Source organism: Lactuca virosa, chromosome 4 (genome assembly GCF_052849685.1).
Source record: "Lactuca virosa cultivar CGN04683 chromosome 4, Lactuca_virosa_CGN04683_v6, whole genome shotgun sequence".
Taxonomy (NCBI): Eukaryota; Viridiplantae; Streptophyta; class Magnoliopsida; order Asterales; family Asteraceae; genus Lactuca; species Lactuca virosa.
In genome coordinates, this window is record NC_136429.1 from 370,059,081 (window position 1) to 370,131,169 (window position 72,089).

The following is a 72,089-nucleotide window of genomic DNA, read 5'->3' on the forward strand; positions in this document are numbered from 1 at the left end:
TCATTTGTGGTAGTGTCTAAATTTACCAAATCAGGAAAGTTCCTCATCACCCAAGTTTCAATTGGACCGAAACTTGTAATCATGCAAGTTGAATAGTATGATGAATGAGAACTTTCAAGCATTGGAAAATCAAGACTAATTACTTGTTCACATAGATGTGTGAGTCAAGTGAAGGACTAAAGGGATCGAGTACACATTCTTGTGCACTGGTCATGTCCACCACAAAGCTCGTTAAGACTATTTGATTTACTAAAGTTTAGTAAATATGGTTATACTTACAAGTTTAAGTATAATTCTGAAACATTGGAAAAGTCTCAATGTATGGCAGAACGAATGGGAAGAATCAAATTAGGCAGAAAGATAAAAGTTTCTCAAATCTGAAAAGATGGGAGAGTACTTTAGTATCATGTTTGTGATCATCTTAATGATTTAGAAATCATATCACAATTAGTCCTCTAAAGGTCATCTTAGTGCATTCTTATGACTAAGAAGAGGAGTCATGAATTGTTGAAATGGTTAGATCAGGAAGATGAGTCATACTTCGTTCCAAAACAATTCTTAGAGTCACACTCCAAGATTTTAACTTCAGTGACATATCTTAAAGAAAGGTTTAAAACACTTGTCAAATGTAAGAGTAAAAGTGTCCTACTCTTGTACATTTGAAATTGGTAAGTTGTGATGTTTTGGATAAAACAAAGACCAACTAAGGCCAATTGTGTGAAGTGTTTGTCTTGATAAAGAATCCGCACTATCTCTTGAATATTTGGCAAGATAGTCTTATATGTCAAGAGGATAGTGGGAGTCTTAAAGATCCTAAAAAGAATTTCAAGAACTAATCAAGAATAAAACCTAAGGTTCTTCACTAGCACACGACTTAAGGTTTATAACCTATCGTGTTGACATATTCTGTGCCCATTCCAGTTAAAGTTGGCTTTGCATAGGAGTTCTGAAAGTTCTCAATTGGTTGCATAACAACTTGGAAGCAATGGCAGGCCCTGTACTGTCAGGTGGCAACAAGTTAAGATTGCATAAGTTCCGTCCATATGAGTTTGGATTTGTCATTATCCTTGTCTTGTGACTATGGTTTTGACGATTCACATAGGTAAGAACACATACACCATAAAATCTAAGGGTCATAAGGTTTCTCTCCGATTCATGAAAATGATGGTGAGGAAACACTTCCACCAAGTAGATTTGAAGCAGATGGCAAAAGGTCTAAACAATTGAGACTATGATTACGGCATCCCTTTTCATAGTTCTGAAATTGTTTACACACACGTGCATGCTATCTAAGGAAAGGCGTATGATTTTGATAAAGTTTTATCAAAGCATCTCGTATCAGAAATCTGAACTTTGGTAAGAAAGTCAATAAGTATTGATTTCTAGAAGTCCAGCTGATTTCTGAGTACATGTCAAAGCTAGTGGGAGCATAAGTGTTATGCTAATAATCATCATGTTAGTGGGAGCATGATAATTATTTTTAGTGTTGCAAGTTAGCAATGTTAATTATAGAAAACAAAAGTTTCAATTCGTGAGGCTGCAGGGATTGAAAAAGTTGTTTTGCTATAATTAAGGGAGAGGATATACTTCATTTCAGTTCTAAAGGCTTAGATTGAGACCTTAATCATCTTTAGTCAAGAATATATATATGAATTTCATGTTGGATTGGTTCAACTTAAGGAAATTCTATATATTGCGTTCTCAAAATTCGATTATGATTACGACATCCCTCTTCATAGTCAAATTTTGAAAACATGGCAAATAAAAATATTGTAGCAAAAGACTAGTCTAGAATCATGTCTTTATGTGAGACATCATGAATCGTGTACCATTTGCTTTGGGTACAGGATCGATTGCATGTGCTATAATATTTGTTATTTCTAAATTTTTCCAAATGCCCAGAGGCATTAAGAAGGGAAAAGGTCTAGAATTGGATATGACTAAAATGATTAAGCAATTGTCGAGGACAATCTGAGGTTTACCAAAGATTGGTTGCTCAGGGACAGTTGGAAGTATAGTGCTAATTTTGGAAGGACCGTATTGACATATTCTGAAAAGAGGCATCTCTTATTCAGAAGTGATAGTCAAAATGAGAATATGGAGTTGTCTCCATAGGTGGAAGTTATCTGTGTAAGATTAGAAAACTTAATGCAAGAAGCATGTCCAAAGCAATGTACTTTGAATATGAGACTTAGTTTCCATGGAGTTGATCTCCATTGGAATACCTTATAATGACTGTTGACAAGTCTTTGTGACTTTGTACATATTCATTACAGGAGGGTCAGTGCCTATAAGTTTAAAATCTAAACAGATTTCGATAAATGATAGGAATTTGAAATTCTCACATTTTTCGATAAGGATTTGGGAGTGTGAAATTAGAATCATTGAAATTATGTTTAATTGGTTTATTTCACAAAGTAAGGATCATATACAAACATAGAGTGCATACTTGGTGTATGGCAAAGCTATTGTTTAAGAAAAACATAGTGTACATGCTTGGAGCATGGGACAACTAGTGTTTTTAATTCAAGTATAAAGTTGATAAAACCGAAACAATGAATAATGAGTAATCAGTATGGTGATAAATAAAAGTGTTTATTTATATTCATAGGGTTTGATACCATATTTGATTCATTTATTCTTGTGTTTCACTTTGCATGTTTTGACTTCCAGAATAACTAAGTCACTCTTCCTGAATGATTAAGTTATTGAAACCATCCACAGTCGGTCATATGTTGGAAGTAGATATGAATCAAGACTGTCATGGGTTGGTTTGTAGAGGTCCAAGTTGGTGGACAAAGTGGTGCTACAACACTCATGAGTGCTCATAAGTTCTGAGTATTGGATTCAACCCGCGCTCATTTGAATCACTTCATGGATTTTATCACGAGTGATCATGAGACGATAATATCTTATATTCTTCAAACCTAGAGATATGAGTTGTTACTATGAGTTGGTTATACAATGATTGCACGAAAACGCATTTGGTAACTCGATGTTATAAAACGTGCCTTTGTGTATGATTCAACAAGTAGTAGAACAAGCCATATGAGTCGAAGTTTATCCATTCCTTTTACCTTCGGGATAAAAGCGATATCTGTGGGCCCCTCGATGATTTAGCGAAGACACATGTGAGTGCTTGGCCAAGCCAGGACTGATTTGATTTGTTCAATCAGTCAGTCATCATAAATCGAAAATCGGGAAACAACAAATGGATAGAGAGAATGATTATAATCCATGTCTCAGTCCATATGATATCTAGAATGGAGGAATATATGATCCCTTATCTAATGGACAAGTCATTGACAAGGTCAGAGTTCGACAGCGGCTTTAAGAGCTACGATTGCCAGTTAGGTTTTGAAGTCATACTCAATAATAGTTTTAGACTTATCCAAGTGGGAGACTGTTGGATTAATGTCTAAGTCCATAAATATATTTGGTATGTACTTGACCCGACCCGGCATGGTCCATTTGGGTTGCACTTCACCGGCACAATTTATATGGATAGTCTTTTGAGAATAGTATATTTATGATTTATATTAATATATTATAAGTTCTAATATATTAATATGGAATCATATTATTTAATTAGTATTGATCAAGAATTAATTTAGAATTAATTAAGTGATCAAAAAGAACTAATTAAATATGGACTCTTATATATATGGAATGGGCCAAGTTCATTTAGGTTGGGCTAAGCTTTCATGGATGGTCCATGGAGCTTTTAACCCATGGATCCTATGTAAATGAAAGGTCATGGGTATTAGGGTTTACATGGATGTAACCCTAATCCTCCATAATATATAAAGGGGTCCTTGGCTCACAAAATTGGCACAAGTGTGTGAAAATAAGAGTGGGCCGATTTTAGTGTGCATACATATTCTCTCAAGTTCTTCCAAGGTGTTTTGGTGATTTGTGATTCCATTTGAGGCTTCCACACTATTGGGGCTAAGCTCTTAAAGCTTGAAGACATCAAGCTACATCAAAAGGTATGTCATCTAACTAGAACTTTGTAGTATAGGTGCTTCATAATATGCTAGTTAGGATGAAACCTTGGAATAGTTAATATTTGCATGTATAATAGAGAAAACATAGATCCAAGGTTTATAGGGTTGCATGTACACCATAGGAGTGTTAGAATGCTCAAAACCCAACAGTACATTTACAGTCGAGACTACTGCCATCCATTCGGGTCTTAAGCCGTTCATGAATGTAACCTTTTGTTCGATCAACTTCCTTTCAATACCATACTTCATCATCTTGCTAAGTAGATGGTTGAAACGATCGAATGTCTGAATGAGTTTCTCTTCAGGTTTTTGTGCGAAAGCACCGAACTCAGAGAGCAATATAGTTTGGATTGAGTGCTCTAGATCCTCATCGGTTGAATATAATTCTTTCAACCTATCCCATATTTCTCTAGTTGTAGTGTAAGAACTTACTAAACGGAAAGTATCGGCTTGCAAAGCGAATCTGATCATTCTCATGGCTTTAACGTTGCATAGCACCTTGTCTTTTTCGTCTTGAGGGATCTTCTCTACATCCACCAAGAGTTGGTTATACTCTTTTTGAGTCTTGGTCATTCTGTTCGTTCCAGAGTGAACAAACGGACCCAATGTTATTGCTTCCCAAATTAGATAGCCATTGTCTTCAGATCCAACGATGTAGTCTTCAAAGTGATGCGCCCATACTTCATAATCTTGAGTATAGAGAATGGGAACTCTCGTAGCGGATCCTATACTGTTGGAGATGTTGATTGGATTGACTTGAGAATCGTCGTGAGACATGATGAAAAACTTCTTCTTTTAATCTGCTTGAATCAGACTTGTAAAGTTGAGACTATGGTTTTATCGAACACCAGATACACCGTCGACAAGAAGAAGACGGCTTCTTTATATTCGATAAAAGCGGAAACCCTAATGGATTCTTCAAACAGAAGAGATGCGTATATATTACACAGCTTCCTTTTCTGATACCAATTGATGAGATTATTGCGCTATTAGATCGACAGATTCAAAACAGATAAGCAGGAATGAAGTAATCAAGAACACAAGAATGAATCAAATGATGTCGAATGATTAATATCTCACACCTCAGAAGAGCTCGATGAAGAACTTCGACTGTAGAGGTGTGTTTAGGGTTACAATGCAAAAGCTATTAATGAGAACAATCGCCTTAAAGTTATACATGCATGCATAATATATAGTCTAACCCTAAGCTTAAACCACGGTTGAACAGGCCCAAACCGGGTAATCAAAATATCAACTTTAAGCCCATATGACGCAACACTCTAAACCTAAAAACAGGGATTCTCCGGTCTAATAGCCCGAGCATCAGTTGGATTGTAGTGGTCTGAGGTGAGTTTTCTCAATATACTGTAGGACACTAGGGATTGTATGTGGTTGTAGTCTTTATGACTCCTGTTGTATGTGTTGTATGCATGTGTGCCTGTTTGTAATATGTATGTGGGGTGAAATAGACCCGGGGGTGAAATAGACCCGGTACAACCTTGTGCTGACATATGACTTGAAATAGACCCGGGGGTGAAATAGACTCGTTACAACCTTAGACTAACATATGAGTTGAAATACACTGAGGGGAGAAATATACTCGGGGGTTAAATAGACCCGGTACAGCCTTGAGCTGACGTATATGAATGGTATGTTGTATTTTAGGGAACTCACTAAGCTTTATGCTTACGGTTTATGTTTAAAATGTTTTCAGGTACTTATGGTTCGAAAGGGAAAGGCCCGGCGTGACTACACCGCATTCACCCATGTTTTCGCACTTTGTGATTTTGGGATTGTACCCTGACATTGCAGAAGATTTACCAAGTTTTACTCTTCAAGATGACAGAATTGTTGAAGTAGTTGGGAAACCTGGTGGGATACACAAGGCAGTTGAATTAATCACTTCTCATTTGAGTGAATTCTTGGTTGACCGAAGTGTTATTTCCTTATTTTAAGTGCAAGTAAGTCTTTTATATTTATAACGATTGAAGAAAACCAAAATCCCTAAGGCCCCATTTGTTACATATAACAGAACAGGTTATACTGTGTTTGACAAACAGTGTACCAGGACAGGGATTAACGTCAATGGAACAAAAATTGCAACATTTTGTCCCACCAAAAAATATGTAACAAGGTGGGATATGGACTCACTCTCGATCTCTTGTCTGTGTAAAAGACGTAAATATCCTTCTCGTTCTCATCATGGAAAACATCCTACAAAACTTGTCCTATATAGTGTTAGAAACGCAACCGTAGGCTACGTTTGTTACTCGGGATCGGACAAGCTTTCTATGGCTATTTTCCATGATGAGGATGAGAGGGGCATTTACATCTTTTGCACAGACAAGAGATGGAGAGAGAGTCCTGGTCTCACCTTGTTACACCTTTTTGGGTGGAACAAAAAGTTTCAATTTTTGTCCCGTTAACATCTGTCACAGTCCTGGTACACTGCATGTCAAACACAATATAACCTGTTCTGTCTTACGTAGCTAACAGGCCTAATGCTTATCTGCTCTTTGGTCATTCAAACGATTTCAGTTGATACTATGGATATGAGAGTAAAAAACTCCAATTCCTCTCCGTCGAAGAGTTACTAATTGGTTGAGAGAGTATTGTTTTTGCTACATCCGCCAAAACTGGAATCTCTTCTCTATATGTCGTCCACCAATCAATCTCGTCCATAGTCACAGCATCGACTTGCTTCCCGAGCAAGGAATAAATTCCTTTCTTCATATGAAATATTGCAAATTCTTCTCTCAACTTCTTTTCTTCTTCATCACTCTCCGAAATTCTTTCAAATGCTTTCACAACACCAAGTATTTAGGACTTAAAGCAAATCCTAAACAATGAAGAGAGATAGTCATTTTATCCCACCTTGCGACAACAATATCTCTAACTTCAGGGAAATATAATGAGAATTTATTGTCCCTCATAGTCATAGCCCTCTTTGATTTGACCCATCATATTGTCCATTCGTCCATATATTTCTCCCATTTTAGGACCTTCACCATCACAAAAATTTATCATGTAAAAGATGAGTTTTGTAATCACCAAAACATGATCAATATCATCCCAAAAGTCATCATCTTTAATTGTATCACCAGTTTGATTACTAAGTAACTGAGTATACTCATCCCCTTTGTTGATCCATTCCCGCCACGAGTTTAAGACAATAGTAGTAGCAAGCGCCTCCCTACACCCATTTAATCTTTTCAACAATATGTAATGGGATGTAAAACGTGTTTTTGAAAGCTTCAATAATTACAATTTCGAGTTTTCTCTAAAGTAAGATAAGGCATGTGTGTGGTTTACAAAAAACTTGACAATACCTTTGCCTCTCCTATGTATGTCGGAAATCCAAGTAAATGTCCTCGTCATATCCTTAAAAATCAGATTTAACGTATGTACACAACAAGGGGGCCAAAATATATGTTTATATACCTGTTTTAATTTCCTGTCCAGCCAACTTGCAGTTAGCCGCGTTATCAGTTACGACTTAGAGAACACTACTTGGTCCAATCTCTTCAATGACTCCTTGTAGAAACTTAGAAATCTCTGCCCCCAACTTCACAATCCCGGAAAAGTCCTCCGCTTACATAAGTTGCACCACACGAATTTTGTGCAACAACATTTATAAGTGGCATATTTTTTACATTCGACTTGGAAAACACTATTAAGGCTGGGTTCGGTTATAACTTTGGAAGCCCGTTGTGTGTATGAGTCGACTTTTCAGTCCGTATCGAGATTGTGAGAGTATTGTCCAGGTTAACTGGTGTATCTGGAAGGTAGAAAGGAGTTATTTACAGGACGAAATCTAATTTAAGTGGGGGAGAGTTATAACACCCAGTTTTAGGTCATTTCATAATTTAGGGCTATGACCCGAAGATCAAGTATCATAAGGCTTCGAGCCTTGGGAAGGAGAGGCTTAGACCCATTTGGTGGTGGATAATGTAGGTAGTGGGTACCAAGTGTTCGTTTTGTGTTTTGGAGCCCAAGGGTATAACAGTAAAGTGATGGTGTGGGACTTTCATGAATTTGAATTTAAGTTCGGAAGGTTTTGAAGAATAGGGAAGTTAATAGGATTGTAGAGCTTCTCATTACCTTTCCATGGATATAAGGATCATCGAAAACGAAGTTGGGACACAAAATTTATGGCCATCAGAAGATAGATCGGTAAGTGTTAGGGTGCAAAGTCACGCTTGGATGTGGAGTTTTAGGCTTACTCTTTTGTATGTGTAAATGGGTTCAGTCTTTCCTATAAATAGGAAGTGAGTGACTCCCATATATAAGATCTTGTATTGGAGTGTTAGACTAGAGAGAGAATTTGTACAAGACCCATTTGTATATGTTTTCTAGATCTAATATGAGCTTAAACAGATTTATTTACTCCTTGTGTTCTTGAGTTTTGTATGATGATTAACTAGATCTTTTCTTATTCCGCACATGCCATCATAATCAACACCACTACAATTGGTATCAAAGCGGGTGTTCTTGATTTGATCAAGAATTGATCCATTGTGGATTTCTAGATTTGGTGATTCTTCATTTTGAGTTTTGATCTTCGTGATTTAGAGAGTTTTTGGATTCTAGAAATCGAATTCATCATTGTTCCTATTCATAATTCTATTTTCTTCACTAGAATTCAAGAGATTTTTACTTTCTCTCTCTAGAAAACCCATTCAAAATCACTTTCGCTCTCTAGAAATTTTCAAGTTCTTGTGATCATGGTGGATTTTCCATATGATTCTTGGATTGTGATCGTTGAAGATATCAAATACAAAGTCAATGAAGATCAATTTTATGGGTTGGTGTTAAGCAAATTGATTTCATGGGGTAATATGGTTTCTTATGGAGATTTGAAGGATGATAATGGAAGCTTGCTTTTTCAACCACTTTGTAAGATTGTATGGTTGAATAAAATTGCATTGTCCATATTAGTTCGTAGTAGAAATCAAAAGGAAGGAGAAGAAAGAGATTTGTTTAATAAGAAATACATTTCTCTAATTGAAAACCCAAAGTATCTTCGTGCTCTTAAGTTTGTTGAAGTTCAAGACAATGGAGTTCAATGTGATGTTCTTAATGTTCTTAAAGTTCATGATACAAAGATTCAAGTTGATTCTCATGAAGATGAAAAAGTTTTTTGCTCGATTGGAGTTCAAACCGATGATATTTTGTGTTCTTGTGATTCGTTTGAAGGAATGATTCCTTATCGTAAGACGCTAATCCAAGAAATTCACAAATATCAAACTCCAAAAGATTTAATTCAAATTCACAAAGTTGTAGTTGTAGAAAGTGGGTTTGTTCATGAAATCAAATCTTCAAGATGCAAAAAGTTGAGAAAGAAAAAGAAGAAGAACATTAAACGCAAAAACAAGCGGGTTTATTCACAAAAATCATCAAATGTTGTGAAGTCGAAATCCTTGAAGCAAATTTGGGTTCCAAAGCAACAATCTCCAAATGTTGCATTGAATTTGAAGTCAAAACCCAAAAGTGTTGGTGGTTCTTTTGAAGATGTTTTTGGATCGTTGAAGAACACGAAGAACACGAAGAACGAGTTGTACATCACGCATAGTGGGTGGTACAATGTTCAAATTAGAGATTTTTTCGTTCCAACAAAGGAACCAAGATCTTCTAAATTTGATTCGTTCGCTGAAAATGGAACTCGATTCGTCAAAAAGGTATCACAAATTCTCAAATGGATTCCAAAACGTTCATAATTTCGATTCCTGTTTTGCGTTTTTTATTTTTGATCGATTTGATTCGTTGGATCTATTCCGTTTCAACTTCATTGTTGATCCTGCAATTTTTTTTAAGATTATGCTCAAAACAATCATTTAATTTTGTTTTGATTAATTAATAACAACAAATTTGAAATTTACTTTTCATCATCAAAGCTGATTTTCGAAGCCCAATTCTAACTTCAATTAATCAAATTCGATTTTAAGCCCAAATCATTGATTCATATATTTTTTCGTTTTGTCCAAGATAAATTGATTGTTACTGTTCATGATTCACTTTTGTGAATCCACAGCTTACTTCTCATTGATTCTTTAGATTTTTCTATCCAGAACTTATCATTCATCCAAAAATTTGGTTCGTAGAATCCACAGCTTACTTCTCATTGATTCTTTAGATTTTTCTATCCAGAACTTATCATTCATCCAAAAATTTGGTTCGTGTTCACAAGTAATAAATTCCGATTTTTGCTTATAATGAGTCGCATATTCAGCTTTCACTGAATTTTTATTTCTAAATCTGAGTTTGTATACTTTTAATCTTGTTTTTGTTCGAATCGGTTTTTAGACTTGCTAAATCTTTCTTCAACACATAATAAACTCCATTTCTGGTTCATGGATAATTTTGATTATCTTCCTAAATTGATTAATCTTGAATTGATCATGGAGATTCAGTCAATTTCTCATCGTTTACTGTTTGTTGATAATTGTAAATCGATGAGTCAACTCAAAAAGTCAAAATCAGATAGTCAAAGTTTGAATCAACATGGTCGAAATTGTTTGTAATAAAAGGTTCTAATCGAAATCAAGTTTAGGATTGAAGACTGACTTTGAAATCAAATTTGATTTGGACTTGATTGGTATTGAAAGTTTCTTACTTGACATCGAACTCATCTTCAACTGATGTTACTGCTGGCATATATGGGTGAAGTTGTGAAATTGAAATCGTATTTGGTTTGATTTAGGATCGATGATGTGGAATCTGATATTTGCATTGGAATCGAAAGCATATGGAGTATGAATTCGAATATTGGAGTCAAAATCGGAAATCGAAATCGACTGTTGTTGTTGACTGTATTGATGTGTAGTTGCAATTTCGAAGGGCGTTACCACGGATTGATGTCGATGGTAGTCAGTTTGATTTCGAAGGGTTGATTGTCGATTTTGAAATGAGATTGAACCGGAAGGATTGATGTCGAATAGGGTATGTCGACAATCAAAGGACTCGTTATGGGTATGACAGTGGCTGATTTCGAAGGTTTGGAGTCGAGTATTGAGATCGATGGTTGTAAGCACTTGATTTCGAAGGTCATTATCACGAATCGATGATAGGTGGTTTGTAGTCGAGGACAGACAAGTCGAAATGGGTTGAATGAGTTTCAATGCTCGATGTTCGCTTCTGGTATAACCGAGTTGGGGAAGAACTTCAACAGTTTCGAATTGCACCACTGTATTTTCTAAGACATGGCAAAATAAACCTAGATTCGAAATGGAGTAAAAGTTTGAGAAGAATGAAAACTTTTCGCATTTAGTCCCTGAAGTTTCGAAATGTTGGCATAAACTACCCAACTTCGAAATTGGACTAACAAAGCTGAGAAATTGAAGAATTTACAAGTTCAGTCCCTACAATTTGTGCGAACTTACACTTTATGCCCAGTTTCACAAATGAGGGAGTGTTTCGCATCTTAAGCTGCTTTTGGAGCAACGGATCCCTGCAGAATTCTGTTATTGACAGTTTTTACCCGGATTTTGGAAAATCTTGCAACTTTCACCGAAAAGTCAAAAAAATTCACAAATTGGAAATTTTTTGAGGCTTTTTCATGATTGTTTTTCCGTGCAAGTTTTTCGATGATTCATTTTTGGTACACATCAAGGGGGAGTATTGTGAAGATTAATCCGCGGGCGCTTCTCACCCTTAATGGGTTTTATAATCATTTTTTGATTATAAAAAGGGGGAGAATGAAGAGTGGGTATTCGAAGCGGGTTTGTCGGATATTCATTTGTGGATTTGAAGACCGATGTTACTTCAAGGGGGAGTTTGGTCTTGATCTCGCTAGCTCGTTGGATATTGAAGTCGGGACATCCAATCCTAACTTTGAGGGGGAGAATGTTAGGGTGCAAAGTCACGCTTGGATGTGGAGTTTTAGGCTTACCCTTTTGTATGTGTAAATGGGTTGACTCTTTACTACAAATAGGAAGTGAGCGACTCCCATTATATAAGATCTTGTATTGGAGTGTTAGACTAGAGAGAGAATTTGTACAAGACCCATTTGTATATGCTTTCTAGATCTAATATGAGCTTAAACAGATTTATTTACTCCTTGTGTTCTTGAGTTTTGTATGATGATTCACTAGATCTTTTCTTATTCTGCACATGCCATCATAATCAACACCACTACAATAACGAGCATGTCGTGTACATTGGCCGTACAAGGAATGTACGATGGGCGTACATGGTTGGAGTAATCGTGAAGGCTACTTCGCGTACGTTGGGCGTACGCGACTCGGTTTCAAACCCTGATTTAGGGTCTTGGACCCTATTTAATGGCCTTAACTCATCTTCAAAATGTAACACTCCATTTATTTATTTAATAAATGAATAAATTAATGAACGAATAGTAGCCCTAAAATAAATAATTATATGTCGAAGGTTGGTCTTGAGGAGTTAATTGTCACACTTTAAGAGATTGGGGGTTAAAATAGTAACATATGGACTTTATTTGAAAAGATCTTGAAGAGAGGGGGGGCTGTTTGGTAAGTATTATACTCAATTTGTAAGGAATTTTAAGGCTGTGGGCTGAAAAGGTAAATATGGGATTTACTTTGAAATAATTTCTAGCTAGAGGGGCTAAATCGTAAATTTCGGATGTTATTTGGAAAGAATAATGGAAGGAGGGACCATTTATGCGATTATGGGATAGATCTTAAGGGAACCGGGTATTTAACTGTTTCATTGTCTCATAAGCCTAACCCTAAGGTGCAGCAGCCGCCACCCTCTCCATCTTCACTTCCGGTAGCCGCCATCACCATTGGAACCCCTCATCAGCCACCGGTTGCATCACCGAGTCCGGCAGCCTGGTTCCGCCTGCTGCCTTGTCGACAAGCATTACCGAACCACCATCTTGTGCCGCCAACGTTCCCTTTGCCTGTGATGACGAAGTCCGTCGCTGCTGCCGGAGACGTTGGTGCGCCGTTGGAGCCGCCAAAGACGGAGGAGGGAACTGCGAGCATCGTCGTCGCACAGACCGTAAACGAGTTGCTTTCCGGCGTACTCTCCTTCTCCACCTTCTTCCGCTGTTGTGTCATCATTGCCGCCCCAGCGGCTGTTCTCTTTCGTTGTCCACCTTCGTCAGTTGCACGCCATCAGGTGGAGGTGTGTCCAAGTTAACGTGTGTTGTTGCTACTGATTATGTTTGCTGTGTGAGCATGAAAGCTTAGCCAGAGATCGAGAGATAAAACCCACCATGGCCGCCGACCATGGTGGTTGTTGCCCTGAAACTGTTTTCCGCCACCACAGGCTACCGTGAGGTGGTGGCTGTGTGAGTAAACCCTTGGATCAGTGTGTTTTTGAAGTTGGTTGCATAGTATTTGGCGGGAAATCGCAAGAGCCACCACTGCCACCACCGTGAGGTGGTGGCTGCCACCTTCTACCACCACCGGCCACCATAGGGTGGCTGTGTGTTTATGTTGTTTAGTGTGTGTGTGTTTATTTTGAGTTCCAGCATTGTAAAGTGTAAATTAAAATTTAGATAATGGAAAGAACCCCTAACCACCACCGTGGGGTGGTGGCTGCCGCCTCCTGCCGCCACCGGCCGCCGTGTCGGGTGGCGGTGTGCTAACCTCGTTGAGTTTGATTCGTTTGGGGTGCTTGAAACCCTAATGGGCTTAATGATATTCTAGTGGGTCTAATAGGCCCAATAAAGCCATAATTGACCTAAAAGCCCAACAAATTGATAAATGGGCTAGTATTTGGGTTGGAAAACTCTAATGCCAATAAAACCCTAATTTTGAGAATTATTCGGGACACACACACAGGAATTATTTAATAGTTTGAAATATTAAATAATAATCATTGGCAATGGTTAATCTAAGCAATATTGGACTTAATGGATTAAGTCCTTAGCGGATTAAGTCCTTAATGGGTTAAGTAGGAAGCTTAACCCTAATCATCATTATATGTGAAACCCTAGTTTCACTTGGGTTTATTATTGGGCCTTGCTATTGGGCCTTGATGATTGAGTATTAATAGGCCAACCAAGAACAAGTTAATGGACCAAAGTAATTAGATGGGCTTTAGGATAAAGGCCCATGTGATGACTTGGGCCCAATTTGGAAAATTGGGCCATAGATGGGCCGTAGTTTGGACCTTAATGATTATATGATGTTGGGCCATAGAATAAGACTATGTATAGGCTTGGGCCCAATTTGGAAAATTGGGCCATATGTTGGGCTTTAACTCATAGTTGACTTTTGGGCCTTTGGGTTGGGCCTTGGGCTTGAATAAAGCTAAGTTAGGGGTAATGTATTAATTACCACAAGTATGTACATAATGTTATGTGTTGGAACCCGATTATTAATTGGGTGTTATTTTGATGTTGAAAGTTCGGGAATCTGTCATCCAGCAGCTGGGGTTGAGTTTGCAGGACTTCAGCAGTGTGGGGTTGAGTCTACGGGACTTCAACAGTGTGAGGTGAGTTACCTTCCAGTGGGGGTGGGTCTAAGGCCACAATGCCGGCCCACCAACAAGAGTAATTGGTAGATAATTGTCTTTGTGATAATTATCTTAGGTATGCTTATGTGATATGTTTATGATATGCTTATGTGATATGCTTATGAGATATGCTTATGTGATATGCTCATGAGATATGCTTATGTGATATGCTATGTGAGTTAGTGGTAGTAGCAGGAAATAGCTTTTCCCTGACTCGGTCGTTAGGACCGAAGGGTAGGTCAGTACCCCAGATATGCCTGACCGTATGATTATATTTTGTTATTGTATGATAGAGGTAGGGGTGAAATAGTCCCCGTATCCGGTTGAGATAGACCGGAGGGTATTCGGCACCCCAGAACGGCCTGACATAGGTAGGTCAACACCCCAGAATGGCTTGACATGGGTAGGTCAGCACCCCAGAATGGCTTGACATGGGTAGGTCGGGCACCCCAGAATTGCCTGGCAGTATGTATGATATGTGATTGTATGGTATGTGGTATGATGGGGGAACTCACTAAGCTTCGTGCTTACGGTTTTCAGTTTTGGTTCCAGGTACTCGTTTTAAAAGGAAAGGAGCCGACTTGATCGCAACACATCACACTATGGTTTTCCGCACATGAGATCTTTGGGATTACACTATAATATTGTTTTATGATAACATGTTTTGATTACTTCTACTTTGGTTTTGACATGACATGATATTATGGATGATTTATTATACTGTTGGTTTATAATAACGTAATTAAAAATGAAATTTTTGTCCTGTATTTTTGGGATGTTACACAAAACCTCATATCTTCAGCCTCCATCCCATTAAACCCTAAATACGAAACCCTAGCTTGTTCTTGAGTGTTCTTGAGCTTTGGTGGTTAACTTTTTGTGTTTTTGCTCACTTTGAAGGAGAAGGAGCTTGGTGTTCAAGCATTGGTTGGTGTGGAGCTCATAGATCCAGAGTCTTCATCCTTTTTGCTAGCATTTGAAGGTATAAAGTTTCTATCTTGGTAACTCTATGAGTTAGATCTAGTCTAGGGTTTGTTTTGGGCATATTATGGTCCCTTGAGTTATCTTTGTGAGTATGAGCTGCTCCAGGAGTTTATAATGTTGGATCTTAACATTTCTGGAGTTGTTAATGCATAAAAATGTCATCTTGATGGGTTTAGATGAACCATGTGAGAGTTGGTGTTCATATTATGGACTTAGGGGCTTTTGGTAGCATCTGGATTGTTCATATCTGGATGATGCAGAGGCCTAGATGATGTAGAGGTTCTATATGAATCTGTATCTGAATGATAAATTGATTTTTGGTCAGACATTTGAATGTCTGTCTCTTAATGATGAAAATGACCATTTTAACCCTCTGAAAGAATTAACAGAAAAAATTACCACACAAGTAGACCAACAACATAACAGAAAAAATTAAGCAAGAAAATAGCATATTTCAGCAACATAGAGCAACAAAATCACATCAAGAAGATATCATATTTTAGCAATAACATCTTTCAGCAACAAAACTACCACACAATTATTCCTAATCTGTTTTCATTAAATTTTCGGAGATTCCAGCAACATATTTCCTCAATTAAAAGCACATAGAACAGCAAAATCATCAAGAATAAAGATCAAACACAAACAGCCCCAAAGTTCAAACAAAAAAATGCAATCCAATATCAAAATCACAACAATCCAGCAACAAAATCGCAGCAAGAACATAAATAAAATTAAGGATCGGTGGATGAAAAAGAGCTTGAAAAATCGACAATTAATACAGAAATCGAGTATAAACCTACCAGTGTGAAGGGGGAGGCGACTAAGACGGATGGTACGAAGGTGGAGAGGCGTTGTCGGAGGTCGATGGTAAGGGCAGAATAAAAGCTCGATGGAGAAGAGGGGGAAAAAAGGCGGCGTTTTTAGGGAAAAGGGTAGCAAATTGAATAATTTCATCCAGACCCCTCACCAAATTTGACCGATTAAGGGGCTATTTCTTTAATGTCTTACCGAATAAGAGGTTAAAAAAGGTTAAACCAAACGCTCTGAATCTGAACGATCCAGAGCCAACCTCTCTATGAGATCATTAAGAGGCCAAACAAACAGCCCCTTAGTTGGATGAAAATGGGTTTTGGGTCCCATTAAGACATGCAAAGGAGTAAAGTTGCCAACTTTATGGATTAAGAACTTAATTAGAGGTTAGATATGGGTTTGGACGTTTTGGTCATAAGCATTAAGTGTTTAATGTGAGGTTTGTTCACTTTGTGAGTATGTTGGGCATACATAGGTGTACGATCAGCGTAATGCATGAAGTCCCCGAGTTCAAGCAAAGACGAGTTGTATCTTATGCAACGAGGAGCTGTATGCCGGGCGTAGTGGAGTACAAGTCTGGTATGCAGGGCGTACACTGCATAAAGTTTTTCTTGATTTTGGGCCACCTTTTGGACTTTAGGGTTTTGGGCCCTTGTTGGGTCTCAAGTCTTCTGAGTATGGGCCACCGTTAGGGTTTGGGCTTTCATAGATTTGGGCCATTATTGGGCTTTTGGTGCCATTGAGTTTGGGCCTAGGTTACTGGGCCAATTAAAGGAAGGGTAAAATGGTCTTTTACTCTAGGTGTTGGGGTTAATGAATTAGATTCCCGGTTACGGTTTATGATCCAATTATTAATTGGGGTTTTATCTGATTCGTTAGTGCGGGGATTCTTCGGTCCAGTAGCCCGAGCATCAGCTGGATTGTCAATGGTATGAGGTGAGTTTGCCCACTACACTGTAGAACACTAGGGATTGTATGTGCTTGTTGTCTTTGTGACTCCTAATGTATGTGTTGTATGCATGTGTGCCTGTTTGCTATATCTATGTGGGGTGAAATACACTCGGTACAACCTTGTACTGACATATGAGTTGAAATAGACTTGAGGGTGAAATAGACCCGGTACAACCTTGGACTGACATATAAGTTTAAATAGACTTGGGGTGAAATAGACCCAGGGGTGAAATAGACCTGATACAGCCTTGAGTTGACGTATATGTATGGTATGCAGTATTTTGGGGAGCTCACTAAGCTTTGTGCTTACAGTTTATGTTTAAAATGTTTTCAGGTACTTCTGGTTCAAAAAGGAAGGGTCCGGCGTGACTGCACTGCATCCACCCATGTTTCCGCATTTTGTGATTTTGGGATTGTACTCTGATAACTTTTTTACTATGATATACTTTCAAATGTTTAAAATGGATTAATGATGTTTATCGTTGAATTAAAAATGAAAATTTTACCTTATAATTTTTGGGACATTACAACACTGCTGCTGTGCATAGAGTCACTCCACAATTTTGTATCTACGACACTTGAGCTCGCCGAAATAATCCATTGAAGCTACGGTTTTGTTGCATCAATGATTCCCCCGAACATCCGGTCCTAAATAAAATCATCCTTGTCACTTTATTGAATAGAGAGAAATTAGGTTATTAAATAGGTAAGAAAAACTTTTGATTTCAAAATTTTAATCGATCGAAAGAAAACTTTTGATTTCAAAATTTTGATTCGCTCAAACATTAACATGACATATTGTTTATTATTAGATGTCGTGAACTCATGACTTACATTAGGTCTTTTCTATCATTTGAAAATACATATGTACATTAAATACAACAAACATCGATAATACAAAAAAAGAGTCATTGACTTAGTAGCTAACACGCCCCACCTTTCAAGGAGAAGTCGCAGTTTTTTCTTTTGCCTTCGTATTTCCCTTTTTTTATTTTAAGTTATTATTTTTAAAATACATATTGGTGATTGTTGGCCAATGGCTAAAATGATTTTTTTTTCTAAAAAATAATGGCAAATGGGGAACAAAAAAATGTTGGGTCTAAACACAAACTCATACATAAATGTTAAGGCTAAATACAAACTATGAAAAATACAAAACCAACAGGTCATCATCTGTCGGTGACCGGCTAAGTGCCAAAAAAACAAAATAAATTTCAAAAATATAATAAAAAATGAAAGAACAAAAAATAGAGCTAAAAAAATTGCATTCTAAACATAAGGCTGGAGGGAATGGTGCCACACTTCCTCATGAAACCGCAGTGCCACGTAGGCGACACATCAGCAATTACCACAAGTGTGGTTTCATGTCACACCTAAGGAGTGACGCCACACTTAATTTAAAAGGTTTAAAAAGAAAATATATATATATATATATATATATATATATATATATATATATATATATATATATATATATATATATATATATATATATATATTACGGTCAATTGGAATGACAATAGGAAGAGAGGAGCACTCCCTTGGAGTGCCACAGTGGTCTCTACCGCACCAAAACCAAAGAAAGGAGACGATATTCCAAACTAAGGCTACCAGGAGTGGAGGGCAAAGAGACGCGTGGGAGCTGACGTGTCAGCTCCCTTCACGCGTGAACACCGCCCCACCTTCCGGTGGGTTGCCTGTGACGTGGAGCTGGAGACGGAACAAGACGCAGATTGTGATTGGTTTATTTCTTTTTTGACCGTTTGCTTGCATAAACGATATAAAAAAACATAATAATTAATTAATTATCATACCTACCATTCTATCTTTCTCTCTATATATACATCCATTTTTATATAAAAATTTTCAAAACAAACACAAATACTCTCTCAAATCAAACACACACATTCAACAAAAAATGGATAGCGGTTCTGATGACGTGTTGGTTTTGCACACATTATTGTCTGCGGCATAAGACTTGATTAATGAGAGAGGCGAAAGCTCACACCGTGAGAAGAAGCATAGAAAATGGATCAACCGGGATCGAGAGGCGGCATATGAACTTTTGGTACGTGGTTATTTTTCTCCTGATAGTTTATACGACCTAGCGAAATTCGAAGATCGTTTTCGTATTAGTAGAACTTTATTTTTACGTATAGCTAGAGATTTGGAACGTAATTATGAGTTTTTCCAATTATGATGGGATGCTAGAGATAAATGGGGTTTTACTACAATACAAAAATGTACGGCCGCTCTTAGACAGTTGGGATATGGTATAACCGCAGACGCATCAGATGAGTATCTGAAAATGTCTAAGAGGACGGGTCGAGAGTGTACATATCTTTTCTGTGAGTATGTTATAAAGCTTTACCGTGACATATACTTGGGACATCCGACTAAAAGTGATGTCGAACAGTTGTATGCCGCGCATCAAGCTAAACATGGTTTTCCAGGGATGCTTGGTAGTATTGATTGTACACATTGGGAGTGGGCAAATTGTCCCAATGCGTGGTGTGGCCAATTCACGCAAGGAGATCATGGGGTCCCGACTGTTATATTGGAGGCGGTTGTTTCACATGACCTATGGTTTTGGCATGCATTCTTTGGTATGGCGGGGTCCAACAATGACCTGAATGTGCTTCAAGCGTCTCCGTTATTTAACAATATTTTGCAGGGTAAAGCACCAGACATGTCATACGTTGTGAATGGAAATGAATATAAATATGGGTATTACCTAGGTGATGGGATATATCCAGAGTATGCTACATTTGTCAAGTCATATTCATTTCCAGCCGATAAAAAAAGAAAATTGTTTAAGTTAGCACAGAAATCTGCACGGAAGGACGTGGAATGAGCGTTTGGAGTCCTAAAACAAAGGTGACACATAATCAAGCATCCGACACGAGCATGGGATAAGGCAAAACTAACAACGATGTTGACTGCTTGTGTTATTTTACATAACATGATAACAAAAGAAGAGGGTAGGGCTATATGTTCATATACCGGGAACGATATACTTAATCCACCTGCAGTGATACAAGTTGGCAACCCGGCATACTTCTTTAGAGTTTTGGAAATTCAAAATCGTGAAACACATCACAATCTACGTCACGATTTGACCGAGCACATATGGGGGAGACAACTAGAAGGGGGAAATGACGATGAAGACGAAGAGGATGAGGGTGATGATGACGAGGCGAATGCAGAAGGTGACGACGAGGCGGGTGAGGGCGATGAGGTCGATGACGACGACGAGTAGTATTTATCTATGGTTTTTATGTTTTATGTTTTTTTTTGTTTTTAATTAAGTAGTGTAATGTTTGATTTGTTATGTTTTATGTTTGTTTTAGTAATTTAGGTTTTAAATCTATGTTTTTAATTAATGAAATGTGGTTTTATTTTTTTGTGTTTTCAACAAACTTATTTATCTTAAAAATTATATTTTTTATTTACTACAATGTTACAAAAAATAAAAAATAATAATAACATTTAATTATGTTATAAATTTTATTTTTTTCTAATATAATGTTACAAAAAATAAGAAAAATAAAAAAATAAATATTGTTAGTGGTGACGATTTCGTAGGTGTAATGGGTTGGTAGTAGGTTGGTGGTAAAGCTGATGTAGCACAGAGATTACCCCCATTTTTCCGGTGTGCTGAGGTGACCACTCCGTTTAGCGTGATGTGGCAAGAGAAAATACATCCTCTGCATTGTAGAAAGCCTAATAAACTTTCCATATTTTTTGATCGTATCAACCTCGAGAATCCAAGCAACAACAACACGTGGGTATATGCCACAAGCAAGAACAGAGCATGTTCTGGCCCTAACGCATTGGGTTTTACGCAGCTCTTGTTTCCAATTTCCAATTTCCAACCCCACCAGACTCCGCCCTCCACCGCCGGCCAACCAATTCCAAGGGCACGCCACTGAATCTCAGCCTTTTGAACTCCATCAGCAAATTGATCACCGTCACCCTTTTCCATCGGTACTTCCGTACCCTACGCTTTTTTATTCTCCACGAATTATACATCTCCTACAATGCTTCGCATTCGTACTTCTCTTTTGATGCAACTAGTTGGTGTTATCTTGAATTACTGTTGATGATCCCTTGTTGTTTCAAGGTTCCACTTACTAAATTTGTGTCACGATGTTATACCGCTTCAGTCCCAAAATAGCAAGGTTTTGAGTATCAAATGGAGTTAGATTTAACTTCAAAATTGACGAGATAAATTCTATTTACGTACAAGAATTTCTTAATTACACTCAACAACGTGTTGGAGATAAGACAATTTTCGTCAAATACAATTTACGCAGTACTCTTCTAACCTTTCTACAGCTGGTTATGACAGCAGTTTACTAAAAAGAGCTAAATAGTACATCTCAGAGACCAGTTAGGGTTATTGTAGGATCAATAAGCATAAGTATCTAACTTGCTTTCGATTAGAGGATACAAGATACACTTCAATTTGTGTGATCAAAAGGACTAATTTTCAACATCTAGATTTCTACAAGTTCTTTCATGTTGGGAGAGAATCTGCCCATTACTTTTGAAGTTTGTAATAAATAGTACAAACGTAGTTACATTTGTATTAGATTTATCACCAGTCTTTATCTATTTCAAGTTGATAGACAATGGGTTCAAGGGTTAACCTAAAAACTGGAAATTGTATCATCATCTTCTTTTAAATGGGAGAACAAGATTGTATCTGTGAATGAAGACTCACACTATGAGCTAATATCATCTTTTTTGAACATCTGTTCTTGGTAATTGCAGTAGATTGCTATGGCAGAAGTTGACAAGAGTACTTCTGCTAATGGGATGCCAGAAAATTCACAGCTTGAAGAAACACAAGAACATGTAGAAGCTCAAGTCACTAAAGGTGGTGAAAATAGATGGCCTGGATGGCCTGGAGAGAGTGTTTTTAGGATATTGGTTCCTGCACAAAAAGTGGGAAGTATTATTGGACGAAAAGGCGAATTCATCAAGAAAATGTGTGAGGAGACAGGGGCCCGCATCAAGATTCTTGATGCTCCACCAGGAACAACAACAGAAAGAGCTGTAAGTTTCTTTTTCATAAGACCATAACTATTTCTTGTAGAAATGTTAGGTGTTCATTTTCATGATGTGTATGTAATCGATTGATTGATTGTGTTATATAAAAGGTGATGATATCTGGAAAAGAAGAACCTGATGCTTCTCTTCCCCCTGCTGTAGATGGTCTTCTTAGGGTTCATAAACGAACAGTGGATGGTTTAGATGGTGAATCTTTTCCTGTTCCAGTTCCACTAGGGTTCATAAAGGTCTCCACAAGGCTGCTTGTGCCAGCTGTACAAGCAGGAAGCTTGATTGGAAAACAAGGAGCAACAGTAAAATCTATCCAAGAAGCATCCAGTTGTATTGTTAGAGTTCTTGGTACTATTTCTCAACTTTTTTCAAATTTTTTTTTTTGAAGTTTTGCATTTTTGTTAGATGCGTATTTTGATGTTATGTCAACTTTGGAAACTGTTATTGCAGAAGATTTACCAAGTTTTGCTCTTCAAGATGACAGAATTGTTGAAGTAGTTGGGAAACCTGGTGGGATACACAAGGCAGTTGAATTAATCGCTTCTCATTTGAGAAAGTTCTTGGTTGACCGAAGTGTTATTTCGTTTTTTGAAGCGCAAGTAAGTCTTTTATATTTATCTTGATTGCAGAAAAGCAAGTTCCCTAAGGCCTCATTTGTTACATATAACAGAACAGGTTATACTGTGTTTGGCATGCAGTGTACCAGGACTGTGACAGATGTCAATGGGAAAAAAATTGCAACTTTTTGTCCCATTCAAAAAGGTGCAACAAGGTGGGACAGGGACTTACTCTCGTTCTCTTGTCTGTGTAAAAGACGTAAATACCCTTCTCATTCTCATCATGGAAAATAGCCTACAAAGCTTGTCCCGTATAGTGTCAGAAACGCAGCCGTAGGCTGCGTTTGTTACTCAGGACCAGACTGGACAATCTTTCTAAGGCTATTTTCCATGATGAGAATAAGAAGGGCATTTATGTCTTTTACATAGACAAGAGATCGAGAGTGAGTCCCTGTCCCACCTTGTTGCACCTTTTTGAATGGGACAAAAAGTTGCAATTTTTGTCCCGTTGACATCTATCACAGTCCTTGGTACACTGCATGTCAAACACAGTATAACCTGTTCTGTCTTACGTAGCAAACAGGCCTAAGATTTATTGGATGATTATAGTTACACTAATTCATGAGCATCGCCTCAGATGCAAGCACCAAAGCCTAAAATGGAACAAGAAATACCCCCTCCTCAATCCTGGGGTCCACCACCACAAACTTTTCCTCCAAATTTTATGGCAGCTCCAAGGCAAATTGATAATTACTATCCACCACCAGAGATTCAGCCTCACCAAGGAATATCAGCCTACGGAAGAGAAGCTCATGTAGCCATGCAAGCAACAACAACACCTCCCTCAGTTATCACACAGGTTAGTTTATCTGTTTATGATTGGATAAAATAGCAACATAGTTTTTGAAACTGGTTGACCAAGTCAAATGTGGTGACATGGCAATGACAGGTGACACAGCAAATGCAGATTCCGTTATCGTATGCGGATGCTGTGATTGGTACAGCTGGGTCAAACATAAGTTATATCCGTCGTGCCAGCAGTGCAACTACTAGTGTACAGGAAACAAAGGGAGTTCCTGGAGAGATGACTGTGGAGGTTAATGGAACTGCTTCACAAGTCCAAACAGCTCAGCAATTAATTCAGGTTATAAAATTTTAATTTCTTGATAATTTCGGTGTAATATGAACAAGCACAACTTATTTTAATTCATATATTCCAGAATTTTATGGCTGATGCCGCCGCCACCACCGCCGCACCACCACCACCACCACCACAAAGCCAAACAAGCACATCGGAACAAGGATATAATCCTTATGCCGCCCATGCTACAATGTATGCATCACCACCAACCACCAGTTATGGAGGACAAACAGGAGGCTATGGTTCAATCTATGGTGCTAATTATGGTTATTAAGGTTAGTGGTTAAAATTTTTTAATTTTTTAGATTTTGTATACGTTTATAAATAAAATAAGTGTTAACTTTATCTATGATTAAAAAATAATTAACAAGGTCACATTGACACATTTGGTTGTAGTATTTCATTTTTTTTATAAATTATAAAAGATGATATATTGAATTTGTCTATGGTGTTGTTTCTCTTAGAGTTAATGTACTTAATGTATAAAATACTTAATGAGTTAAGCTATATATAGTTGTTTCTTTTTTACTTAATATTAATAAAATGTTTATATAGTTGTTTCTTTTTTACTTAATATTAATAAAATGTTTTGGTTGGTTAAGTTAGGAAAGGGGTGTTCTTAGTATTAAATGGTGATTCTATATTTTAATCTTTCCAAAATTACACTCATCTTCCCGTAAAGCAATTCATGTTCTCCCATATATTTTTTTTTTGGCTAATCTACTTTAATGAATATTTGGATTCAATTATATTATTCAAACTTATTTTAAAACTGTGTTTAATTTAAGTTGGTAATTGTGAAACTGAATACGAGTATTAGTGGAGGAAGAATTCTTCCGTATTTCTCATATCTTCAATAACTAGCAGAGGAATACATTTATACAAAAAAAGAAAATGAATAACAAATTATCCTAGTTTACAGCCTTATCGAATAAATCTCATTTACTTATCTTATACAACAATCACTTCTATATTTGACCTTATTTACACTGGGTATTGCTCTCGTCAACACTCCCCCTCAAGGTGGAGGATGTATATCCATCATTCCCAACTTGCTAACAGAGCACTGAAACACTCTTCCGCAAACTGTCTTTGTTAACATATCTGCTAGTTGTTCATTAGATGACACATGTGGAAGTTCAACCGTTTTCTTTTCAAGATGATCTTTAATGAAATGCCTATCCAGTTCCACGTGTTTTGTTTTGTCATGATGCACTGGATTGTTAGGAATTCGTACAGCAGCTTCGTTGTCACAATACAACTTCATAGGAACCCTAAGCTCTGCCTCTGCACTTGATCTCGCCACCACCTTATGTTTCTTATATGTTTCTTACTCCTCCATGTGACAAGATTCCCATAAATGAATGTAAAGTATCCAGACGTAGACTTTCCAGCATTATAATCTCCACCCCAGTCTGCGTCCGTATATTCGCATACCCCATGACCTTTGCTTTTCCCAAAAAACAATCCTTTCTGTAAGATGGGATAAATGTTCCCAATAATTTATTGATTTTACTAATCACACTTATATACAATATTACAAGGAGATATATAAGGAATCTAATAAGTAAATACATAAAACAAATAAACTAATTTACATAGGTGATTTATTTCCAATACCCCCCTTCAAGCGCACAGGTGGTGGATGAACTCTGAGTTGCTGCCGAAAACTCTCAAAAAGTGGTCGAGGTAACGGTTTGGTGAAGATATCTGCCACTTGAAGCTTGGTTGGAACAAATTTTGTATGCAACTTACCCGACAACACAAGTTCCCGAATAAAGTGATGATCAATATCTATATGTTTGGCTCGTTTATGTGCAACAGAATTTTGACTTAAGAAAATAGCACTAAGGTTGTCACAAAGTAAAGTCGGTGGATCAGGAGGTAAGGCATTTAAATCACGTAACAGATTAGTAATCCAGATGAGTTCTACAACAGTATTTGCCATAGCCCGATACTCAAATTCACAATTGGACCTAGAGACAGTAGGTTGTTTTTTAGCACTCCAAGACACAAGATTTCCTCCAAAAAAGATAGAGTAGCCATAGGTGGAACGCCTAGTCTCAATGCAACGAGCCCAGTCTGCATCGGAATAACCAATAAGCGTAGATTTGGTAGGCACAGAGAAATGAATACCATGATTGATTGTGCCTTTTACATATCGTAAAATTCGTTTAACAAGGGTAAAATGTTGGTCCGTAGAAGAGTGAAGAAGTTGACTGGCTTGATTCACCGCATAGGAAATATCGGGCCTAGTGATAGTCAAGTATTGAAGAGCTCCAACAAAAGACCGATACTGAGTAGGATCATGAAAAGAAGTGCCAGTAGAGGTGAAAACGTCATTTGTAGCTAGCGGTGTACCTATTGGTTTCGCATCAAGGAGACCGGCCCGACTCAAAATATCATGAGCATATTTACTCTGATTTAGAAATAAACCATCAGAGTCATAAGTAACCTCAAGCCCAAGAAAATAGTTCAATTTACCCAAATATTTTATAGCAAACTCATTCTTTAAGCAAGAGATGAAGCGAGTAATGGAAGGGGTGTGGTTGCCAGTCAAAATAATGTCATCAACGTAAACCAAGAGGTACAAGAGACACGATCCTTGATGAAAAACAAAGAGAGATGTATCAGCTTGAATACACTTGAAACCTTGAGCAACTAAGAAGGAACTCAGGCGTTGAAACCAAGCTCGTGGGGCTCGACGAAGGCCATACAAGGCTTTGTTGAGACGACAAACATGTGTCAGATTTTTAGAGTCAACATAACCTGGAGGTTGCTCCATATAAACGGTTTCATGAAGGTCACCATTTAAAAAAGCATTTTTAACATCACGCTGATGAATAGGCCACCTATTTGTGACAGCCAAAGATAAGATAATGCGAACAGTTGTAGCTTTAACCACCGGACTGAAGGTATGAGAAAAATCAAAACCCAGAATTTGAGTGAAACCTTGGGCTACAAGACGAGCTTTATGACGATCAATAGTCCCATCAGCATGATATTTAGTGCGAAATACCCATTTAGAACCAACAACATTCGCATGTGATGGTCGTGGGACAAGAGTCCAGGTTTTATTATCATGAAGGGCCTGTATTTCTTCCGACATAGCACGACACCAATGATCAATTTTGGAGGCTGATTTAAACCCCTTGGGCTCCTTGGCAGCAAATAAGGCACGTTGCAAATGTGTTGGGGAAATAGCAAGAAGATCAAAGATATGGCGTGGTTTAACAATGCCAACTTTGCTTCTGGTAAACATAGAATGACCGGGAGTTGGAGTAGCCGGAGGTGATGATGGTGGCAACGAGGCTGGCGACTGTGGTGGCGGAGATTGTGGTGGCGGCGCAGGTGGTGGGGAAGATCCCGGAGACGCTGTTGGAGTCGAAACCGGAGAGGATACTCGCGTCGATGATGATGTCGGGGTTGTAGCTGTGACAACCCGAAATTTCTATCTTGTAAAGCTATTCAACTCAATCATCAATCAGACTTGTTTTTGCTATCTTTTAGCTTTGTTAAGGGTCTGTTTGAGTGTTCTAAGCCTAGTATATTCAAGGATTGTGTGTTAGGAAGTATCTACTAGAGTTCATTGTGTTGCATTCAAGCCAGAAAACTCCATCACATGGAGTTTATGGCCGTAAACTTTTGTCTAGCCGTGAACTCTACCCCTTAAGTATGATTTTCCTTCATTTTTCTTCACTTCTCACATCTTCAAGTCAAGAACACTCATTTCTCTCTCAAGTATCATCAAGAACACTTCCATTTCTCGTCAAAGTTGTAAGTGATTCTTTCATTATTAGTTGATATCCTTCTTGATCTAGTAAAACCCTATCATTTCATCTGTGAATTCATCTCTTTTTGGGTTAGATCTTCAAAACATCAAGAACACCAAGAACACACACTAGTTCTTTGGGTCGTGAACACCCCTTCAAGCTTCCAAATCGTAAGTATCCTTTCCATATACTAGTTATCCATTAGAAGCTCTTGAATTCCAACCAAGAATCAACCATTTTAGCATGAACATCAAGAGTTTACGGCCGTAAACTCTCCCTTGGCCGTAAACCCTTCTCATGATCATCTTTGGCCGTAAACCCTAGCTATTTCATGTGTTAGCTGTAAACATCTTTGGCCGTAAACACCCATAGTCGTAAACACCTTGGCCGTAAACACATCTAGGCCGTAAACACACCCTTGTGTGGCCGTAAACACCTTTAGTGCAATCATGTGTGATTGTAACACTTCATTCCAAGTGTTTCCTAGTCCCTAAGGTTGTTCCCTAACATGATTAGTTGTTATATACACTAATTATATACATATATGTGTCATTATATGCTTAATAGGATCCGTTTGTGCCCGAGACTTCACTTGACACTTAGCATCCTATATCGATCTTACGTTCGAATCACTCACTACAGGTGAGTTCATACCCCCTTAACTTATCTTTTAAATGATTTTAAATGCTTTTATGGGGGGAGATACAAGTAGAAAACATTATAGTTATTGTATCAATCACATGTGATTAATAACTATCAAACAAGTGGATTTTTTATACTTCAAAACTGTATTATCAAACAAACTATTTCAAAATATTTTATAAACTGACATCAAGTCATCTATAACCATTCAAATGGTTAAAACTCTTTTATATGCTAAACTCTTTATCAAACTCTTTTAAACTTATATATTGTCAAAATCTTGTCTATATGGGTATAGTTATATAAATAAGGTTGAAAGGGCTTAGGACTGATAACTCGCTTTATTTCATGTTCCTTGTTTGGTTGTGGACTTAGGGTATCGGTTGTTTGTCCGAGTGTCGTTTAAATCTTAGTTATATATTATGTATATGTATATAGATATAAAAGTTCTTCCATTCAGTTCAATACCTTTGGGTAGCAAAGGTGTTCAAACATGATCAGTCATTCAAACAACAGTACTAGTAAACTATAATAGGTATAGTTTAGAGGATTACTACTTACTATTTCTAGAACAATGAAACTTACAAGAGTCAGTTCATACATGAGTCAGTTCAAACATACTAAACACTAGACAGAAAGAACATACTATACATTAGAACAAAAGGAACATACTATACATTAGAACAGAAGGAACATACTAAACACTAGACAGAAGGAACATACTACACGAATACAAGATCAAGATAATATTAATGTGAGCCACTACTTCATGGCACGACAATATACTGTTGTGTCACGTTTTGTAACCAGAGTCTCCTGGAGGGAGAGCGTAAGTTTGTGTATAGATCTATACGGGATTGACCATCCTACACTTTACTGCTAGTTACAGTAGGACCTGCAGGTCTATGGGTGACGAATGTCATATCATTTTGATGTCTTTGATCGTCGTGTTTACTAGTCAATCAAGTATGGTTATAATCTCATCACATTTTACCTTAATTAAACAAACTGGTTTAAGGTAGTTAGTACATCGGTAGTTACTTATATACAATACTACTGTACATCTTCATTTCCCATTACATTCATATAGTGATCTTCTCACATAAATGGTAATGTAAACTATTTTCTGGTAATGATAGTTATACTTGGGAAAAATACTCACTTTTACAAAAGGATAAACATACAAAACAGTCGGGTCTTGGTAGAAGACTACTTTAGTAGAAAATATAGGATTTTCTAGGAAGTATACAAACATTTGCATCAAACACATACAAACTTTACATCAAACACTTACAAACATTTTCATCAAACTTATACAAACATTGACACTAAAATTATTATTAACTCACCAGCTTTAATGCTGATCTACGCTTTCAAAATAACTTGTATTCTCAGGTCATCACTAGACAGGTACCGATGACCAGGTTTTGAGAAGACGGAGCATGTTCAAGACTCGTCTTTTATTTTGATTCATATTTTGGTGTCTTTCAAACTATACACAAAACTCACTTGTTTTAAAATTATATTATTAATGCAATGGATGATGTTGTTGCTTGTTTTACTATTATGCATTGTTATGATACTCTACATGACGTCCTCCGCCCCCGAACGTTTCCGCCCTTCTGGTTTGGGGGTGTGACAGATTGGTATCAGAGCTTTGTTTATAGTGAATTGAGTATATCAACCCATAAAAGATATACAACTATAAACACATCGGGATTAAAACACTCTGACCAAGAGTTAATACTTTTAAAATAATAAAATATTTTAGTAAAGTATTTATACAAGCATTCATACTAGGATCAGTGTCATACTAGAACAAAACAAAAGTATTACGATTGTTGGACAGCAGTAGGCTTGGGGACATATGATCAGATTTGGGATTTATATAGCCTGATCAACTATATCTTTCCGAGAAGTGATTAGCATGTGCCTAGGAATGGTTGTGGTGTTGCAGCAAGTCTAAAAACTTACCAACACTACTACAATGAAAACTTTAGAACAAAACATAAAACTTAAAATACTATAGGAGTATTTTGTGTTACTATAATTACTTATGTGCAAACTAAAAGGTCTTTATTAGTATGTCAATAGTTGCTGAGTGGATACGCTAAGGTTATATGTGACTAAGGTGTCATAAACTTAGAATCTGTGATCTTTGCTTTACTTCGTGTTCCTTGTTTGGTTGTGGACTTAGAGTTAGGGTCACTTATTCGAAGGTCTATTCTATCTTGGTTACATACGATTGGTATGCACTACGCAAATATTGGAGTAACTGGTAAAGATCATCCTATAATTATCTTAAGTAATACGTCTATTAACTATTTCTTTTACCCCTATTCTCGCATAGATAACATGGTTGGATTCCATCCCCACGGCGACCCGTACTTTCCCAACTTGGGAAATGGTGGATGGCTCGATGCAGAGCCAGAAGAGAATCATGCAATCCCTTTAGATGATGACTTCACAGAAAACTTCCTTGAGGATTCTGACTCAGAGCCAGAAGTCAATGATCTACCCCTAGTGGCTCCAATCCCAAATCCTAACCCTCGTCTGGCTTTTCAAGGCCCGACGCCTTTGTGGGCTGAGAACTTGGGAAGATGGAGTCAAGAGCAGGGTCAACCCATACCATACAACGGAGACAGAAGCTTTTACAATCTGAGCGAGGGAGGCTCAGCAGACATAATCCTGCCTATTCTGGTTCGCAGGGTTGCTCGAAATGACGAGCAGGGTAGGGCAGCTATCAACCGAGTCATGGAAGGTGATGCCGATGCGGGAGTCAATACAGTCCGCATTCTCCATCTACAAGCTGCTCATGGTAGAACTATGGCCCACAATGAGGCCCTTCAGAGAGAACTTGCTGCAACCCAAGTTGAAGTCAGGGAAATTCGAGCACGTCAGGCAACGTTCGAAAGGCGTATGAGGGAAATGGATAGACTCTAGTTTAAATTTCATCAGGCAGAATCAAAGGCTCGTCCGAGCGGTTCTCGTTGCAAGTAGAGTCTACTCTACTTTGTCTTTTGGATATAACTAGGTCTATGTATAGACTCTAGTTTAAATTTCATGTTTATCTTAAAACCTTGGACTTTCAGTCTATTAGGTCTTGATGCTGTCAAATTTTCTTATTCTGGCTTGATGTAAGACCTACTCTTAGGTCATTTTTCCCGAACTCACTACATCTTTAATGCCAATATTATTGACAAATATCTAATCTCATGGGAAATAGTTAGATCTCTATTACAATCATACTCTCATCTGTTTAATTCGGCTATGGTGATTTAGTTCATGGATCACTCTCATTTTCTCACTATTGAATTCTTACCGATATCTTCATTTTTGTGAACTTATAGCTACAAGATGCCTCCTCGTAGATCAAACAGGCGCACTACTCCGATAACTCCAAATCAAACTCCACTACCTCCTCCACAATTCGATCCGGCGGCTATCCAAGTTGCAGTGGTTGCGGCTGTTACGGCTGCCCTAGCTCCATTCAACACGACCGATACTAGCGGGAGTGGATTGGGTGTTAACTACACCCAAGGTGGTGGTCACAGGCACCCTAGGGAGTGTTCGTATAAGGACTTCACCAACTACAAGCCCAGAACCTTCAACTGGACTGGTGGAATCATTGCCCTCTCGCAATGGTTCGAAAAGGCGGAGTCGATCTTCGAGATCTGCTCCTGTCCGGAAGGGAGCAAAGTTAAATTTGCTGCCTGCACCTTCGTGGACAGAGCCCTGACATGGTGGAATAGCCATGTCAAGTCACTAACCTTAATAGTGGCAAATGCAATGGGCTGGGAAGCTCTGAAGGAGCTCATGATTGAAGAGTACTGCCTGAGGGGCGAGGTTCAGAAACTGGAACAAGAACTTTGGAGCCTAACCATGAAAGGCTCCGATATAGTTGCCTACACTGCCAGGTTCAGCGATCTGGTGGCACTATGTCCAGGAATGGTCCCTACTGAAGGAAAGAAGATTGAGAGGTATATCTGGGGGTTGGTGCCTCCATTCCAGGGGAATGTCTTAGCTTCAAACCCCACTACCTTCGACATTGCCAAGCGATTGGCACAGCGGCTCATCGATCATGGAGTCCGCACCCCTACAATGACAACAACCCTTACCGTCTCAGAACCATCCAAAGCTGCTGACAACAAGCGGAAGTTCTGGGACAACAAGAAAAAGAACGCGGACCAGAACTCTGCCAAAAAGCAGCAGGTCGTGGTTGTTCATGTCGCGATAGCACCTACTGCTACTGCGCCAATGAAGCAGTAAGCTGGAAGCTTGCCCAAGTGCAACAAGTGCAACTTCCACCACAACGGCCCCTGTCGGGAAATGCAGTGCTCTAACTGCAATAGGAAAGGGCACATTGCTCGTTTCTGCAAAGCTCCGGCTAGGCCAATCACCCAGGTCCCCGGTGTTGGTGTGGGCCAGGCTTGCTACGAATGTGGCGAGGTGGGTCATTACAAGAGGAACTGCCCGAAGGCAGGGAAAGCGGGCGGAGTGGGAAGGGTTTTGGCTATAGGCCATGAGGAAGCAGTAGCGGACCCTACAGTGGTCACTGGTACGTTTCTCCTCGATAACTCATATGCATGCATACTGTTTGATAGTGGAGCGGAGAGGGGTTTCGTGAACCAGAAATTTGCACACTTACTTAAACAACAATCATGCGCACTTAAAGAACCGTTCATTGTAGAAATGGCTAACAGAAAGACTGAGAGCACTAGCTGCATATACATAGGATGTACTCTAACTCTAGATATCCATTCATTTCCAATCGACCTCATGCCGATCCCAATTAAAAGTTTCGATGTCATTATCGGCATGGAATGGTTGAGTTCTCATCGTGCCGACATCATGTGTTATGAGAAAGCCGTTTGTCTTAATCTACCGTCTAGCGAAACCCTAGTTATCTACGACGACAAACCAGGCACGAACCTTCGTATCATTTCGAGCATACAAGCCCAGAAGTACTTGCGAAAGGAATGTCATGAATTCCTTGCTCATGTTGTCGATATGAGCCAAGAGACGAGAGACATAAAGAACATCCCAGAAGTACGCGACTTTCTCGACATCTTTCCAAAAGAACTACCAGGATTACCTCCATAGCGTCAAGTCGAGTTCAGAATCGACTTAGTTCCAGGGGCTACCCCAGTAGCCAAATCGCCCTATCGTCTAGCACCAGCTAAGCTGCATGAGCTATCCGGTCAACTTAACGAACTTCTCAACAAGGGCTTTAGTAGACCAAGCTTCTCACCCTGGGGAGCACCGGTCTTGTTCGTGAAGAAGAAAGACGGATCGTTCCGTATGTGCATCGACTACAGAGAACTAAACAAGGTTACCGTCAATAATCGTTACCCTCTGCCTCGCATAGATGATTTGTTCGACCAACTGCAAGGGGCGAATTACTTTTCCAAGATCGACCCGAGATCCGGGTATCACCAATTACGAGTGTTAGAGGAGGATGTTCCGAAGACAGCCTTCCGAACTCGTTATGGACACTACGAGTTTGTAGTGATGCCATTCAGATTGACCAATGCGCCCGCAGTATTCATGGACTTAATGAATAGGGTGTGCCGTCCTTACTTAGATCAATTCGTTATCGTATTCGTCGACGACATCCTTATCTATTCTCGTAGTAAGGAGGAGCATAGTCAACACTTATGTCAGATTCTAGAGACACTACGAGCAGAGAAGCTTTATGCGAAGTTCTCTAAATGCGAATTTTGGATTCGAAGAGTCGAATTCTTGGGTCACGTGATTAGCGAGGAAGGAATTCACGTGGATCCTTCCAAAATAAAGGCCATTGAGAACTGGTCAGCTCCGAAGACGCCTACAAAAATTTGTCAATTTGTAGGCCTCGTTGGCTACTATCGCAGGTTCATTCAGAACTTCTCTCGGATCGCGATACCGCTTACTACATTGACCCAGAAAAGCGTGGCCTTTGACTGGGAAGAGAAACAAGAAAAGGCGTTCCAAACGCTGAAGCGAGCCTTATGCAGCGCACCAATACTATCCCTCCCAGAAGGGATAGAAGACTTCGTGGTTTATTGCGATGCATCCAACCAAGGGCTTGGCTGTGTTCTTATGCAACAAGGTAAGGTTATCGCCTATGCCTCAAGACAGCTAAAGACACACGAAGTCAACTACACCACACATGATCTTGAGTTAGGAGCAGTGGTATGTGCTCTGAAGATCTGGAGACACTATCTGTATGGTACTAAAAGCACTATCTTTACAGACCACAAAAGCCTACAACATATATTCGACCAGAAGGAGTTCAACATGAGACAACGACGATGGGTCGAGCTACTCAGTGACTACGAATGCGAAATTCGTTATCATCCCGGTAAAGCCAACGTAGTAGCTGACGTCCTAAGTTGGAAAGAATACTCTGGTCGTAGATTCAAATCATTGACTATAACTATCCATTCACATCTGTCCACACAGATTAAGGAGGCTCAGATAGAAGCCTTGAAGCCCGAAAATGAGGCGGGTGAGTCCCTTAGAGGGATGGATAAAGACTTGGAAGTCAAGGGTGGCGGAGCCTTATATCTCATGGATCGGATCTGGACACCGAAGCACGGTGGTTTCAGAGACTTGGTCATGACCGAAGCACACACCACTCGATATTCCGTCCACCCAGGTTCAGATAAGATGTATCTTGACCTCAAAAAGTTATATTGGTGGCCTAACATGAAAGCAGAGATTGCTACCTTTGTGAGCAAGTGTCTTACTTGCGCCACGGTTAAGGTCGAATACCAGAAACCCTCAGGTTTACTTCAGCAACCAGAGATACCTGAATGGAAGTGGGAGCGGATCACAATGGACTTCATAACCAAGTTGCCCAAGACATCAGGTGGTCTCGATACCATATGGGTGATCGTAGACAGGTTAACAAAGTCCGCACACTTCCTGCCTACCAAAGAAACTGACAAGATGGAGAAACTAACAAGAACCTACATTAGGGAGATCGTAGGACTGCATGGTGTTCCCATATCCATTATCTCTGATAGAGATAGTAGATTCACTTCAAGGTTCTGGCAGTCGCCACAAGGTTCCCTAGGAACTAGGCTGGACATGAGTACAACCTACCATCCGTAAACCGATGGACAAAGTGAGAGAACTATTCAAACTTTGGAAGATATGTTGCGAGCCTGTGTGATAGACTTTGGAAAGGCATGGGATACTCATTTACCCTTTGTTGAGTTCTCCTACAATAACAGTTATCACACAAGCATAAAGGCTGCTCCATTTGAAGCCCTCTATGGCCAAAAGTGCAGATCCCCTCTGTGCTGGGCTGAAGTGGGTGACACACAGTTAGCTAAAGGACGAGTTCCTGACAGCACTCTCACAGGTCCAGAGATCATTCAGGAAATGACAGAGAAGATCGTTCAGATTCGTGAACGATTGAAAGCCTCTAGAGACTAGGGATGAGCATCGGAAGCGGGTACCTGCTTTCGGAACCGGAACCGTCTCGGAACTGCCGGTTCTGGAACTGGAACCGCCTTAGGCGGTTCCGGTTCTGGTTTCTAAAGTCTAGGAACCGCCTTAAGCGGTTCCGGTTCCAATTCTTATTTTTACGAAACCGATACCCGCTGGATACCCGCCGGTTCCGGTTCCAATACCGGGTACCCGGAACCGGCGGTTAACCGGAACCGGTACCGACGGGTACCAGCATTTTTCTAAAAAAAACTATATATTAAAATTTTATATTTTGGTAATTTTGTTTTAAAAAAATAGGGAAAAAGAAGTTATACTGATTACCTTAGACCTAATTCGTTTTTAGGGTTTTTGATTTTTGGTCTTTAAAAAAACGCCGTCTGCTTCTCGTCACTCTCCTCTCTCTGTTGATTTGAAGCTTCAATCGCTCCGATCATTGTTCTGTTCAATCGAAGCTTAAGTCGGATTAGGATTGGAATACGTGGATCCGTATTAACTGGGTTTTTGATTTAGTTGTTTTGGTTCAAATTAAAAGTCGAGGTTACTTCGCATAGGTTATAGCTGGTTTCATAAGTGATTTACTAAGTATTTGCATAAGTATTTTATCTGCTTTAACCACATGGTAGATATCAGATTTAAGGCATGTCCCCATTAACAGTATTTTTGTTTCTTCAGGTTATGGGTGCAGCGTCACCCAGGAGGCAATATAATACTCTTATTCTTTCACACCATAAGTAGAATTAGCTAGATTTATTGACAGATAAATATTCTTCTTTCATACATTGATCATATATTATGATGTTCCTATTGTAAGTTCCAAGTATGTATACCCTTTCAGGTATCATGTGCTTATTTTGGTGTCAGAAGGTGTGACATTCTACATTTGGTGTGACATTCTACATAACAATGGTTAAACATGCTTCAGTTTTAACAGAATTTTCCGCTTTTAAACAGAGTTATTTGGTTTCATTTTACCTTAGGTCAGCATTGGACCAAAAGAAAGTTAAAGAGAAGAATGTATATGGAGTAGGAGTTGCTGTTGTTGTTTTTGGGTTGGTATTTTCTCTTGGAGATTTCCTCCCTTTTGGAAGGTATGATATAGTACCCCTAGGTTGTAAATTTAACTGGCTTCTATATATTTATAATTACTTTCCATCTGTAATCCATATATATGCATTTTTCTTTTCAGTGTCAGTCCGAACAAGGATGGCTATTGTAGCAAAGAACACATTGTCACCAGAAGAGAAAGAAAAACTCAAGGTAAAGAACTCATGTTTCCTTGCAGAAAGTTCAAAATCAGGGCTTCCTAGGAATGGATCCATTTATTTCCTTGCTTGAATACTGTTAAACAGGTTAGAATGGATTGGCTCTGGAAGGTAAGTCAATACTCAATACTCATAAAAATATAAGTAACATATTGTCTGATTTACCCTTGGGTGGCATTGGTAGGTTTGTTGTAATTGACATCTCAGCAAGACCACGTAATCTGCTTCAAATATTTGTTGTTGCTGTTTTTGCTGTGGGTGTTTGTTGTTTTTGCTGCTGTTGATTGTTGTTGTTGTTAATATTGTTGTTTTGTGTTGTTGTTGCTGATTTGTGTTGTTAATATTGTTGTTTTTGCTGTTAATATTGTTGTTTTTGTTGTTTTATCGTTGTTTTTGTGTTAATTAAAAGTGGGAAATGTTTTTAGTAGCTTATTTTTTAAAAGATTAATTTTTTGTAAATGTTTTGGTTTTATATCTTGTACTTATATTGTTTGTATAGGTTAATTTACATAATTTACATAGCATGTATAAAATAACAAGTTTTAATACTCAAGACGTCGTGTTCCCGGAACCAGAACCGGTTCCGGCGGTTCCGGGAGCGGTTCTAGTTTTCTAGGAACCGGTGTAGACGGTTCCGGTTCCAATTCCAAAAACTTAAGAACCGCTGGTTCCAGGAGCGGTTCCGGTTCCGGCTAAAATAGGCGGGTACCCGGTTATGCTCATCCCTACCAGAGACCGACAGAAAAGCTACGCAGACAAGAGAAGGAAACCTTTGGAATTTCAGGTTGGCGACCGTGTTCTATTGAAGGTCTCACCCTGGAAGGGATTGATACGCTTCGGAAAGAGTGGAAAGATAAATCCAAGATACGTAGGGCCTTTCGAGATTCTCGCTAGAATCGGCCCTGTAGCTTACAAACTCAAACTACCTCACGAACTTAGTAACGTACACCCTACTTTCCACGTTTCGAACTTGAAAAGGTGTCTGTCTGACGAGACTCTTGTAATCCCACTAGACGAGATCGAGATCAACGAGAGCCTCAACTTCGTGGAAGAACCAGTAGAGATCATGGACCGAGAGGTCAAGCAAACGAAGCAAAGCCGTATCCCGATAGTGAAGGTTCGCTGGAATGCCAAGCGGGGACCTGAATTCACTTGGGAGCGCGATGATCAAATGAAACTGAAATATCCTCATCTTTTTACTTAGTTATTTGTAATTGCTTAAACTCTTATTTCGGGACGAAATTCTCTCTAACGGGGGGATGATGTGACAACCCGAAATTTCTATCTTGCAAAGCCATTCAACTCAATCATCAGTCAAACTTGTTTTTGCTATCTTTTAGCTTTGTTAAGAGTCTGTTTGAGTGTTCTAAGCCTAGTACATTCAAGGATTGTGTGTTAGGAAGTATCTACTAGAGTTCATTATATTGAATTCAAGCCGGAAAACTCCATCACATGGAGTTTACGGCCGTAAACTCTTGTCTAGCCGTGAACTCTACCCCTTAAGTATGATTTTCCTTCATTTTTCTTCACTTCTCACATCTTCAAGTCAAGAACACTCATTTCTCTCTCAAGTATCATCAAGAACACTTCCATTTCTCGTCAAAGTTGTAAGTGATTCTTTCATTATTAGTTGATATACTTCTTGATCTAGTAAAACCCTATGATTTCATCCGTGAATTCATCTCTTTTTGGGTTAGATCTTCAAAACATCAAGAACACCAAGAACACACACTAGTTCTTTGTGTTGGATTAGGTGTCTAAGTTCATAACTATTTCTGGGTTGTACTTGACCCGACCCGGCATAGTCTATTTGGGTAGCATGGCATCATGTATTTGGATAAACTAAAATGAGAGAAATAACACTTATGGTTTATTAATATATTATAAGTTCTAATATATTAATAATATTATTTAATTAGTATTGATCAAAATGTAATCTAGGATTAATTAAGTGATCAAAAGATGACTAATTAAATATATGGGTTGATTATGTAAATCATCCATAACTTATATAGTGGGCTAAAGGCTCCATGGATTATCAAGTTGGGCTAAGATCCATAGGATGCTCCATGGATGCTCCATGGGAGTTATAAACCCATGGGTCATGGAAATGAAGAGCCATGTTACATTAGGGTTTACATGGTGTAACCCTAATTGTAACACACTATATAAATGATATGAAGCTCACCAAAATCGGCACTAGAAGCAAGTTTGAGGGCAAGCCGATTTCTAAGTGTGACATTCTCTCTCAAAGTTTATTCCAAGTGCATTTGGTGTTGTGTGAGACATTTGAGGCATCACAATTGGGGTGCTAGGCTCTTACGGTTTTCAAGGAATCAAATCAATTACAAGGTATGTAATTCTAGCCATCTTTTATGTTTAATGTTCCCGATGTATGCTAGATAGGATTATGAACCTTGGAAAAAGTATTTTGCATGTATTTTAGACAAACATAGATCCAAGGTTTTCTAGGGTTGCATGTACACTTAGGAGTGTTAGAATGCTCAAAACCCAACAGTGGTATCAGAGCCTAGGCTTGTTTGTTGATACTTGATGCAAAATAGTGAAAAAAAGTCGAATTTCTTGTTGTCTGCACAGGGAACTCGCCGAGTCCATGGGGGGACTCGACGAGTCCAAGTATAAACTCATCCTACTTGTCGAGTAGGTTCTTGCACTCGACGAGTAGGAGCCCCAGGGTGCATATTTTCGACTTTTGCTGCTGGAAATGGACTAGAAACATTACCCTAAACTGTTTTGGTGTTTTAAAATTTGTTTTTGATGGTGTAATGGATGTTCTAATCCATTTACAATGGCTAATATCAAAATTACATGATTATATGTGTTCATATGTTCTTGAAATTTTGATATGACTATTCATGTTCTTATGAGTTCTTGATAGATCATAGGAATTACTTGTTTAATGCTTAATTCATGATCTTTATGTGTTTTAATGGAGTCGATAACTTGTCCTCAAGTTATGGATAACCAAAAGTCACTTTATTTTAAAGTCCATTAAAGAAACACATAGGTTACAAAAAATGAAAAGTCACTCGTTTTATTAAACCATTAACTCATAAGTTATGAAAGATGAAAAGTTTTGAAAGTTACAAAACTTGCCCTCGAGTTTTGGAACATATAAAGTCACTTTAAAAACTTTAGTTCCAACCCCTAGAATTTTAACAGTTAAAATTCAACACTTATACTTTATAATATTACAAGTTTAAGAATAATTATATATGTATAAGATTAAGTCGTTTTACCGTTAGTAGGCATCATTCACGAAGCCGGTCTATAAGGGGGGTATAAGGTTGTTGCCTATAAAATGGCAGCTTAATGGGTATCCATTCTCACCCACCGCTTCCTTGACTGGTGGAGGGTTGTTAGCCGAACGGGTAAGACAAGGACTTAAAACCTTCATTAAAAGTATTAATGATAAATATAAAGTAACTAAATGTTTTTATAATTCCCAATCATAGTTACTTTAGGAAAAAGTGAATAAGGTGCTAACCCATGAAATTACACTTTGCACTTTGCTTAAGTCGGTTAGTGGAGCGTGTGTGGTTAACCGGCACACTAACTTGGACTTGACAAGGTAGGAAAAGGGTGACTTAAGGTTTTTCATAGGTCGGTGGAGCGCGTGTGGTTATCCGGCACATCGATTAAGTGAAAAACATTAAGGGTACCAAGTAATTTACATGGTTACTTCACACCTTGTTTTGTGATCCTCGGTATCCCAGTCACAAAACATGAATGGCACACTCGAGATTGAAACATGCCATTGAAAGTTTAATGAATCTCAAAAGATCTAGGAGTTTCAAATCCAATTAAAACCTAATAATTTATTTCGTTTTTCATGGTGGAAATTGGTGAATCGTCATTCACCTGCCTTCAGATATTTTATAGCTTGGCTTACGGCATCCCTCTTCCAATTTATAAAATATTGTGTTGGGTCCTAGCCTTAATATTTCATATTGGGTGTTATATTAAGGATTTAAAATCAACCAACTTGAATATCTCCCATTGCAGATGTCTGGTTTAGACAACTGTGATCTTCCCAAATCTCATGAAAATCATATTTCTCTACCTCCACCTCCTCCATTTATTCTCCCTGACCCACAAGCCCGAAGACTTGAAAGGTTTAAGGTCACTCAAGCTCTACTAGAAATGAAACATAAAGATGGAAGACCTGTGTGCATTCATGTCTTAAGAATGAAGTCACACATTGACAGGTTGAGAATGTTGGGTGCTATTATTTCAAGGAAGTTTGCTATTGACTGGGTTCTTCAGTCACTTCCTGAGTCGTATAGTGAGTTTATTAAAGACTACTATATGACAGATCACGACATGACCCTAATAGATCTTTCTTATTGGCTTGTTGCTGCTGAATCAACAATGATTTGGCGCAAAAGTCAAGCAAATATGGGTGGAAGGTCTATTTCTCAAACTTCCATGGACATTGATAATGGTAACATTGGAATTCCAGAAAAGCTTTCTCTTCCCAATGGAAAGGGATCGGCCTTGGTCAACCCGGTTGACCAAAAGGTAAAGGGAAAAGCTAAGTCTGTGATAGTCCCGTGTACCATTCCAAAAGAGTCTATATGTTTTCATTGTCAAGAGAAAGGGCATTGGTTGCAAAACTGCCCAAACTACCTGAAAGATCTAAGAGAAAGGAAAAAATAAAGAAGATTTGACTCTACTTCAAGTAAGTCCACTATCTAACTCTATTAAGTTCCTTATTGATGATTCTTAATACAAAAAATGTGACGCGGTTACGTTTTTTTTGTGTTTGGCAGGATCAAGCAAAGGGAAGGAAACTTAAAGGAAAGGTATGTTGAATCTGATCGCGAAGATGGATTTCAATCGCATGGTTTGAAGATCGGATTCTTGAGCTACTACTTAAGAGTTATGATAGATTGCTAGAAAAATGTGTAATAGCATAGTTTTCATTTAAAGTTGCATTGTAAGGATATGTTTTCCGCATTTATTTAATAAATAAAAATTTTGTTTTACTTTATTTTATATCTCCTTGCAATGGCATTTATGGAAAATTGATGTTTATATTGTTCTAGCAATAATGGAAATATGAATTTGATTCTTTCATTTGTGGTAGTGTCTAAATTTACCAAATAAGGAAAGATTCTCATCAACCAAGTTTCAATTGGACCGAAACTTGGAATCATGCAAGTCGTATAGTATGATGAGTGAGAACTTTCAGCTTTGGAAAATTAAGACTAATTCCTTGTTCACATGTATACGTGAGTCAAGTGAAGGACTAAGGGATCGAGTACACATTCTTGTGCACCAGTCAAGTCCACCACAAAAGATTGATAAGACTATTCGTCATGATTTACAAAGGTTTAGTAAAAATGGTTATACTTACAAGTTAAGTTTAATTCTGAAACATTGGAAAAGCTTCGATGTATGGCAGAACGAATGAGAAGAATCAAATTAAGCAGAAGGATAAAAGTTTCTCAAATCTGGAAAGATGGGAGAGTACTTTAGTATCATATTTTGTGATCATCTTAATGATTAAGAAACCATGTCACAATTGATCCTCTAAGGACATCTTAGTGCATTCCTATGGCTAAGAATAGTAATCAAGAATTGCTGAAAGGGTTGAATCAAGAAGATGAGTCATACTTCGTTCCAAAACAACTGTAAGTTGAGTGACATATCTTAAAGAAAGGTTTATAACACTTGTCAAATGTAAGAGTAAAAGTGTCCTACTCTTGTACATTTAAAATTGGTAAGTTGTGATGTTTTGGATAAAAAAAAGACCAACTAAGTCCAATTGTGCGAAGTGTTTCTCTTGATAAAGAATCCGCACTATCTCTTGAATATTTGGCAAGTGAGTCTTATATGTCAAGAGGACAGTGGGAGTCTTAAAGATCTTGGAAAAGCCTTTAGATCTAATCAAGAAGAAAAACCTATAGTTTATCACTAGCACACGACTTGAGGTTTATAACCTATCGTGTTGACATATTCCTACTTCTGTGCCCATTCCAGGAGAAGTTGGCTTTGCATATGAGTTCTGAGAGTTCTCAATTGGTTGCATAACAGCTTGGAAGCAATGGCAGGCCCTTGAGCTACCAGGTGGCAAGAAGTTAAGACTGCACAAGTTCAATCCATAAGATTTTGGATTTGTCACTAACCTGGTCTTGTGATTATGGTTTTGACAAATTCACATGGATAAGGACACATACACCATAAAATCTAAGTGTCATAAGGTTTCTCTCCGATTCATGAAAATGATGGTGAGGAAACACTTTCACTAAGTAGATAACAGTTGTGATATTTTCATTCTCAAAGTCGTTAGTGGAGCGTGTGTGGTTAACCGACACACTAACATGGACTTGTGAGAAATGGCAAAGGTCTAAACAATTGAGACTATGATTACGGCATCCCTTTTCATAGTTTTGAAAGTGTTTAGACACACATATGTGCTACCTAAGGAAAGGTGTATGATTTTGATAAAGTTTTATCAAAAGCATCTCGTATCAGAAATGTGAACTTTGGTAAGAAGGTCAACAAAGTATTGATTTCTAGAAGTCCAGCTGATTTCTAAGTACATGTCGAAGCTAGTGGGAGCATAAGTATTATGCTAATAATCATCATGCAAGTGGGAGCATGATAATTATGATAAGTGTTGCAAGTTAGTAATGTTAATTATAGAAAACAAAAGGTTTCAAATGGGAAAAGTTGTTTTGCTATAATTAAGGGAGAGAAAATTATACTTCACTTCAATTCTAAAAGCTTAGATTGAGGTTTTAATCATATTTAGTCAAGGATATATATATGAATTTCACGTTGGAATGGCTCAACATAAGGAAATTCTATATATGGGTCCATTATTTGCGTTCTAAAATTCGATTATGATTACGGCATCCCTCTTCATAATCTGAATTATGAGAACTTGGCAAATAGAAATAGAAATATTATAGAAAAAGACTAGTATAGTATCATGTCTTTATGAATCGTGTCTCATATGCTTCGGATATAGGATCGATTGCATGTGCTATAATATTCATCTGTTCTAAATTTTTCCAAATGCCCAGGGCATTAAGAAGGAAAAAGTACTAGAACTAGATATGACTAATTTGATTAAGCAATTGTTGAGGAAAATCTAAAGTTTACCAAAGATTGGTTGCTCAGGGACAGTTGGAAGTATAGTGTTAATTTTTGAAGGACCATATTGACATATTCTAAAAAGAGGCAACTCTTGTTCAGGAGTAATAGTCAAAAAGGGAATATGGAAATGTTCCAAAGGTGGAAGCTATTCATTAAATCTGTGTAAGATTAGGAAACTTAATGCAAGAAGGATGTTCAAAGCAATGAACTTTGAATATGAGACTTCGTTTCCATGGAATTGATCTCCATTGGAATACTCTGTAATGTCTGTTGACAAGTCTTTGTGACTTTGTGCATAATCATTACAAGAGGACCACTGCATATAAGTTTAGAATCTAACATATTTAAGTAAATGCCGGGAATCTAGGATTCGTGCATTTGCAGTATGGATTTGGGATTGTGAAATGAGAATCATTGGAAGTATGTTCAATCGATATATTTCACGGAGTAAAGATCATAGACAAACATAGTGTGCATACTTGATGTATGGCATGACTAGTGTTTAGAAAAACATAGTGTACATGCTCGGAGCATGGGACAGCTATTGTTTTAATTCAAGAATAAAGTTGATAGTTTGAAACAGTATACAATGAATAATGTGCAATCAATATGGTGATAAATAAGAGGTGTTTTTATTTATATTCATAAGTTCTGAGACCATAATTGATTCGATTATTCTTGTGTTTCACTTTGCATGTTTTGACTTCCAGAATAACTAAGTCGCTCTTCCTGAATGACTAAGTTATTCAAACCATCCACAGTCGGTCATATGTTGGAAGTAGATATGAATCAAGACTCTCATGGGTTGGATTGTAGAGGTCTAAGATGTTTTACAAAGTGGTGCTACAACACTCATGAGTGCTCATAAGTTCTGAGTATTGGATTCAACCCACGCTCACTGGTATCACTTCATGGAATTTTATCTCGAGTGATCGTGAGACAGTAATATCATATAAGTCTTCAAACCTAGAGATATGACTTGTTGCCTATGAATTGGTTATATATTGATCGTACGAAAACGCATTGGTAACTCGATTTTATAAAATGTGCCTTTGTGTATGATTCAACAAGTAGTAGAACAAGCATATGAGTCGAAGCTTATTTGTTCCTTCTTGGATTAGAAGCGATATATGGGCCCCTCGATGATTTTGTTTTGACCTATGTACCGGGCCCGGTCAGAACTAAGTTGATATGTTCACTTAAGTTCTATGTCAAACAAATCGGAAATCGGGAAAAAACTGCTGGACAATAAGTAAGACATTGTTCCATGTATTTGTCCGGCTGATATCTAGAACAGAGGATTATATGATCACTTATCTTAAATGGAGTATCATCATCATCTCAGTTCTGCGAGACCTTGAAAAGAGCTACGATTGCTGATCGGTTCCTGAAGTCATACTTGCAGTTATAGTTATTAGACTTATCCAAGTGGGAGACTGTTGGATTAGGTGTCTAAGTTCATAACTATTTCTGGGTTGTACTTGACCCGACCCGGCATGGTCCATTTGTGTTGCATGGCATCATGCATTTGGATAAACTAAAATGTGAGAAATAACACTTATGGTTTATTAATATATTATAAGTTCTAATATATTAATAATATTATTTAATTAGTATTGATCAAGAATTAATCTAGGATTAATTAAGTGATCAAAAGATGACTAATTAAATATATGGGTTGATTATGTAAATCATCCATAACTTATATAGTGGGCTAAAGGCTCCATGGATTATCAAGTTGGGCTAAGGTCCATAGGATGCTCCATGGATGCTCATCGGGAGTTAGAAACCCATGGGTCATGGAAATGAAGAGCCATGTTAAATTAGGGTTTACATGGTGTAACCCTAATTGTAACACACTATATAAAGGATATGAAGCTCACCAAAATCGGCACTAGAAGCAAGTTTCAGGGCAAGCCGATTTATAAGTGTGACATTCTCTCTCAAAGTTTATTCCAAGTGCATTTGGTGTTGTGTGAGACATTTGAGGCACCACACTTGGGGTGCTAGGATCTCAAGGTTTTCAAGGAATCAAATCAATTACAAGGTATGGAATTCTAGCCATCTTTTATGTTTAATGTTCCCCATGTATTCTAGATAGGATTATGAACCTTGGAAAAAGTATTTTGCATGTATTTTAGACAAACATAGATCTAAGGTTTTCTAGGGTTGCATGTACACTTAGGAGTGTTAGAATGCTCAAAACCCAACACTTTGGGCCGTGAACACCCCTTCAAGCTTCTAAATCGTAAGTATCCTTTCCATATACTAGTCATCCATTAGAAGCTCTTGAATTCCAACCAAGAATCAACCATTTTAGCATGAACATCAAGAGTTTACGACCGTAAACTCTCCCTTGGCCGTAAACCCTTCTCATGATCATCTTTGGCCGTAAACCCTAGCTATTTTATGTGTTGGCCGTAAACATCTTTGGCCGTAAACACCCATGCTCGTAAACACCTTGGCCGTAAACACATCTAGGCTGTAAACACACCCTTGTGTGGCCATAAACACCTTTAATGCAATCATGTGTGATTGTAACACTTCATTCCAAGTGTTTCCTAGTCCCTAAGGTTGTTCCCTAACATGATTAGTTGATATATACATTAATTATATCCATATATGTGTCATTATATGCTTAATAGGATCCGTTTGTGCCCGAGACTTCACTTGACACTTAGCATCCTATATCGATCTTACATTCGAATCACTCATTACAGGTGAGTTCATACCCCCTTAACTTATCTTTTAAATGATTTTAAATGCTTTTAGGGCGGGGGATGCAAGTAGAAAACATTATAGTTATTGTATCAATCACATGTGATTAATAACTATCAAACAAGTGGATTTATTATACTTCAAAACTGTATTATCAAACAAACTATTTCAAAACATTTTATAAACAGACATCAAGTCATCCATAACCATTCAAATGGTTAAAACTCTTTTATATGCTAAACTCTTTATCAAACTCTTTTAAACTTATATATTGTCAAAATCATGTCTATATGGGTATAGTTATATAAATAAGGTTGAAAGGGCATAGGACTGATAACTCGCTTTATTTCCTGTTCCTTGTTTGGTTGTGGACTTAGGGTATCGGTTGTTTGTCCGAGCGTCGTTTAAATCTTAGTTATATATTATGTATATGTATATAGATATAAAAGTTCTTCCATTCAGTTCAATACCTTTGGGTAGCAAAGGTGTTCAAACATGATCAGTCATTCAAACAACAATACTAGTAAACTATAATAGGTATAGTTTAGAGGATTACTACTTACTATTTCTAGAACAATGAAACTTACAAGAGTCAGTTCATACATGAGTCAGTTCAAACATACTAAACACTAGACAGAAAGAACATACTATACATTAGAACAAAAGGAACATACTATACATTAGAACAGAAGGAACATACTAAACACTAGACAGAAGGAACATACTACACGAATACAAGATCAAGATAATATTAATGTGAGCCACTACTTCATGGCACGACAATATACTGTTGTATCACGTTTGTAACCAGAGTCTCCTGGAGGGAGAGCGTGAGTTTGTGTATAGATCTATACGGGATTGACCATCCTACACCTTGCTGCTAGCTACAGTGGGAGCTGCAGGTCTACGGGTGACGAATGTCATATCATTTCGACGTCTTTGATCGTCGTGTTTACTAGTCAATCAAGTATGGTTATAATCTCATCACATTTTACCTTAATTAAACAAACTGGTTTAAGGTAGTTAGTACATCGGTAGTTACTTATATACAATACTACTGTACATCTTCATTTCCCATTACATTCATATAGTGATCTTCTCACATAAATGGTAATGTAAACTATTTTCTGGTAATGATAGCCATACTTGGGAAAAACACTCACTTTTACAAAAGGATAAACATACAAAACAGTCGGGTCTTGGTAGAAGACTACTTTAGTAGAAAATATAGGATTTTCTAGGAAGTATACAAACATTTACATCAAACACGTACAAACTTTACATCAAACACTTACAAACATTTTCATCAAACTTATACAAACATTGACACTAAAATACTTATGAATCACCAGCTTTAATGTTGATCTATGCTTTCAAAATGACTTGTATTCTCAAGTCACTAGTAGACAGGTACCGATGACCAGGTTTTGAGAAGACGGAGCATGTTCAAGACTCGTCTTTTATTTTGATTCATATTTTGGTGTCTTTCAAACTATACACAGAACTCACTTGTATTAAAAATATTTTATTAATGCAATGGATGATGTTGTTGCTTGTTTTACTATTATGCATTGTTATGATACTGTACATGACGTCCTCCGCCCCTGAATGTTTCCTCCGTTCTGGTTTGGGGGTGTGACAATAGCGGAAGCCGAAGATGAGTTTTCATGTAAGCATGAGGTGCACGGTTTATATGGTAATGGAGCAATCTCCGGTGAAGTGGTTGTTGGTGCGTAATTTTTAGGAGCATGAGTAGGTGGTAATTCATCAGAGTAACAACTCAAAAATAATGCAAAATCATTTGTAGAATCATAATCACTTGCAAATGGGAAGGAGTTTTCATCAAACTTAGCATGGCGGGTGATAAAGGATTTGGAAGTAAGAGGATCATAACACTTGTATCCTTTACATTGAGTATAATAACCTAGAAAGATGCATGCTATACTCCGGGGAGCAAGTTTGTGTTCCGCATAGGGTCGTAAAAATGGAAAAACCCGACATCCAAAAACCTTAAAGTTGTTGTAATTTGGAAGAATATTGAAGAGAACTTCAAACGGAGATTTATGTTGTAACAGTTTTGTGGGTAGACGATTGATAACATACGTGGCAGAAGAGAAAGCATCCACCCAAAAGTGAGCAGGTGCATTTGCACCAAAAAGCATGGCATGGCAAGACCGGTTTCGGTTAGATGACGATTCTTTCGTTCAACACATCCATTTTTCAGAGGAATATAAGGACACGACATTTGATGGTGAGTACCATTTTCAGCAAACAGTTTGCGCACCCAATGATTTAAGAATTCAGTACCTCCGTCACTGTGAAAAACTTTCAGCTTGCAAGTGAATTGAGTTTGAACAAATACTAAAAAAATTACTAAAATGTCATAAAAATCCGACTTCTGTTTTAAAGGATAAAACCAAGAGAAGCGGGAGTAATCATCAACAAATAAAGCATAGTAGCGGTAACCATCAACAAATGTAATTGGAGCCGGTCCCCATAAATCACATTGAACTAAGTCAAGAACATGCAAAGATCTTTTATCATTTAATTGAAAGGGGAAACAATGTTGCTTGGATAATTGACAAGATATGCATAAATTAGGACTTGGCAAAACAGAAGTAACACGTAAAGATCCATTTGTAATAAGAAGAGAAATAATGTTGTAAGCAACATGACCAAGTCTTTTATGCCATAAATCAAAAGATGCAATATTAGAAGAAATCACTGATGCCACCAATGTGTGAGATGTTGGTAACGCGACATATAAGCCATCCTTATGTTTTCCTGTCTCCAAAATCGTTTTGTGGAGGGTGTCCTGAATAGCAAAAGAGGACCAAGAAAATAAAAAATCAACCGGGTAGTCATTAGGTAATTTGCTGACAGAGAGAAGCTTCTTTTTGATATGAGGGACAATGAGAACATCTCGTAATTTTAAATTTGGGGCAAGCAAAAAAATACCAATACGAGAGATGGGAAGGATATTACCATTGCCAAAAGCCACATTGTCTTTGCCATGATAGGGAACCGAGGAATCAAAACCCGTCGAAGATGGAGCCATGTGAGTCGTTGCTCTGGAATCAACACACCAATCCGGAGGCGACTCAATTATGTTGCAATTTGCATTGAAAGCCTGAACAAGATTGGCAGCCGAATGTGGATATTTTTAAGCATAATTTCTGAGATCGGGACAAGCACTTGCATAATGACCATCATGGCGACATAACTGACAATGAGGAGGTCAATGACCAGACCTCCCCCTGCCACGAGAAAAGGAGCCACCCCGATTACTAGGCTGCCCAGATCGACCTCTCCCACGAGAGGAATTAAAAGCAATAGGAGATGGAGTCGGTTCATGTATAATGATGAGATAAACATCTCGTGACCTTCAGCTTGAGCCACAAGGGAACGAAAACTTGGATGTGTAGGAAGGGCCCTATGGGCAGTTGAGAAGGTTTCAAAGGTAGGTCCCAAGACACACAAGAACCAGTGGCTTTTATCGGTTTCAGGAACCGATTGCCCAATAGCATGTAGTTTATCACAAATAGATTTGAACTGTTTAGCATATTCAGAGACAGAAAGGGTACCCTTTTTAAGCTGGCACAGAGAATCCTTGAGGCTTTGTGACCGTTCTTGAGAATCATGGCTATATGCGGATTCCAGGGCTGTCCAAACTTCTCGAGGGGAAGAAAGACCTAACACCTCTGCCATTGATTCTTCGGACAGAGAGGATTGAAGGATTAAGAGCACCTTCAGGTAAACATCAATCTAAGCTTCATGGACTGGATTCAAGATTTCTTTGCCGTCAACAAGGATTTTGGGTGGCGGAATGGCAGAGGAGCCATCGGCATGAGACATCCACTTCTGATGATTGAGAAGAGGGGTGATTTGATTTCGCCACAGAAGGTAATTGTTTGATGTCAATTTGATAGTGAGCATATGAAAAAGGGTGTTGAGAGAGAATGTATTTTCTGAAGAAGAAGACATAGCGAGAGGCTGAGAAAGTAGCGAGAGGCAGAAGCTGCGAGAAGAAATTAGGGATCAGTATTCTTGGGCTGATACCATGTAAGATGGGATAAATGTTCCCAATAATTTATTGATTTTACTAATCACACTTATATACAATATTACAAGGAGATGTATAAGGAATCTAATAAGTAAATACAGAAAACAAATAAACTAATTTACATAGGTGATTTATTTCCAATACTTTCCCAGGTGAAGACTTGAGATACTTCAAAATTCGATATACAACATTCATGTGATCTTCATGTGGTGCTTAAATGAATCTACTAACTACACTCACAGCATACGCAATATCTGGTCTTGTGTGAGATAAATAGATTAGCTTTCCAACCGGTCTCTGATATTTTTCTTTATCTGTAGGAACTTGATCTGAGAAATTCGACAGTTTATGATTGACTTCAATTAGTGTTTCTACTGGTCCACAATCAATCATTCCTGTTTCTGTAAGAAGATCAAGTACATACTTCCTTTGGCACATTGAGATTCCAGTTTTCGACCTTGCTACCTCGATCCCCAAAAAATACTTAAGTTACCCCAGATCTGTAACATCCCGAAATTTAGGTATATTCCTTTGACCCTTTTCTTTCCCCAAGTTGTCAAAATTAGTCCTTAATAGAAAAGTTTGGCTTTTGAGTATGTTGGGCGTAAGGAGGAGTACGTTGCGCATACTCATGAGCGTGTTCTTGACGCAGAGTCTACCCAGTACGTTGGGCATACCATAGTGTACGCTGGGCGTACTAGGTTCAGATTAAAACCCTAATTATGAGGGTGAGCCCTATATAAGGAACATTATGGCCTCCTTGTTGGCCACCATTTCCAGAGACTTGTCCACCAAAAATCCTAATCCTTGTTCTTATAGCTAGAGAGTGCCTTTGAGAGCTTGTTGGTGTGTTCTTGAACATTAGAAGTGGAAAGGAAGCTTTGGAGAAGAAGGAGTGAGAGCTCAAGCACTTGGATCTGAGCTTAGCAGTGCGGGAAGCTTCACTTGGAGGTATAAAGCTTCAAGCTTTCTTACTCTTTTCTTTTGTATTTGTATGGGGTGTTTTAGGGTTTTTGTCCCCAAAGTTGATGACTTTATGATTTAATGAGCCCCAAGAATCCGAGATATGTCCCTTGTTAGTGTATTTCATGTTATAGAGTCATAAAAATCCAATCTTGGATGTTAGAAGTGAGCCATGCTTGAGATATGATCTCTTTAGTGAATGAAGTGATGTGTTTTGGGTGTGGATGACCATTACAGCCATGCAAAGGCGTAAAGTCTTCGACTTTATGGATTAGGAGGCTGTAGGAGGTCCAGATCTGTATTTTGAGCCAAAGTCTTAACTAATTAAGACCTTAAGTGAGGAAATAGTGAAACTGGGACTTACGTTGGGCGTAATCCCAGTAAGCGCAGCGTAGGGGGTCGAGCTCCACAATTCTGTGAAGCCTTCGAGTACACCAGCGTACAGAGCTTGTACGTGCCGCGTACTCCGGAGGGCTGACTTTCGTTGACTTTTAGGGTTTAGTCAACATGTGGACTTTTGGACCATTAGAGGGGTAAAATGGTCTTTTAGCCTTCTGAGAGAACATAGGAAGGGATTTGTCTAGCCTTGGGAACCGTTATTGATTTAAGATAATTACTTTATGTGATTAGGCGGGGGCTAGGTCATTGTTTCGAGTGCGGGGATATCGATTACGTGAGTTACTAGACATCATAGGAGGTGAGTCTTCTCACCATACCTTACCTAGAGTGGTAATTATGTGTGACCGGAAGGTCTTATGTGTTATGACGAGTATGTGATATATGTTTTTATGTGATATGTATATGTTATGTATGTTATGAGTAGCATGGTATGGACCGGAAGGTCAACAGGGTATGAACCGGAAGGTCGGGAGTGTATGGACCGGACGGTCAACATGGTATGGACCGGAAGGTCGACAGAGTCGGACCGGAAGGTCTACTCAAAGGGTAGGACCGAAAGGCCCCTGAGACACATTGACTGGAAGGTCTCGTAGAGCTATAGCCTAGAGTGGCTAGTTGTATGTACGTGGTATTTTGGGGAACTCACTAAGCATGTGTGCTTACCATTTATGTGATATGTGTTTCAGGTACTTCAGAGGACCGCGGGAAGGCTCCGGCATGATTGTACACACACGCATTATGTTTGGGAAGAGCTACTGTGGATCTTGGATTTTATGAGATAATTTGAAAACTTTGTTAAATGAATATTTGATGTTGAACAATATGATACATGTTTTTATGAATTAAAAATGAAAAAAATTGGTTTGGATTTTCACGACGTTACAAGTTGGTATCAGAGCCTTGGTTTGAGGGATTCGGATACACCTTCGGGTATATCTGAACTCAAACTGAGGATTTGAGAAAATTTTTCAAAAGAAACAATTTTATAAGATAAGTAAAAGGTTTTCAAGAAAGAGGAAAAGAGCAGTGTGTACAATCAGCCAGCGCCCGAACGGTGACTTCCCAAAATACCCTGACATTATGTGTTATGAGATATTATGTGATATACTATGCATGCTAGAGTAGGCTAGGTATTCATATTTAGGACTAGAGTGGTCCTGATTTTGTGATGCCTTAGCCTAGGAGTTACTGCTGCTATGAGATACTTTGAGAGTGAGTAGGTAGCAGCGAGGAGCTTATGAGCGGTCTACCGAAGGGTAGCCTATGTTTAGCAAGATATAAAGTACTTGTGATCTGGGATCCTAGGAGGAGGACTTGGAGTGAATACCGATGCGTTGTGAAAGGTAGTATAGGGCCCGTACTACTGGAAACACCGGATCAGTGAGCGGCCCAAGTAAGAATCCTTAGGATACCAAGGAGCGAGTAGGGTTGAGTTATCGAGTGCGAGTATACTCGAGCGAGTCTCTGATTTCTTTTGTGCTGTGTTTCAGAGACATCATGGTTGGGACGCGCCACAACCCAGGAGGCAGTGGTACCAGTGATGAGGATATCCGTAGGTTGATTCACGAGGAGGTGGCCGCAGCCATATGAGTTGAGATTCCTGAGATGTGTGGGTCTATCAAGACCACTTTGATTGAGACATTTAACGAGCGGTATGCTTCTCTTACCGAGGCTGCGGTTGTTGCAGCCACCGTAGCTGTTGCCGCTGCTAGGCCACAGGGGGGTGACTCGTTGTTGTACCGAGAGTTCAGCAACACGAAGCCACTAGAGTTTGATGGGACACAGGATCCGATAGCCGCGATGAGGTGGATTTCTGATGTTGAGGGATGTTTCTACACTTGTTCCTGTCCGAAACATATGAGGGTACGGTTCACGCTGAACCAGCTTCGCTTGGGAGCGAAGGACTGGTGGAAGTTTGTGACGGCAGATTTTACTCCTGCAGAGCTTACCGTGGTGACCTGGGAGAGGTTCACCACTATGTTTAGAGACGAGTATGTTCCCCCGGTGGAGTGGGAACGTTTGGCCCAGGAGTTCTTGTCCCTCAAGCAGGGGACGGAGTCTGTGACGGTGATCACACGGATGTTTCATGAGAGGGCGTTGTTTTGCCCTGAGCACGTGTCTACCGAGCAGGCACGCATGAGTCGATATTTGAGCATACTGAGGAGAGACATTCGGGAGTTCGTGGCGAACTCGACGTACCGAACATTTGCAGAGCTCCAGGAAAATGCTCGGAAGAGGGAGATTGAGCTAGAGACTCGGGCCAGGGAGGAGGCCGAGTCTCAGAGGAGGGATAGGCGGTCGGCGCAGTCTCAGCCGGCAGCCAAGCAGGCAAAGCCCGCCGATACGAGATCTGGAGGCCAGAAGGGCCGCACTTGTGGGAAGTGCGGTAAGGGACATGATGGAGTTTGTCGATCAGGTGCTTGCTACAAATGTGGCAAGGATGGGCATATATCCAAGGATTGCCCCCAAGGGATTCATGGTTTGCTTTCACTGTAACCAGACGGACCATCAGAAGGCCGAGTGCCCACAGCTACTTCAAGGATCAGCACAGGGATCTGCACCTGCTGCTAGAGCTACCGAGGTCCGGCCAGCGAAGGCCGAGACACCGAAGGCTCGCGGGAGAGCCTTCCAGTTGACAGCGGAGGAGGTCCGCGCAGCGCCCGACGTTGTGCCTGGTATGTATTCTTTTACTTACTTATTTTGAGTTTGAGATTTTGTGCTTATATTGTGGTATGCATAGGTACTTTTCTTGTGAGTTATGTACCTGCTTTGGTGTTATTTGACTCGGGTGCGAGTCGATCTTTCGTGTCATTAGCATTTAGTCAGCACATCAGTGTCCGACGAAAGGCGTTGAGTCGACCTCTACGAGTTTCTATAGCCGACGAGCGAGTGGTGTATGCTACTGATGTGATTCGAGGATGTGTACTCGAGATCTTCGGTGTTGAGTTCCCGATAGATCTGGTCCCGATTGCGATGGGGGATGTTTGTGTTATTCTGGGAATGGATTGGTTGAGCCGATTTGGAGCTGTTATAGACTGCGAGCGTCAGATGGTGACGATACGAGACCCTAGTGGGGGAGTGCTGACAGTATATGGCGAGGGCACCCAATGCGGGTCAGCATTTTGCTCGGCTGCCAGAGCGAGATAGAGTTTACAGCAGGGCTGTAAAGGGTTTGTAGCATATGTGATGGATATACGAGTGGTCGCAGGGAGGCCGAGTTCTGTCGATGATGTTCTGATAGTACGCGAGTTCCCGGATGTTTTTCCCGAGGAGTTGTCGGGTGTGCCTCCCGAGAGGCAGGTGGAGTTCCGCATTGACTTGATACCGGGGGCAGCTCCTATCGCCAAGGCACCCTATCTCCTTGCGCCACCAGAGATGCAGGAGTTATCCTCGCAGCTTCAAGAGCTGTTGGGGAAGGGATTTATCCGACCGAGTAGCTCGCCCTGGGGAGAGTCGATCCTTTTTGTTAAGAAAAAGGATGGTTCACACCGGATGTGCATTGATTACCGGGAGTTGAACAAGTTGACGGTCAAGAACCGTTATCCACTACCGAGGATCGACGATCTGTTCGATCAGTTGCAGGGAGTATTTTGGTTTTCCAAGATTGACCTGAGGTCTGGATATCACCAGATGAGGGTACGGGATGAGGATATCCAGAAGACGGCGTTCGGGACTCGTTATGGGCATTACGAGTTCGTGGTGATGCCTTTTGGGCTCACCAATGCACCAGCAGCATTCATGGATCTCATGAACCGAGTATGCAGGCCGATGTTGGACCGATCGGTGATTGTGTTCATCGACGACATTCTAGTGTATTCGAGATCCAGAGAGCAGCACGAGGAGCATCTGAGGGAGATCCTTGGAGTGTTGAGATCGGAGAGACTTTATGCCAAATTCTCTAAGTGTGATTTCTGGTTACGAGAGGTCCAGTTCTTGGGGAACCTCGTTAATCAGAATGGGATTCTGGTCAATCCGGCCAAGATTGAGGCTGTTATGAGTTGGGAGGTGCCGAGATCCCCCACCGAGATCAGGAGTTTTCTGGGTTTGGCCGGCTACTATCGGAGGTTTATTAGAGACTTCTCCAAGATTGTCGTTCCCCTCACCAGATTGACCCGGAAGGACGTTGCTTTCACTTGGGGTCCTGAGCAGCAGACCTCGTTTGAGACTCTTCGCCAGAGACTGTGCGAAGCCCCGGTGTTAGCCCTTCCCGAGGGAATGGAGGATTTTGTGGTTTACTGCGATGCGTCTATATCGGGATTGGGTGCGGTGCTTATGCAGCGAGGGCACGTGATAGCCTATGCATCGAGGCAGCTGAAGCCTCATGAGACGAGGTATCCCACTCATGATTTAGAGTTAGGGGCAGTGGTTTTTTCCCTCAAGATATGGCGCCACTATTTATATGGGGTTCGGTGTACCATATACACGGACCACAAGAGCTTGAAGTATCTGATGGATCAGCCCAACCTGAATATGCGCCAGAGGAGATGGTTGGATGTGGTAAAGGATTACAACTGTGAGATCCTGTACCACCCAGGCAAGGCTAACGTGGTAGCCGATGCTCTGAGCCGCAGGGCGGAGAGTGCCCCGATTCGAGATATATGTATGAGGATGACGGTGATGACTCTGGTGTTGGATACCATTCGAGAGGCCCATGCAGAGGCTGTGAGACCGGAGAACCGCAAGAGGGAGCGGGTGATTGGACAGGTGTCTGAGTTTGTTACTGATATCCGAGGGCTTATGACCTTCCACTGTCGGATTTGGGTGCCGTTTACGGGCGGGGCACGTATCATACTGATGGAGGAGGCGCACAGATCGAGATTCTCTATCCATATCGGGGCCACTAAGATGTATTTGGACCTGAAGAGAGATTACTGGTGGCCCTATATGAAGAGGGATGTTGCATGGGTAGTTGAGAGGTGCTTGACCTGTCGTCGGGTTAAGGCCGAGCACCAGCGTCCGCATGGCAAGTTGCATCCCCTAGAGGTTCCCCAGTGGAAGTGGGAACAAATTTCTATGGATTTTATCACCAAATTTCTGAGGACCGCGAGGGGTGTTGACGCAATTTGGGTGATTGTGGATCGGCTGATGAAGAGTGCTCATTTCCTTGCTATCAGTGAGAGCTCTTCTGCAGAGAGACTGGCAGAGATGTATGTGAGAGAGGTGGTGTCGCGGCATGGAGTGCCGATCTCGATTGTGTCAGACCGAGATGTACGTTTTACTTCCAGGTTCTGGAAGAAGTTTCATGAGGAGTTGGGTACGAAATTGCACTTCAGTACTGCTTATCACCCACAGACGGACGGGAAGAGTGAGCGGACGATACATCACTCGAGGACATGCTTCGAGCATGTGTTATAGACTTCGGTGGAAGTTGGGATACATACCTACCCTTGGATGAGTTTTCTTACAACAACAGCCACCATTCGAGTATTGGTATGCCTCCCTTCGAGCTTCTTTATGGGAGGAGGTGTCAGACTCCCATCTGTTGGGGAGAGGTAGGGCAGCGAGTGATGGGTAGCACTGAGATAGTGCTTAAGACGACTGAGTAGATACAACAAGTCCGACAGAGGTTACTGACAGCACAAAGCCGCCAGAAGAGCTATGCGGATAGGCGGCGATCCGAGCTCGAGTTTCAGGTTGGAGATTTCGTACTCCTGAAGGTATCTCCTTGGAAAGGAGTGATCCGATTCAGGAAGAGGGGCAAGTCGGGGCCCCGATACATTGGTCCATTCAGGGTGACCGTGAGAGTGGGTAAGGTAGCATACCGTTTAGAGCTACCTGCGGAGTTGAGCCAGATTCATGATACCTTCCACGTATCCCAGTTGAGGAAGTGTATAGCCTATGAAACGGCAGTAGTGCTGCTAGAGGATATTCAGGTGGATGCGAGCCTGAATTACATTGAGAGGCCGATTGCGATCTTGGATCGGAATATCAAGGTTCTGAGGAACAAGGAAGTGTCCCTGGTTCAGGTCCAGTGGCAACACCGGAGGGGATCCGATTTGACTTGGAAGCTGGAGTCAGAGATGAGGGAGCAGCATCCAGAGTTATTTGCGGAGCACGACTTTGAGGGCGAAGTCTGATTCTAGTGGGGGAGAATTGTAACATCCCGAAATTCAGGTATATTCCTTTGAACCTTTTCTTTCCCCAAAGTTGTCAAAATTAGTCCTTAAAAGAAAAGTTTGGCTTTTGAGTACGCTGGGCGTATGGAGGAGTACGCTGCGCGTACTCATGAGCGTGTTCTTGACGCGGAGTCTACCTATTACGCTGGGCGTACTAGGTTCAGATTAAAACCCTAATTGTGGGGGTGAGCCCTATATAAGGAACATTATGGCCTCCTTGTTGGCCACCATTTCCAGAGACTTGTCCACCAAAAACCCTAATCCTTGTTCTTATAGCTAGAGAGTGCCTTTGAGAGCTTGTTGGTGTGTTCTTGAACATTAGAAGTGGAAAGGAAGCTTTGGAGAAGAAGGAGTGAGAGCTCAAGCACTTGGATCTGAGCTTATCAGTGTGGGAAGCTTCACTTGGAGGTATAAAGCTTCAAGTTTTCTTACTCTTTTCTTTTGTATTTGTATGGGGTGTTTTAGGGTTTTTGTCCCCAAAGTTGATGACTTTATGAGTTAATGAGCCCCAAGAATCCGAGATCTGTCCCTTGTTAGTGTATTTCATGTTATAGAGTCATAAAAATCCAATCTTGGACGTTAGAAGTGAGCCATGCTTGAGATATGAGCTCTTTAGTGAAGGAAGTGATGTGTTTTGGGTGTGGATGACCATTACAGCCATGCAAAGGCGTAAGGTCTTCGAATTTATGGATTAGGAGGCTGTAGGAGGTCCAGATCTGTATTTTGAGCCAAAGTCTTAACTGATTAAGACCTTAAGTGAGGAAATAGTGAAACTGGGACTTACGATGGGCGTAATCCCAGTACGCGCAGCGTAGGGGGTCGAGCTCCACAATTCTGTGAAGCCTTCGAGTACGCCCAGCGTACAGAGCTGGTACGCGTCGCGTACTCCTGAGGGCTGACTTTCGTTGACTTTTAGGGTTTAGTCAACATGTGGACTTTTGGACCATTAGAGGGGTAAAATGGTCTTTTAGCCTTCTGAGAGAACATAGGAAGGGATTTGTCTAGCCTTGGGAACCGTTATTGATTTAAGATAATTACTTTATGTGATTAGGTGGGGGCTAGGTCATTGTTTCGAGTGCGGGGATATCGATTACGTGAGTTACTAGACATCATAGGAGGTGAGTCTTCTCACCATACCTTACCTAGAGTGGTAATTATGTGTGACCGGAAGGTCTTATGTGCTATGACGAGTATGTGATATATGTTTTTATGTGATATGTATATGTTATGTATGTTATGAGTAGCATGGTATGGACCGGAAGGTCAGTATGGTATGGACCGGAAGGTCAACAGGGTATGGACCGGAAGGTCAGCAGTGTATGGACCAGAAGGTCAACATGGTATGGACCGGAAGGTCGACAGAGTAAGACCGGAAGGTCTACTCAAAGGGTGGGACCGGAAGGCCCCTGAGACACATTGATCGGAAGGTCTCGTAGAGCTATAGCCTCGAGTGGCTAGTTGTATGTACATGGTATTTTGGGGAACTCACTAAGCATGTGTGCTTACCATTTATGTGATATGTGTTTCAGGTACTTCAGAGGACCGCGGGAAGGCGCCGACATGATTGTATACACACGCACTATGTTTGGGAAGAGCTACTGTGGATCTTGGATTTTATGAGATAATTTGAAAACTTTGTTAAATGAATATTTGATGTTGAACAATATGATACATGTTTTTATGAATTAAAAATGAAAAAAATTGGTTTGGATTTTCACGACGTTACAAGATCCTTGAGCTCAAATTATTTTTCAAGCAAGGTTTGAAGCTCTTTCATCTTATCAGGGTCATTTCCGGTAACTACCATATCATCCACATACACAATTAAGGCAATGATCTTTCCAGTGTTTTTTACAAACAGAGTGTGATCGGCATCACTTTGCATGTATCCTATCTTGTTCATAAAATTACAAAATCAACCGAACCACGCTCGAGGGGATTGTTTTAGACCATACAACGCTCTTTTTAATCTACACACTTTCCCGCTACAATTTATCCCTGGTGGCGGATCCATGTACACCTCTTCTTCTAAATGCCCATTGAGGAAGGCATTTTTCACATCGAACTGCTTCAATGGCCAGTCTTCATTTGCAGCAATGGAAACTAGGATTCTAATTGTGTTCATCTTCGCTACTAGTGCAAACGTGTCACCAGTGTTGTAAAAATCACCGAGTTGGCCGATTACTCCTCCGAGTACTCGCTACTCGTCCCCTTACCGAGGCGAGTTACAGAATCACGAGTACTCCCCGATTGACCCCTTACTGAACTGAGCAGTGTTGTAAAACTCGGCCAACTCGGTGATCAATATGTATATTATACTTAATGATTTATTATTTAACACACACATGTGATTATTACTACATATATATCTTAAATTTTCAGTAATTATTCATTAAATGAGACCATTATGTGTTTTTTTAGTTTTTGTGTATTCACATGTATCTAATTTTGTTATATATTTCAATCAATTTATGATTTTAACTTATGATTTTGACAAATATAATTTCCCTAAAAATATTTCTACATGAATTACCAAATCCGAGTACTCCCCGAGTACTCCTAAGTACTCCCGAGTACTCGCTACTCGGTAGTCGGCCGAACAGGTACCGAGTAACGAGTTCTGCAACATTGCGTTTCACCATAATTTATTCCGTATTTATGTGTACATCCTTTAGCGACTACCCTCACTTTATACCGATTAATATTTCGTTTTTTATCCAGTTTGACGGTGTAAATCCATCTACACCCCACTGTTTTCTTTCCGGGAGGAAGCTTCACCAGATCCTATGTTTGGTTCTTCTGTAAGGCCTCCATCTCATCATTCATGGCATTCTTCCATCTTGAATCTTTCACGGCTTCTTGTACATTATTAGGAATGGCGACAATGGACAACTCTTTCACTAGCAGTGCATGGGAGGTTGCTATTCGATGTGATGAGATGAAGTTGTTGATTGGGTACTTAGACTTTGCGTTAATGTCTTGTTCATACTGTTTCTTTGGCATTCCTCGGTTGACTCTAGCCGGTAACCTTGATTTTGTTCTTGTTTCTGGTTCCTGCAAAATATCACCAAGGGTAATTTTGGAATTGTTAGTTACTAATGGTTCCGGCGTGGCAGCAGATGTGTTTTAGTTCTGCTCTTCGACAACTTCAGTTTCATATAGCTCTTCTTCGGTTTCGTCTTCGGTTGTTTCAGCCTCTTTGTGATAATTTTCAACATGGATGTCGCTTTCAAGATTAAAATCGGCATTAATATTTTCGCTTTCTGTTAGTGAGTCTATAGGGCTGTTAACCCAGAACTCATTGTGTTCCATTTGGTGATGTGTATCTGTTTCATCACTCGTCTCCCCCTGACACGGAGACTCATTTACAAAGTATGATTCTGATTCATGAAAAGCAACATCCGGGTTACATACATTTTATTTTTTAAGGGATCATAACATCTGTAACCTTTTTTCTGATCAGCATATCCAACAAACATGCATTTGATAGCTCGAGGTTCAAGCTTCCCTATGTTTTGGTGGACATATGCACTACATCCAAACACCTGAGGTTCAAGGCCATTGGTTTCAGGCAGATCTGTGAGTTCCTGCATTTTTTGTAGTGGGTTTTTGAATTCAATAACACTTGAGGGAATTCTATTCATCAAGTATGTTGCAGATGGTACGACCTCTCCCCAATATTTTTTGTGGTACTTTCATATCAAACAAGGATGCCCTTACAATTTCAAGTATTTTCTTGTTCCTTCTTTCTGCTAAACCGTTCTATTGAGGAGATCTAGCACAAAAAGTTTGAAGTTTGATATGATTATCTCTACAGAACCGTTGCATTTTGTTGTTTATGTATTCGCCACCATTGTCTGATTGTAACACATGTATTTCTTTCCTGTACATTGTTTTAACAGTGTGATGTAATTCTTGAAATGCATGGTAAAATTCATCTTTGGTTTTAAGGAGGGATGTCCAGATCATCCTTGTACATTCGTCAATAAAAGTCACAAAATATTGAGCACCATTAGGTGTAGGAACCTTTGTGGGTACCCAAACATCAGAGTGAATCACCATAAAAGGAACATTGGTTTTATTATTACTAGAAACATAGGAGATGTGTTTGCTTTTGGCTAACTCACAAACTCCACATTTGAACTCATTGTCCATTGCATTCAAAAATAAATTCGGTTTTAACTTCCTAAGATACGTAAATGATAAATGTCATAGTCTTCGGTGCCACAGCCATGCCACAGACTTATTTGCTTGCCTAATCCCGGTATTAAGAGCTTGACTTTGATGATTATCTTCAAAGTAGTGTAACCGTCCCCTTCTAGTACCATAACCAAGAATCCGATGAGTCATTATATCCTGAAACACACAGTTGTTTAGCCCAAAAATCACATAACAATTTAAAGCCTCAGTTATTTGACTAACAAATAACAAATTTGAGGATAAGGAAGGTACTACGAGGACTGTATCTAAGTCCATTGTACTGGACAATTTTACGGAACCTTCACCTGTAACAGGTGTCATACCTCCATTTGTTGTATGCACCTTAGGTTGTTTAGGGATGTGTGAGGTTATCAACTTTGATGAGTCATTAATCATGTGAGCGGTTGCCCCTGTATCTATTATCCAAGTATCATTTCTAGTAAGGTTACTTTGAGACATACCAGTGTAAGTGGATGTGTGAGCAGCCATTGGAACGTTCGGTTCATTATTTTGAGGAGTTGTGGCAACAGTAGTTTGGTTGATCTTCTTTCGGGGTTTCTTTGTGAAGTCCCACCAGTCAGGGTACTCAATAATCTCATAGCATCTGAGCTTGGAGTGTCCCTCTTCCCCGCAATGTATGCATGTGTGTGTGTTGCCTCTGCTGTTTAAATTCTTTCCTTTTTGAATATGATTTCTAGTAGCCAAATGAACCATGCTATCAGGTTCATGTTGTTGTTCCTCCATGGTCTGTCTTTGACTTTGATCTTTTCGGATATAGGCATAACAGGACTCCAAACTTAGAGGAGGTTATTTTCTAAGAATTTCACTTCGAGCCTGATTGAATTCAGGGTCCAATCCTGCCAGGAAGATATGCACACGGAAATGAGATATGGTGTTGTTCACATAGACAGCTTCGTCTACTGATTCTTCTTGGGTGGTTAGGCGAGTATCAATTTCTTTTCTTGGAAGATGCTCACTAACTCATCAGTCCCATCATAGAAAGTCTTGGAGACTGCATCCCATATTTCTGATGCTGTTTGGAGACGGATGAATCGACGGATGAGAGACGGAGTCATCGAGTCAATCAGCCAACTTTTGACTTTATTATTGTCAATCAGCCAAGTTTCGATCTCCTTTTCACCTTCTTTAGGCTTTGGTGTTTTTCCGGTGAGAAAACCATATTTGTTCCGTGCTCTGATCCTCGTCTCCATTAGTTGAGACCACAAGGGGTAGTTTGTGTCATCGAGAATGACTCCTCCTGTTGGAAATGGCGTATCTTGCACATTCTGGACGATAACTTGTGAGGGATATGACGGTTCTCCTTTGTCACCCATTCTTCAAGGCTTTGATAATACGTTTTTGACAACTTCTGAGGTCCTTCGATTGGATCAGGTGATACCATGTGAAACTAAATACGAGTATTAGTGGAGGAAGAATTCTTCCATATTTCTCATATCTTCAATAATTAGCAGAGGAATACATTTATACAAGAAAGAAAATGAATAACAAACTATCCTAGTTTACAGCCTTATCGAATAAATCTCAGTTACTTATCTTATACAACAATCACTTCTATGTTTGACCTTATCTACACCGGGTATTGCTCTCGTAAACAGTAATCATGTTAATGTTATCTTTATAAAAATCTAAAAATTTTAAGTTTTTTTTAATGTGATAATGTACAATTTTAATGTATAAAGGTTATTAAATAAATGGTAATTTCTTATTTGTCAATTTTCAACGGGAGAGTAATCCAGTCATTTATTTAGATTTAGTGTATTCGTATTTGGTCCAAAAAAAAAACAAACATTTATTTAAATTCAGTGTATTCGAATTTGGTCCAAAAAAACAAACATTTATATCAACACCATTTTATCCATACATATGTCATGATATGTGTTTTAATATTTTTCTCTCTAGACCAAATAAACCGTATGAATGAAACTAAATGACCATTCCTTACATCCAGACAAACAATTTCTATAATATTAACCAATTTTAACATGTGAGGAGTTGATAGGAAAAAGGAAGAGCAAATAGGTAAATTGCCAGTGTCTTAATACATTAATCCATATTTTTTTGGCTTAACCCATTAAGTCATTTTGTCTGGACTAAGTAAAAATAAACAGCCATGTATTGTTGTCTAGATTAAGTTCTCAACCCATTAAACTTAATAATTCCAAAAGAAAAAAACCCTTTTAGAGTGTTTTTTATGGTCAAATGTAAGCAAAAGTGACATGCTTTCATTTTATTTTTAAATGGTTACACACGCACCCACAATCCTAGTCTTAAATCTACATATTTTATCTTTAGTGAGACTAAGATTGAGGATTACCTTTCTGATACCATTAGGGTAAATCTACACATGCACCCACAATTCCTGATACCGTTTAAGCTATAAGCTCTTTGGTAGTGACATATTTTTCATGTCTTTATTATGACATTCTACGTTCATTTTTTTTCTGTTATAAAAATGCATTTTGAAAAATCTACACAATTATTGCAATTCATTCATACACAGAGCAAATTTGAATGGCTATGATTGGATAAAATTTGCCTAGGATAATGTCATAAAAAGAAAATTTATTAGAGCACAACGCTCTAATAAGAATATAAAGTAATAAGACCACTGTTGCAATAAAAATAAAGAAAATAGGATTCTGTTGTACATAAATAAATGAAGTTCTTGCTATTGCTATAATTTGGTAGAATTATTATTATTATGTATTATTTTTTTTTAAATTTTCAAATGACGATTCCAAGTTACAACGTATTTTTCCTGTACCACTCATGTAACGTGTTTAAAAAGAAAATGTGACATTATGTTTCTGTTTGTAATTCCGTTCATACCATATGTTTAATATGCTTTATTTTGTGAACAAAAATACATCAAACTTAAATTTAATGTAAACTACTTCTATAGTTCTACACCGATTTTGGTTTTTCAAAAAACATTATTTATTTTCCAATATAGACTACCTTTAGTTCTTTACATGATTTCATATTTCAAGAATGCAACTAAAAACAAGGGATATTCACGAAAATACCCAGTTTTCAAACTCTATTTAGCATTTTGACAACATTTTTAGAAAAATGACGAAAATGACAATCAATTACAAAATGTGGTCTATTTTGAAATAGCTTTTTGGACGTGCTATTTTGAAACTCGCTTTTATTGACTAGTGCGAAATGTTGCACATTAGCTTTCTTGACAAAAACTTTTCCGTCACACTCTTTATAATGCCAGTTGCGAACTAAATTGTTGTGATTAATATTTTGAGTGTTTATTGTGCTTTCTTATCGTAATTAATTTTTCAAATGCTCTCAAATTACTCTTGTTTACTTTCAACTCCTTACGTTGACAAAATATTGGTCTATGTCTAAGCTTCAAACCTAATACATCATTTTTTGGAATTTCAAGATCTGTTCAGAAACTCGAAGCATTTTTCTTTTCAATTTTGAAAGTCCATTTTTATAGATCTAAATGTTGGAGCAGCTTGAGGGAGGTGTTTATGACAATTTGAAACAAAGTTTACAAGTTTTGTAAATACCACAAACAAAGTTTATAAAGATAAACAAAATACTTTGATTCATATAACAATAAAACTACAAAGTAATTCAAGAATACATTTTTTTCTAATTAACAGATACAAAATGAAAGGGAAGACCTAGGATTTAAGATTGCAAATATCGGAAAATTATATCCATGTCGTCAAATCCTTAAAGATCTTTGGACTTTATGCAAGGAACCCCAACGCCCATTATCGTATTGATTAAGAGATGAGGAACACACGCAAAGCAGATCATGTTACGGTATGAAGTCTTGTCCAACTCGGATCACTTGGAATAACTTGGAGCAACATGGAACAACATGTTCCGCCATCAAGGAAAAAGTTGTGCCAAGTGTAGGGATGTTGCGCCATGTGAAGAAGTTCCGCCATCTTTGGGAGCATTTGTGCCACACTGAAGGGAGTTGCGCCAAGAGGAGGGATCTTGTGCCACAAGTGAAGATGTTGTGCCTTGATGAAGTTGCACCGTAAGGAAGATGTTTCCCCATAAGGGAGGATGTTGCGCCGTGAGGGAAGATGTTGTGCCATCTTGGTAGTGGGTGTGCCATGATGAGCCACATACGCTACAAAGTCTTCTATGATGCTCAGAAGTTGGTGATATTCAAGGAATGCACCATGTTGTGTCACTGTGATAAATATTGGGCTACTAGTTATCATGATGCTCCACTATGGTTCATGGTGCTCCATCATGTGTATGGTTGATGCTCATTATGTTAAAGGTTCTAGAAGCGTCTGCATGCATGACACTCCATGATTGGTTGAAAATTAGGGCATCCTTTAAATAGACTAATTATAGATGGGTCTGGCCCATCAGAATTAAGGTTTACCATGTTTGCCTATAAATAGGCTTATATCTCTATCATTGTAAATTGCTAGATTTACGTGAGAGCTCAAAGCGAGATACAATTTTAAGTGTTTGTAATAGTTCTAGAAAGTTAATAAAATCTCTCTCTCTCTCTCTCTCTCTCTCTCTCTCTCTCTCTCTCTCTCTCTCTCTCTCTCTCTCTCTCTCTCTCTCCTCCCGTGGACGTATGTCACCTTGACCAAACCACATTAAATATTGTGTTCTTTTGATTTATGTTTTTCAGAAGTTTTTCGCGAGTTCACCAAAGTTTGTTTTGATATTCATATAAAGTGTTTAACTTGTTCAGTTATCACCCAACTGGTCAAACCCAACTCAATGAGAACAATATATCAAATCGGGAAATGTAAGAACCATCACAAACATTAACGTAAATCCATCTTTTTAAGCTAAAAAATTATGTAAAATTAAAATTCAGGGTAAAAATAGGCTTTTTTTAATTCATTTAGATATCGAAAATTGAGCACTCAACACTTGGCTTTCAATTTATGTCCTCCTATCATTTGAAAGAGAGTAAAGGACACGAATGTGATGCTCTTAAACATATAAGGAACATGAAATCTTAAGAACTTGGTAGATTTGATTTGTTTATGCTAACTCGTTAATTTTTTTTCATTGATTAAAAAATTAACTTTTAATGAGATTATAATACATTATCAGGTTGGTGACTCCCCACCTATGGAAATGAAAAGGCCCCTAAGACAACCCTTGGGCCAAAACAACTTAAAGACTACAAGAACATGCAACGAAATGAAGGTCATAATCTAAACCTTAATTCAGTAACCTAGATACCTAACCATACAAAGAAACAAAACCACATAGATGAGGGAAGAAACAATCCTTTGGACGGAAAGTCAAGGCAGTTGCTCTTTGGATATATCTTTATTCTATCGAGGGATGTTCCAAATAACATTGGCTTGAGCAACATTTAGGGAAGGCTTTAGAGTCAACCTCAAGAGTCTTGAATGAATATCATCAATAATACTCTTGAGTCTTGGCCCTTGTTTCGTAAGGTCTTCTCTTATTATTGAAGATCATGTGTATCTTTTGATCCATATATGATAGTCAGTACCTGCAAGCACTAATCTACGAATAATAGACCAAATTGCCTTACCTTTTATGGCTTGGTAGAAGGTGTTGATCATGCCAATCCACTTGTTGGGAATATTGCTGAGATTCATTTTGTATTTCATATCGTACTAGTCTTCATATGAGTAGGTGTATTCGAAGAAGAGGCGGTTAAGAGAGTCAGGGAAAAGGTTGCAAAACTACTTATGAGATTTGATGGCAATGGGGTGGCAAAAGATAGCACAATACGCCAAAAATATATTACAAAAAACAAAATGGGGATGGAATCAAAATTCAAATTTGTGTTTATCTTGCGTATAAAAGACATCATGTTGTGTCGTGTTCAGTTTCAAAATTTGACACGAAATTGACATTATAATAACACGACATGAACCTTAATGTAAAATGAAAAATAACATAAAAATAAACCGATTTTAGTACAATGTATATCTAATTTTATATTGTAGTATCCATAACATACTATTAATTTAAATAAAATGTTTTAGTTTCTTACTTGAATAGTCACCTTTAATTCCACTGAAAGTCGTGATATCCATATTGTGGAAATTTCTAATGGCGCATTTAGTTTCAATCAGAAGACACCTTCACGAGTTCACCTTTTGGGCTCTTTCTATTAATCGATAGCTTTACGGGATGTTTGGGATTGCTTTTTGAACTTTAAAAAGCTTTTAGTTTGGGATTGCTTTTTGAACTTTAAAAAACTTTTAGGCAAAAGTTCTTATTGACTTATGATGGTGGCTAAATTAGTTTTCAAAAAAGTTTTTGGATTGGCTTTTGTGTTGGTAAAATCCAATAAGTCAATAAATTGTTTTTTTTAAAGTGTATACGTTAGTTTATACATGTAAAATGACCAAAAAGCTAAAAAGCTAAAAGAAGTTTCAAAAATGCACAGTGGGATGGTTGCTTTTTAAAACCTCCTTTTTAAGCTAATAGGATAGTTGTTTTGAAAATCCCTTTTTACTTTGTCAAACACTTTTTTTAACTTATTACTTTTCAAAAAAATCCAATAACTCATTAAGTTGTTTTGAAAAGTAATCACAAACACCCCCTTAAAGTTCAGATTTAACAATTGATGTTACTCAATTGTTCTTTTGTAGTGGACTTGTGTATGATATGATTGATTGTTCTTCGTTAATCTAGTATCGATATTTTTCTATGGGGATTAATTAACTTAATTCTCTAAGAATGAACTTAATACATGAATCAGTTCACTTGATTCTATGAGAATGTGACACAAACAAAGAAGAGGGACAGAAACTTTAGAATCGGTTCACTTGATTCTTGCAGAATGAAGAAACACTTAATTGGGAAGAAAAGAAGAATAAATGACCATGGGAGGAACAATATGAACATGGGAGGAACGAAACATGTGAAAAAATCTAACCAATTATTCAAGATAAAAAACAAATAATATGGAATAACTCTCCAATTTTATTGAGAAAATATAACTCTAAAAACTCAATATTGTTTTCTACATAGTTCCATGCCTCGGTATCTATACATATAAATATTCCTAAACTACCAACTTGTAGAATAAGATTAGGAAACTTAAACCAACTTGCTTAAGCTCCAAGTTTACTTGGACTCCAAGTCCTACACGACTTAGGATTCCAACAATCACCCCTGAATCTCTAAGTCATTCTAGAGAATTCTTTGATCCCGATCAAGCTCCGCATTTCCTTGAACTTTGTTCGAGCTAGTGGTTTTGTAAGAATATCCGCCCTTTGTTCTTCACCGGGAATGTATTCCACCTCCACTTGTTCATTTTCAACACAATTACAAATAAAGTGAAATCTCGTATGAATGTGTTTACTTCTTCCATGAAAAACAGGATTCTTCGTTAACTCGATAGCCGACTTGTTATCAACTTTAAGAACCACTTTCTCTTGCGCTTTGTTCATTATTTCTCCAAGCAAATCTTGAAGCCATATTGCTTGACATGCGGTCGTCGTGGCCGCCATGAATTCCGCCTCGCAAGATGATAAAGCAACAGTATCTTGCTTTTGCGAACACAATGTTATCGGAGATGACCCGTACTAGAAAATGTGACCGGTTGTGCTTTTTCCGTCATCCGGGTCAACATTGTGACTACTATCACTATAACCAATAAGTCGCCTTTGTCCCATCCTCTCGTACTTGATTCCGTATCCCGTTGTTCCTCGTAAGTACCTTAGAATGTGTTTGATTGCAACACCATGTGATTCTCATGGACTTTACATGTATCGGTTAACAACTCCAACCGCATATGCCATATCGGGTCTTGTTTGCAAGAGATATCTAAGACATCCTACCACCTTTCAATATTGTGTCGGGTCGATTTCGGGTTCATCTTCGGCCTTCGACAATTTATTTCCCGGTTCCATTAGAATGTGGGTCGGATTGCAATCATGTAAACCGACTTCTTTTAGAATGCGTTGAGCATATGCTTCTTGATTTATAGTAATCCCTGATTCCTCTTGCTTAACTTCAATGCCAAGGTAATACATCAATCTTCCAAGATCCGACATCTCAAAGTTCTTGGACATCTCTAACTTGAACCTCTTGATCATGCTCAAATTTGTACCTATGACAAATAAATCATCAACATAAATTGCTAAAATTAGCAAGTTAGGTCCTTCGCTTTTCCGGTACACCGATGGTTCTTTCATGCACTTTTGAAATTTCATACTCATCAAAATACCGTCAAGCTTCGTGTTCCATGCTCGAGATGCTTGTCTTAGACCATATAGTGCTTTTGTAAGGCGATATACGTTATGCTCGTTGCCTTTCTGTATATAGCCTTCCGGTTGCAATACGTAAACGGTTTCCTTTAATTCTCCATGTAAGAATGTCGTTTTAACATCTAAGTGGTGAAGCTCCCACCCATGAGTAGCAGCTAAGGCTATAAGAAACCGGATGGTTTCGATTCGAGCTACCGGGGCAAATACTTCTTGAAAATCAATACCGGGTTGTTGCACATAACCTTTAGCAACCAACCTTGAATTTGAACACCCACGTGAGTCCAATTGGCTTCACCCCCATAGGCTTGTTCACGAGAGTCCAAGTATTATTCTTGTTTATCGAATTAATTTCCGCATCCATGGCTTTGACCCACTCTGGTTCTTTCTTCGCTTCTTTAACAGATACCGTCTCGTCATTGGTTGTAAGAAGAAGTTCTTCGAGATTATCAAGATCAAGCTCATAATCTTGAAATCGTCTTGGAGGTACTCTTGTTCTTGAGGGTCTTTGATTTGCAGATCCTTGTTGAACATTATTATTTACCGGACTTAGTTGTTCATTATCTTCTATTTCCTCTCCGTCTCCAATCTCATGATCCGATTCAATCGGTTCAATTGGATCATTGTTTACACCGTTTCCTTGGTTGTTATTCGCCTCATCTCTCGGATAGTCCCATGGTATTATGAATGAGCGCGATTCTTCATTGTTGGTTCCTGCTTCTTTAATCCAATCTCACCCTTTGGTTTCATCAAAAATAACGTCTCGACTCACAATTATTTTTTGCGTTACCGGGTTAAATAACCAATAAGCTTTCGTACCCGGTTCGGAACCAACATGCACTAGTGGTCTTGATCTTGCATCCAACTTCTTTAGATTAACCGGTTCAACTTTTGCATGTGCTAGACACCCAAATATACGAACATTTTCTAAATTCGGTTTTCTTTTATACAACTTTTTCGTATGGAGTTGTATCACCAAGGACTCTTGTGTAAACGCGGTTGATTAGATTTGTAGAGTGATTTACTGCTTCTCCCCATAAGTAGTTTGGAACATGCATTGCCTTCATTATACTTCGTGTCATGTCCATTAGTGTTCGGTTTCTTCGTTCCACAATTCCGTTTTGTTGTGGAGAGTATGGGGAGGTAAGGTGGCGTTTGACTCCATTTTGATAACAAAAAGAA

At 38.9% G+C, this 72,089-nt stretch overlaps 2 protein-coding genes across 4 annotated transcripts; both read left to right on the top strand.

Moving 5' to 3' along the window:
* The first annotated feature begins 19,509 nt into the window (after positions 1-19,509).
* LOC145106326 (uncharacterized) lies at positions 19,510-20,055 on the top strand. Its single transcript, XM_079043332.1, has one exon. The coding sequence runs from the start codon at positions 19,510-19,512 to the stop codon at positions 20,053-20,055; it is 546 nt and encodes a 181-aa protein (XP_078899458.1).
* An 845-nt stretch (positions 20,056-20,900) lies between these two features.
* On the top strand, positions 20,901-37,060 carry LOC145108730 (flowering locus K homology domain-like). Of its 3 annotated transcripts, XR_013708512.1 has the most exons (9): positions 20,901-21,188; positions 21,978-22,262; positions 22,367-22,616; positions 22,719-22,867; positions 23,463-23,684; positions 23,775-23,969; positions 24,046-24,241; positions 36,799-36,909; positions 37,008-37,060. XR_013708512.1 is itself a non-coding variant. In XM_079045804.1 (8 exons), exons 2-7 carry the CDS (start codon positions 21,987-21,989, stop codon positions 24,238-24,240), a joined length of 1,287 nt encoding a protein of 428 aa, XP_078901930.1. In that variant the 5' UTR covers positions 20,901-21,188; positions 21,978-21,986; the 3' UTR covers position 24,241; positions 36,657-36,672. The 3 variants fall into 3 exon arrangements, 2 of the variants coding, with proteins under 2 accessions (XP_078901930.1, XP_078901929.1); XM_079045804.1 differs by lacking the exons at positions 36,799-36,909; positions 37,008-37,060 and adding an exon at positions 36,657-36,672; XM_079045803.1 differs by lacking the exons at positions 36,799-36,909; positions 37,008-37,060 and having other exon boundaries at positions 24,046-24,499.
* The last annotated feature ends 35,029 nt before the right edge of the window (positions 37,061-72,089 follow it).

Bases quoted from the DNA above. Each gene is read 5' to 3' on its own strand.
- LOC145106326 (XM_079043332.1), top strand. From the start codon at position 19,510: ATGTCTAAGAGGACGGGTCGAGAGTGTACATATCTTTTCTGTGAGTAT.
- LOC145108730 (XM_079045804.1), top strand. From the start codon at position 21,987: ATGGCAGAAGTTGACAAGAGTACTTCTGCTAATGGGATGCCAGAAAAT. The intron at 23,685-23,774 runs GTTAGTTTATCT...TGGCAATGACAG, and splicing joins CTCCCTCAGTTATCACACAG to GTGACACAGCAAATGCAGAT. The intron at 23,970-24,045 runs GTTATAAAATTT...CATATATTCCAG, and splicing joins CAGCTCAGCAATTAATTCAG to AATTTTATGGCTGATGCCGC.